Here is a 72,089-nt window from a genome sequence, read left to right as displayed (position 1 = left end):
TAGCAATTCTCATATCACACAAAATACACTTTAAAACAAAGATATTACAAGAGGCAAAGAAGGACACTACATAATGATCAAGGGATCGATCCAAGAAGAAGATATAACAATTGTAAATATTTACGCACCGAACATAGGAGCACCTCAATACATAAGGCAAATGCTAACAGCCATAAAAGGGGAAATCGACAGTAACACAATCAAAGTAGGGGACTTTAACACCCCACTTTCACCAATGGACAGATCATCCAAAATGAAAATAAATAAGGAAACACAAGCTTTAAATGATACATTAAACAAGATGGAGTTAATTGATATTTATAGGACATTCCATCCAAAAACAACAGAATACACATTTTTCTCCAGTGCTCATGGAACATTCTCCAGGATAGATCATATCTTGGGTCACAAATCTAGTCTTAGTAAATTTAAGAAAATTGAAATCATATCTTCTATTTTTTCTGACCACAACGCTATGAGACTGGATATCAATTACAGGAAAAAATTGGTAAAAAAATACAAACACATGGACGTTAGACAATACACTACCTAATAACCAAGAGATCAGTGAAGAAATCCAAGAGGAAATTTTTAAAAATACCTAAAACAAATAACAATGAAAACACAACGACCCAAACCTATGGGATGCAGCAAAAGCAGTTGTAAGAGCGAAGTTTATAGCAATATAATCCGACCTTAAGAAACAAGAAACATCTCAAATAAAAAACGTAAGCTTACACCTAAAGCAATTAGAGAAAGAAGAACAAAAAAAACCGAAAAGTTACCAGAAGGAAAGAAATCATAAAGATAAGATCAGAAATAAATGAAAAAGAAATGAAGGAAAGGATAGGAAAGATCAATAAAACTAAAAGCCGGTTCTTTGAGAAGATAAACAAAATTGATACACCATTAGCCAGACTCGTCAAGCAAAAAAGGGAGAAGACTCAAATCAACATAAATAGAAATGAAAAAGGGGAGGTAACAACTGACACTGCAGTAATACAAAGGATTTTGAGAGATTTCTGCAAGCAACTGTATGCCAATAAAATGGACAACATGGAAGAAATGGACAAATTCTTAGAAATGCACAACCTTCCGAGACTGAACCAGAAAGAAATATAAAATATGAAGAGACCAATCACAAGCACTGAAATTGAAACTGTGATTAAAAATCTTCCAACAAACAAAAGACCAGGACCAGATCTCTTCACAGGCGAACTCTATCAAACATTTAGAGAAGAGCTAACACCTATCCTTCTCAAACTCTTCCAAAATATAGCAGAGGGAAGGACACTCCCAAACTCATTCTACGAGACCACCATCACCCTGATACCAAAACCAGACAAAGATGTCACAAAGAAAGAAAACTACAGGCCAATATCACTGATGAACATAGATGCAAAGATTCTCCACAAAATTCTAGCAAACAGAATCCAACAGCACATTAAAAGAATCATACAACATGATCAAGTGGGGTTTATCCCACGAATGCAAGGATTCTTCAATATATGCAAATCAATCAATGTGATATACCATATTAACAAATTGAAGGAGAAAAACCATATGATCATCTCAATAGATGCAGAGAAAGCTTTTGACAAAATTCAACACGCATTTATGATAAAAACGCTCCAGAAAGTAGGCAAAGAGAGAACTTACCTCAACATAATAAAGGCCATATATGACAAAGCCACAGCCAACAGCATCCTCAGTGGTGAAAAACTGAAACCATTTCCACTTAGATCAGGAACAAGACAGGGTTGCCCATTCTCACCACTATCATTGAACATAGTTTTGGAAGTTTTAGCTACAGCAATCAGAGAAGAAAAAGAAATAAAAGGAATCCAAATCGGAAAAGAAGTAAAGATGTCACTGTTTGCAGATGACATGATACTATACATAGAGAATCCTAAAGATACTACCAGAAAAGTACTAAAGCTAATCAATGAATTTGGTAAAGTAGCAAGATACAAAATTAATGCACTTAAATGTCTTGCATTCCTATGTGCTAATGATAAAAAATCTGAAAGTGAAATTAAGAAAACACTCCCATTTACCATTGCAACAAAAAGAATAAAATATCTAGCTAGGAATAAACCTACCGAAGGAGACAAAAGAGCTGTATGCAGGAAATTGTAAGAAACTGATGAAAGAAATTCAAGATGATACAAACAGATGAAGAGATACACCATGTTCTTGGATTGGAAGAATCAACATTGTGAAAATGACTATACTACCCAAAGCAATCTACAGATTCGATGAAATCCCTATCAAACTACCACTGGCATTTTTCAGAGAACTAGAACAAAAAATTTCACAATTTGTATGGAAAGACAAAAGACCCCGAATAGCCAATGCAATATTGAGAAAGAAAAATGGAGCCGGAGTTATCAGGCTCCCAGCCTTCAGACTAAACTACAAAGCCACAGTAATCAAGACAGTATGGTACTGGCACAAAAATAGAAATATAGATCAATGGAACAGGATAGAAAGCCCAGAGATAAACCCATGCACACATGGTCACCTTATCTTTGATAAAGGAGGCAAGAATATACAGTGGAGAAAATACAACCAATCCAAGAAGTGGTGCTGGGAAAACTGGACAGGTACATGTATGAAATTAGAACACTCCCAAACACCATTCGGAAAAATAAACTCAAAATGGATTAAAGACCAAAATGTAAGGCCCGACACTATAAAACTCTTAGAGGAAAACATAGGCAGAACACTCTATGACATAAACCACAACAAGATCCTTTTTGACCCACCCCCTAGAGAAATGGAAATAAAAACAAAAATAAACTAATAAGACCTAATGAAACTTAACAGCTTTTGCACAGCAAAGGAAACCATAAACAAGACAAAAAGACAGCCCTAAGAATAGGAGAAAATATTTGCAAATGAAGCAACTGACGAAGGATCAATCTCCAAAATTTACAAGCAGCTCATGCAGCTCAATATCAAAAAAACAAACAACCCAATCCAAAAATGGTCAGAAGACCTAAACAGACATTTCTCCAAAGAAGATATACAGATTGCCAACAAACACATGAAAGAATGCTCAACATCATTAATCATTAGAGAAATGCAAATCAAAAGTACAATGAGATATCATCTCACACCGATCAAAATGGCCATCATGAGAAAATCTAGAAACAATAAATGCTGGAGAGGGTGTGGAAAAAAGGGAACACTCTTGCACTGCTGGTGGGAATGTAAATTGATACAGCAACTATGGAGAACAGTATGGAGGTTCCTTAAAAAACTAAAAATAGAACTACCATATGCCTCAGCAATCCCACTACTGGGCATATACTCTGAGAAAACCATAATTCAAAAAGAGTCATGTACCACAATGTTCATTGTAGCTCTATTTACAATAGCTAAGACATGGAAGCAACCTAAGTGACCATCAACAGATGAATGGGTAAAGAAGATGTGGCACATAATACAATGGAATATTATTCGCCATAAAAAGAAACGAAATTGAGTTATTTTTAGTGAGGTGAATGGACCTAGATTCTGTCATACAGAGTGAAGTAAGTCAGAAAGAGAAAAACAAGTACCGTATGCTAACACATATATATGGAATCTAAAAAAAAAAAAAAAAGGTCATGAAGAACCTAGGGGCAAGATGGGAATAAAGACACAGACCTACTAGAGAATGGACTTGAGGATATAGAGATGGGGAAGGGTAAGCTGTGACAAAGTGAAGGAGTGGCATGGACATATATACACTACCAAACGTAAAATGGATAGCTAGGTGGGAAGCAGCCTCATAGCACAGGGCGATCAGCTCAGTGCTTTGTGACCACCTAGAGGGGTCGGATAGGGAGGGTGAGAGGGAGGGAGACACAGGACGGAAGAGATATGGGAACATATGTATATGTATAACTGGTTCACTTTGTTATAAAGCAGAAACTAACACACCATTGTAAAGCAATTATACTCCAATAAAGATGTTAAAAAAACAAATTTGTAGGAATGTAAAAAATATTCATTGAATTGATGAATAGGTGTCCAACTACAATATTCTATAATAACTCTAATAAAAGTATGAGACACATATATATTTAAAACTTTTCCAATAGTAACATTAAACATAAAAAAGCAAGTGAACTTAATTTTAATAATACATTTTACTTAATCCACTATATCAAAAATATTATCACTTGAGCAATAAACATAAAATTTTTAGTGAGATATTTTACATTTTTCGGGTGTTAGCCTTCATGTTTAACATTTTACATGTAGAGCACATCTTAATTTGGACTAGCCATATTTCAAGAGCACAATTGCTCATGTGGCTAGTGGCTGCCATATTGGGCAGTGAAAGCGTATATAACAAATAACTGCTTATTGAAAAGCTGTTAAATGAATTCATCAATGAAGAATGAAAGTTTAAGAATTATGAGCTAACAGTATTCAAAACTCACAAACTGAGAAAGATAATAAGAATGATAAAGGAATTCCCATAAGATCTGTAGGGAAAGAGTGTTAGAGCAGGAAATAGGATTTAGGAGTTTTAATGACATTTCTGTCTGTAATTCATATTATTTTGAATAAGCATTTTGCCTTTTGTATTTTGAATAAGCAAAACTATGTCTTTCCTCTACAAGTAGGAGACCAGGATCAATGACACATTTGGCCTTTTCTAAAGTTATAATAATTCTATGGTTGATTTCTGGGGTAAAGAAATTCTAAGAAGAAAAGCAAACAATCTTCACATTTGGCCAACATCAAGCCAAGGTCTGTAAGGGAAAAGGTCATCAGTATCTATTCCAGGAGGCCTCACAGGATAGTAAAAATAATCTTAGTAAATTAATAAATCATCATCTATGATCTATTTCTTAGCTTTTCACACCCAGATAATATATTTTGTCAGTACAGACAGGATGGATCTTTTAAAAGCACACTCACATTTAACAAGTTCAAATGACACTTATAAAACCAGATTAATTAATTAGCATTGATACATATAAGAGGAACCAGATTACTGAAGAGTGCATGGCCAACGTGTTCTCTTCCTATAAGTTAACTTAAGGATGCCAGTGTGTCCATTTAAGTTGAAAAACAAACATCACATATATACTCCAATCCACATGACTTGTGGTGGCCATGAAAATACACCTTTCAGATCTCCTATTTAAAGGACCATAATTGAAGGACGACCTTAGCTGTTACACTCTGATTCTACCACATTGTTCACACCAACCCATTTTAAGTAGTCATTGAGTCAATGTGGAGGATCCTACGGTAAGTCCCATGAGATAAAGGAGTCCTCTGACAGATTCCCCTTTGGCCTGACCACAACTTTCTTAGAACTACATGACCATTGAAGAATTTTCCTGCTAATCTTCCTTGGCTCTCTCTTTCATAGGGCTCACCTTGTTTTGTATGATTGTCAGATCCTCTTTTGGTCATCAGATTGTTTGCAAATATATTTAATCACATTTCAGTTTAGTCCTACTGATTTAAGTGTTTTATGTAGATTTGTATATTTCTGTTCTAATCAAATATGTATTGTAAACCATAACATTTTCAGATTCTTAAGAAGCACTTTATTGGGCTTGCTGAGTAGTAACAAAAAAATACACCAAATGATGTGATGTGAAATGACTAGGGGTATTATTCTTCAAAACTAAGAATTCCCAAGAATCCTTGTGTAAAATAATGTGTTATAAATCTATTAAACACTACTTTATTTAAATTATTTGAAGACATTGATGCTGTCAGATTTACGTAAGTATCCACATAAGTATACAACCTGCAGTGTAGCAACATTAGAATAAATTAAAATAAAAATATATTGTTCTGATTCTGAGAGAGAATATTCCCTTTAATATAGTGTACCAATTAGAAAAATTATACTTATTACCTTCAATTCTGCTTACAGTTTTAAAAGAATCCCATTAAACTAAAATTTATATAAAGAAAGCAAATGAGATAGTGAAGTAACTGTGTATGTGTAGCATAAAAAAAAGTGTAATAAATATTTTCAAAAAGCTGAAGAGTTGTCAAATAGAAAATTATCAAGTTTTTTTCAATGTACCTTCAAGAGGACAGAACAAAAACTGGTGGCTGACAGCTGTTAATAGAATATTTTACTCAATATTGTTGACCTAAAACAAATAGACTGCCAGTTATTTCTCCAGAAAAAAAAAAAAAATGGGTTTATTTGGGATAGCAGAGAGCTGCAATTCAGGGTCTTCAACCATAGTGAGCCATGTGCAAGTCCCCACGTGGCAAGAGAAGGAGAACACTTTTACAAAGAAGAAAGGGAAGTTGGGAGGGCTATAGAAAACAGAGTCCATAGTTTTTCATTGGCTGAGTCCTTGCCAGGAAAGAAGAGGAATCTTTCTTCCTGTTGGGCTCTACGAAAATTGCAGGGAGTGAGAGCTCCTCCTTCTGGTCTCCTCACTCTATTTAATTGAGGTTTTTATTTATTAATTTTTTATATTTCCCCCTTTTGATCAAGATCTTTTTCTGAAGATATCTCTGATCAAAACTCAGTGGCTTTTTGTCCTTCAATGCCAGAAAGAACCTTTCCTGGGTATAGTGTCTTGTATCAGAGGAAACATGCACAGATTGGAAACTTATTGAAGTCACATGTGAGTAACAGGGTTGTGTAAGAAGGAGAACTCTCAGACAATTTTTACCTAAAATTCATATATGTTATCAATATCAAAGACATTGGGGATCAACTGAAGTTTTATGTCATCATCAAAGGTTTGGTGACAAACTTCCAACAGGTCTAGTCGGGATATCTTGGGAAAGCTGTCTCATCAGATGTTGTCTGCTTCAATTCTGGGAAATCTTTACTTTCAGGTCACCATTTGATGTGCAGATCCAGTCAGGGTTTGGTGTTTTCTTTATGAGTGTCACATGACTCTAAGAGTCTATTCCTTGAAGTTTGGGGGCACAAAGATTTCTTTGCAGTCCCTGAGAGTGTGTTGTAAAAATATTGCTATACCAAAATATCCTTATTATCTATTTATTGAAGTATAGTTGATTTACGATATTATATTTGTTTCAGGTGTACAACATAGTGATTCAATATTTTTATAGATCATATTCCATTTAAAGTTATTATAAAATATTGGCTATATTCCCTGTGCTGTACAATATATCCTTGTAGCTTATTTATTGTATATATAGTAGTTTGTACCTCTTAATCCCTAACCTCAGCATGCCGCTTCCTTCTCCCTGTTGGTAACCACTAGTTTGTTCTTTATGTCTGCAAGTCTGTTTCTTTTTTGCTATATTCATTCTTTTTATTTTTCAGATTCCACATATAAGTGAACACATACAGTACTTGTCTTTCTCAGTCTGACTTATTTCACTAAGCATAATACCCTTCAGTTCCAACCATGTTGTTGCAAATGGCAAAATTTCATTTTTTTTTTTCCTATGGTGGAGTAACATTCCATTGTATCTGTACACCACAACTTCTTTATCCATTCATCTGTTGATGGACACTTTACTTCCATATCTTAGCTCTCTACAGAATGCTGCTATGAATATTGGGGTGCATGTATCTTTTCAAATTAGTGTTTTTGTTTTCTTCAAATACATACCCAGCAGTGAAATTGCTGAATCATATGGTAGATATACTTTTACTTTTTTGAGGGGACTCTATACTGTTTTCCACTGTGGCTGCATCAATTTATTTTCCTACCAACAGTGTACTAGGGTTGGTTCCCTTTTTTCCACATCCTCGCCAATAGTCATTCTGACAAGTGTGAGGTGATATCTCATTGTGGTTTTGATTTACATTTCTCTGATGACCGGTGATGTTGAGCACCTTCTAATGTTGGCCATGTGTATGTCTTCTTTGGAAAAATGTCTATTCAGGTCTTCTGCCCATTTTTTAAATCAGGCTATATGCTTTTCTGATATGGAGTTCTATGAGTTATTTATATATTTTTTGATATTAAACCTTTATCAGTGCAAATGTTTGCAAATGTTTTCTCCCACTTCAGTAGGTTGTCTTTTTGTTTTGTTGATGGTTTCCTTTGCTGTGCAGAAGGCTTTAAGTTTAATTAGGTCCCATTTGTTTATTTTTGCTTTCTTTCCTTTGTCTTAGGAGACAGGCAAAAAATATTGCTATGATTTATGTCAAAGAGTGTTCTGCCTACATTCTCTTCTAAGAGTTTTATAGTTTCCCCCTTACATTTAGGTCTTTAATTTGTTTTGAGTTTATTTTTGTACATGATGTGAGAAAATATTCTAGTTTTATTCTTTGACATGTAGGTGTCCAGTTTTCCCAGCACCCCCTATTGAAGAGACTGTTTTTTCCACATTTTATGTTCTTGCCTCCTTTGTCATAGAGTAATCAACTATAAATGTGTAGGTTTATTTTGGGGCTCTCTATTCTGTTCCATTGATCTATATGTCTGTTTTTGCACTAGTTTTGATGACTATAGCTTTGTAATATAGTCTGAAGTAAGGATGCATGATTCCTCTAGCTTTGTTCTGTTTTCTGAAGATTGTTTTGTCGAATCAGGGTCTTTTGTGATTCCATATAAATTTTAGGATTATTTGTTCAAGTTCTGAGAAAAATGCTATGAATTTTATGATAGAGATGGAATTAAATTTGTAGAATACTTTGGGTAGTATGGACATTTTAACAATATTAATTCTTGCAGTTCATGAACACAGGATAGCTTTCCATTTCTTTGTGTCATCTTCAATTTCCTTCATCAAAGTTTTATAGTTTTCAGATTATAGGTCTTTCACCACCTAGGTTAAGTTTATTCCTCGGTATTTTATTCTTTTTGCTGTGATTTTAAATGGGATTTCTTGCTTTCTCTTCCTGATAATTCATAACTAATATATAGAAAAGCAACAGATTCATGTATATTTATCTTGCATTCTGCAACTTTACTAAATTCATCTATTCTAATAGTTTTTGGGTGGAGACTTTATGGTTTCCTTTATATAGTATCGTGTCATCTGCAAATAGTGATAGTTTTATTTCTTCCCTTCAAATTTGGATGCATTTTTCCCCATTTTTCTTATCTGATTGTTGTGACTAGGACTTTCAATATTCTGTTAAATAGAAGTCGCGACAGGACAATCCTTCTCTTGTTCCAGATTTTAGAGGGAAAGCTTACAACATTTCAATGTTGAATATGATGTTAGGTGTGCATTGCCTAGGTGAAACAGTTACCTATCCCCATCTTGAAGGAGTGTCCTCATATGAGAGTGTCCCTATGCAGCTGCATGTGCCCAGTTTCTTTGGTGGGAGATCTGGATCTGAAGTGAGCTTAGGTCAAGTCATCCCCCCACAGGATGTGCTGGCAGCTATCACCTTGGTTGGAGTTTGGGCTGGAGATGGAGTGGCTAGAGCCAGAGCTACGTGTGAGCCAGAGCTTCTCCTGTGCTGAGTTGTAGTTACTACCCTATGAAGGGTGCTGTCAGGTTCCAAGGTTCTGGAGCAGAAGCCCTACCCTCAGGTCCAAGATGGTTTCATTCTCTCTAGGTGTACATTCTCCCCACTCCCAGGAATAGCACCTTTGCCCCAAAAAGGAGAAGGACTGAAGCAAGATGGACCAGAGCAGGTGTCAGTGTGGGTTGGGGCACACACTAGGATGATTCTGGCATGACAGTCAGAGCTTGAGACAGCTCTCAATCTGCCATCTCAGGGAGCACCAGCAATGACTGCCTTATCTGTTCAGATGCGGTGAGGGGTCTGAGCCAGCTCTGTTCCCTCAAGTGTGCACTCTTCTTGTGCAGCCTTCACCCTAGTGTGGAGCTGTGCCAGCGCTAGAGGGGCTGGGGTAGGCACTCAGTGTGGGCAAGGATGTACCCTAGTGTGGTTGTGGGAAACTGCCCAGAGCCTCAGGCAGTTTCAATCTGATTCCTCTGTCTTGTTCCTGGGAGTAAACAAGTTCTTCATGAGTGGAATCTAGGTTTATTACAGCCCTCCCGTAAGCTCCAATGGGTTTCAAACCAGCCAGGGGGACTTGTCTTCCCTGTGTTGGACCTTAGTGCTGGGGTGCCCAATATTTGGTTTGAACCCTTCACTCACCAGGAAGGATCTCCAAGTCCACGATATCCCTCTCCTATTCTGTGTCCCCCTCCTATGACAATGTGTCCTGACCTGATCACTTCACCTCCCTTCCTACACTACTCTGTGTGGATCTTTTTTTATAGCTATGGCTGTAGAAGAGTCTTTCTGCAAGTCTCCAGGATGTTTTCAGTGAGAATTGTTACACATGTAGATATATTTTTGATTTGTTTGTTGGAGGAAGTGAGCTCAGAGTCCTCCTACTTTGCCATCTTGATCTACGGCCAAAATATGGTATTTTCGATTGAAGTAATTGGGCCTTTGCAATATTGGAGTATCTCTCCTTTTACTAGTTGTAGGTCAAATGAGGCAGGAGCCAAGCACATTGGGCATCCTGTGACTATCTCAAAGGGTAAGAGTTTATGAGTTGCAAAAGGGGTAGGACTGAGGTTTAGAAGAACCAACAGCAATGCTTTTGGCCAAGATATTTGGAAGGCCTCAATTAATTTTGCCAGTTAAGCCTTAATGATGCTGCTCATGCATTTGGATAAAGCAGAAGATTTAGTGTGGTAAGCTCAGTGAAAGTGCTATAAAACCAGCCAAACAGTGAAGACTTTTTGAAGTATCTGACCAGTAAAATGAATTCCTCAATCTTTATAAAGTTCTAGAGGAGTTCCCCAGGTAGGGATAATCTTTTCCAAACGGGCTTTAGGCACAGAAGAGACAGTAGCCTGTCTGCAAGGGAAGGCTTCAGTCCAGTGTGAAAACATACAGACCATGACTAAAACATTTTTATAGCCATGAAATAAAGTTGTATTAAATACTTTTTCTAGACCTCATATGGTCCAACAGGCAGTTTAACATGTCCAGGAGCAGTATGAGGAGGCTTCCCTAGGTTGCACTTCAGACAAGTGGGACAAGTGAATTAGGCACTTTTTGCAGCCTTGTTAATGTTTATCTACCAATTTTGATTCATGAATGCTATAATTTTTTCAGTAGACCAATGGTGTAATGCATGTACAGTGGTGAGGAGTGTGAATTTTAGAGTCTCTGGTAAAACCGGGTTGTAATTTGGCCCAAATCAGAACTTTCTTTTTTTATTAAACCAAGAATTGTTGAATTTCCAATCTTGTTTTTCCTTTTCTGAGGCCAGATTTTGAGCTTCTATAGCCAGCTTTTCTAAGTTATCATTTTGGAGAAATATCTCTTTTGACCATGATAGAGGTCTGGCTGCTTCTGGTTCTGTTAAGGGCAGTATTCCTTGCAGAAACTTCAGCAAGCTGATTTCCTTTAGCTTCCAGGAAGTCAAGTTTAGAGCCTGAGAATCTTAATAATAGCTAAAGCAACAGGTAAAATTATTGCACCCAATAATTCCTATACATAAAGGCCATTTACAATTTTATTCCCACTGGAAGTAAGAAAGCTATAGTGCTTCCTCAACATTCCAAAATCATGAGCTACTCTGAAAGCACATATATTATCAGCATAAATATTAGCAATTCTGCCCTTGGCTAAAGTGCAAGCCCATGTAAGAGCTTATAATTCAGAATTACCTATGGCCCAAGTAGCCATAGGTAATATATGCTGCCATAATAACATCAAAAGGAGTTGCAGCAGCACTCCTAGCACAATATTTGCCATTGTCACCTTTTAAATAAGAACCAACAATGAACCATGGGAAGTCAGTATTACCTGAAGGAATTTCCTGCATATTTTCATGAGGAGTCAGGAGGTGATTAAGCAGTCGTGAGTGACTTCTTTGGTGATAGAGGGGAGCAGAGTAGCAGGGTTAAGATTATTGCAACATAAAAGAGTTATGTGAGGAGAAGTTAACATAAAGCCTTCACAGAAGGTGAGGCAGCTGACTGAGAAATGTTGAGTGTGACAAAAATTCATGAAAGCTTCTACTGTATGAGGTACAAAAATGGTTAAAATGGATTCCACGTGGATTTTCCCAGTGGTCTTAACCAAAAGGTCAATGGCCATAATGGCTCTAAGGCAAGGAGGGTATCCTTGTGCCACAGGGTCCAGTTACTGGCTAAATAACCTATGGATTGATAGTGGATCCATGTTTTGGGGTGAGTACCCCAAAGGCATTCCCTTCTTTTTTCATATACGAAAGGGAAAAGGGGAATCTGATAACTGGGATGCCCAAGGGCAGGTGGGTTCATCAAACTCATCTTTAAAGCCTTCTATGTCTTCCAGCTCTTCCCATTAAATTGAGTTGGGGTTGTTATCGTTTACTAACAATATACAGAGGTTTGGTCATAAGAAAGAAATTTGTAATTTAATTTCAGTAATAATGACTAGCCCAAGAAAATTCCCCATTGGTACTTAGTTTTGGATTTTGAAAAACTTAGGGCACCATAAGTTCTATCTGGATCTAGATATGGCCCTTGTTCTGATATCAGATGCCAGGGTTTGGACAAACTGCAATTTTTCTTTGGAGACCTTATGTCCCTTTAAGGCTAAAAGCTTTAGCAAATGAATGTAGTCTTCCTTTGAGGAAGCTTGAGAAGGAGAGCAAACAGGCAAATCATCAACCTATTGCAACAAAGTAGAACCTCTGGGGAACCTTATGTCATCCAGATTAGTCTTCAGATTTATGAGAAATATGGACTCTCAGTAAAACCCTGCGAACTTACTGTCCATGGGAATTGTTTTTCTTCCCAAGTGAAAGCAAAACAGTATTGGCTAGTTTCATCAATTGGAATGCTAAGGAATGCCCTGCATAAGTCAATTACAGGAAAAAATTGACTTCTCATGGGAATGAATGTTAGTAACATATGAGGGTTAGGAACAAAATGATGTCAAAGGATAACATTTTTGTTTATTGCTCAGAGGTCCTGGCCAATGTTCCACCTTTGTCCCTAAGGTTTTCTCACTGGTAAATGGGAGTATCACAGGAACTAATACAAGGGATAGTGAGGCCTTGAGTGTTGTAATCTTCTATTATGAGCTTTATGTCTTGAAGCTTTATGTCTTTATGTCTTGAAACTTTATGTCTTTATATCCTTATTTATAGGATATTGATTAATTCTGGGAAGATATTTTGAGGGATCTATTTGAATCTTAAGGGGAAGTGCACTGTGAATTTTGCCAATATCAATTGGAGATTTTGCTCATAATGAGGGTGGTAATAATGAGGATTAAACAGGGATAAATCTTCAGTGTTTCCAGAATCAGTTCTAGCAGCAGAGCCACCAGACAGAGCAAATAAAAGATATCAAAGGGTCATTTACTGTTGAGGGCCTGCATGATGGCTAATATCAATTTCTAGAATTATCTCCCAATTTTGGAAGAAAGAAATTCTGGCCTAATACTTCTCTAAGAAGTCTCAGCATCATAAGTGGGTAGGGGCAAAGGAGCCAAAGAGAAAAGGATGTGTATTTCTCAAAGGACTTAAAGAAAAGGAATAGGTTCAGAGACAGGAACTCTTGAGGTTCATTAGAAATCCCTGCTATTTGAACGGTTTGAGTACTCCAAGGCAGGGGCTGCTTTATAGTTGTGGATTTGAGCACCAAGAATATGGCTCTGGTGTCAATTATGACTGGAAAAGATTCATCCCTAATCTGGAGAAATATTTCCAAGCCAATTGAGAAAAAGAATTAGAAAGGATTTGTGAAATTCCTTAGAGCTCCATCATTGAGAACTGGGAGGACACTGGAAAGGCTGTTTAGAGGGCTGAAGGTGTCAGAAGAACTTAAATTTATAATAATCTCTTTTCCAATGTCCTGGCATTTTGCAATAGTATTAGAAAGTAGGAGGGTTTTTGTTCATTTAGGTGCCTTCAATTGCTGGAGCTGAAGATTGAGAATTTTGGTGGTCTTCCTTTGAGATGACTCATTTAGAGTATGAGAGAGCTGGTTTGCCAGATTGACTAAATCTGGAGTGGACATGGTTTTCCATTCCATCCTGGTACTTTTTTCTATAGAAGAAAAAGGTCCCAGTTCAGCCCATTAACAAATATAGAATTAAAAGCTACTCAGGTGGACTCAATATCTGAAGTAAGGACGGAATTTTTAAAAAAAATCTGAAGTTGATTGTAATAGTTAAGAACAGGTTCAGCAGATTTTTGTGTGCAAGCCTGAATTGTGTTCCAATCAACCAGCTTTGGGAAAGCTTTAGGAATTGCTCAATGAAGTTGCCTAGCAATTGCCTGAGCCTGATTACATAACAAGCTATGGGGCTGATTCATGGTTATAATTCTAAGGACTTTTAGGATATTCCCAATTACCAGTTTTTATCCAATGCTGGCCCTGTCCTTAACAGACAGGCATATGAACTAGCTGACATAAGTCAGAGAAACCAGGTTGATAAATTTGAATGACTATATTAAATTCCTCAGTGAATCTGTGAGGATCTTTGGTTACTTTGGGAAAATCTTTGACTATGGCTCATATTTCAGCTTTAGTTCAGGGAAAATAAGAAATTAAAGGTTTAGCTTCTGCATCCTCAAAAGATTTATTGTTAAGTGGACAGTTTCTGATAAGATCAGAGGAAAAGTGAGTGGGGAGAGTTTCAGAGAAAAGAGACGTTTGGTGAGAGAATTAGGATGGGTAAACTGAAGGTAGAGAGTTGTAGGTGGCATAGAAGGGAAGGAGAAATATGGTGTCAGAGGCAAAATCTGACCATGGGGAGCCAAGAAAGTCAAGATGGCATTAGAGGTGGAGCCTGAGACAAAGAAGCCAAGGAAGCCAATGCATCTTTCTTTAATTATTTTAAATTTTAATCATTTGTTTCCCTCAGCTAATCTTATTTTGCACATTGTCAATTTTTGGCTCGTGATAATATTTGGAAGCCTCCATATACCAATGAAATAGTCATGCCATTCATTTCTGGAAATTTTAGAGCTACTGTAGTCCAATTCAGTTTCAAGAAAATTGAGTTTGGGGATTTCAAGAATTCCCCACAAGGGCCATTGATATTCTAAATTGTCTTTGATCAGGTCGGTCCATTTAGTTAGAAATGTGAATGAGGAAAGACCTTGGTTTATCAACATAAAAATGGCTGGAGTCCCTGTGGGGTGGGCCAGCCCTCAAAATACTTAGAAAACTGGGATCTCCTTTGTCAGAGCCTTTTCTCTAGAGTAAAAGAACAATTTTCCAACAACTTAAACAGTTTACAGCTCAAAGAGCTCAATTCAAATAGCTTGCAACTCAAATAGTCTGAAGCCTGTATAGCAGCCTCTTCTAAGGGAACAGTTTGGTCCTAGAGTATCTAAGCCAAAGGCTTTTTAGTCACTTCCCATAGCACAACCCCTATTCAAAAGGAATGGGCCGAATGCTGAACAGGCACAGTTTCAGTGAAACAGCACTTATTTCCAAAGGATGGGCTGAAGCCTTCTCAGCCAGTTTTAGTTGAAAGAGTCTAATCTCAAAGTCAGACCAAAGTGCCAAAAATACTCACATACAGTCGAAAGTCTTAACCAGAAAGGATGAAACCTTAAACTAGATCTCAGATAAAGCCTGGAGAGCTTCAAAAGCAAAGTGGGTGGGTGGGTAGGGACATCATATCCAGGAGAAAGACATACCTTCAAATTCCAGGGTAGCCAGAAAAGCACTGATCAGCAAAGGCCTTGCTTTTGGGTACTGCACCTGTTTGCTCACCAACACCAGAGCTGTCAGGGGTCTTCTCTGGGCACTGTACAGGCCACCAAAATGTTGATCTGAAACAAATAGACTGCAGATATTTCTCCAGCAAAGACTTTCAATTTAGGATCTGCAACAATGGCAAGCCATGTGCAAGTGCCTGCATGGCAAGGGAAGGAAACTGCTTTTATAGTGGAGAAAAGGAAGTTGGGATGGCTGTAGTAAACAGAGTCCATGGCTTTTCATTGGCTAATAAGTCCTTGCCAGGGAAGTAGAGGAGTATTTCTTCTTTCTGTCCAGCACAGCTATCATCGTAGGGAGTAAGAGCCCCCCCTTCTGGTCTCCTGACTCTATTTAATTGAGGTTTCTGTTTATTAATTTTATAATATAAAGAAAAGTGTTATCACAGTGTTAGTCATTTTAGAGATTCAATGATCTGAATTTAATATGATATTTTAAGTGCATATGAATCCTAATTTGGGGAAAAAATAGAATGCATATCTTTTATTTCCCATACTCTTTAAATCTGGAATATGAATGTATATTTTATTAAGTTGCTCACAAAAATGAATGACATATTAGTGCAAGAAGGGGTTTAAGTTCTCAGTACAAAATGTCCACTGAAGAAAATCCTCACCCAGAAGATATTTCTTCAGACTGAATAATTTCTGCTGAGGTCTTCAGCTGGTTTTCCATGAATTCCCAGAATATTTCAACCCAGCATCAGCTGACACCTCCACAGAGACCTAATGACGTTTGCCCATACCTCTCCTGTCTAGATCCCACCCTTCCTTGGGGGCCTAGGTTAATCATTTCTCTCTTACTAGCTCAACCCCCCTCTGAAATTCTGTAGCAAGAAATTCTGAATTCTTATTCTGTGTGCCTGCCACCATCCTCAGAAGTAAAGACAGAGGAAAGAGTGTGAAATTACTTCAACACAGAAAAACAGTGAGGATATTTATTAGTAACCGTATACATGGACATATATGTGATAACCATACAGAACACGTTTCCTTCTCAAATGATCTAATACCTCATAGAGAGTAAAGAAAACCACTCATTAATTTATGCATGTGTAGAATACCTCTGTGTGCGGGGACAAGGGATACAAAGTTGAAGTTATTTACTTTCAAAGGACTCACATTTTAGATGAAATACACAGACTAAGAAATACTATAGTATGCCCTCATGTACTTTTGCATAATGTACTTCTGCATACTAGTGGCCAGTAAGAGATGTCTGATGAAAGCACAGAGAATTTCTGTATCATGGCTTTGCACACTTTCTTCTGGCTCTTTCCTGATTCTCAATGTGGCCACCACTCTCTGCTCAGTTTCAAAGGGGAAGGTGAGAAGAGATAAAAACTTAATCCCTCTGGGGGAAGGGTCAAAAGGAGGAATTTAGTAGAGATCACAGGTTTAGACCAAGAACCTCTCAATGAACTGTTGGAATGAATCTGTTGATTCAGCTGCAAAGTCTTTTTTATTGATGGTAAGAGACATGCTCTGATCATCCTAGAGATGCCACAGGTCTACCTCAAAGCCTGTTTGGAACATACAAACTCACAGGGAGCATTCTTGTTTTTACAAACAGCTGAATGTGTAGAATTATCTCCAGTGCATCTGTGGTCATCATGATGATTTTGGAGATGTCTTTTTAGAAGGTCTCATTGGTCCCTTTATAAAACTAATTTCAGTTGTCTGACTTCTGAACTAATTCCAGTAGTTTCTTTTTAACTAAGGCTGTAAGTTTTTAGATTCATGTCAGCCTCAGCGATTGTTGTGGTTCTGTCGTCTAGCTGCTCTTCAAGGATAAATGCCAAATCCAAGCAGTAGAATCTATTTTCTGTATTTTTAATAGATAAATTGAGACCATTTTCTCCTAAGTACATTTTGGATTACTTTTATTTTAATGCATTACCTTGAACTATCTCTACTGCAGTACAATTCACCTACTATGCCTCTGGCTACCCATATAGTCTCCTGAGAACTTTGACCCATCAGTCTGACATTTCACTCCTCAAAGAAGAGATATAGCCTTCTACTAGTTTGAAGATTTCAACATCTATACTTCTTGTTCAGATTCATTATAAAGGGGCTAAGTTAAATGTATTCTAGGGCAATGTTAAGTCACATTCTTCCACTTGAAGAAGTACATTTTATATATGCCTTTCTGCTTCTCTCTCTCTCTCATCATGCCTTTCCTTCTTGAAAATATTCTTAAATTGGAATCAAGAGATGGGGTTCAGGAATAGAATGCAAGATTGCGTTAGAAAGCCAGGTTCAATCAGGGGTAGTGTTGCTGACCACTCTAAAATCCCTATTCAGCCATCATCTTCAATGAACAGCCACCGCTTTCCAATCATCCACAATTTATCAAGAGACTAGCTCAGAAACTGTGTCAATCATACCTTAATATCTAAAAATAAATAAATAAAACAAAATAATAGTGTCCTGTAGGACCTCACTGATGACTTCTTAAATATATATATATTCAAAATTTGCTCTCTTCTCTTTGTCTATATATACATATATATTTTTTAATATATACATTTGTCAATTTGTATATAAAATATATTCTTTTCTGTAGGGGAAAGAACACCAGAAAAGGGTCACTTATTCAAATTTGATTACTTCTTATGAAAGCTGCATTTCTTAATCATTAATTTATTTAGTATGTTTAACTCACAATTCAGTAATTCTATTCTTTGTAATGGAATGTACTAGTTTTTACAATGGGAAGGTAATTGTTCTGTTTCTTAAGATTTTTCTTAAGGAATTTGAAATTTCCTGTAAGCAAGGATGCCTTACATTTGTGTAACTGAAAACCTTAGTGCGAACAGTCTTAATAAGTTTTATCTCATGTGAAAGGAAGTCTAGGTGCAAGATGGAAATGTGGAGGCTGTGGCTCAGCTTCTCTTGGCTCTACCCTCCATGTCTTGACTTCACACCCAGGCTAGTAGACACACAACTCTGGAATTTCCAGGCATTATATCTAGAGTTAGCAATGTCCATTGGAAGGAAGTCCGTCTTTTTTTCGTGTCTTCATCTAAGCAGCAAGGACCTATTTCCTATGTCTTACAGAAAATTTTCTCATGTCTCATTGTCCTGCATTTGATTACACGTCCCTTTCTAACTGTAGAGTGGCAAGGAGAATGTGATTGGCTTAGAATAATAATTTAGTCAACCAAAGAATATTTTGTTTGCAAAATGTATGTATAGGGACAGACATTTTTGAAAAAAAGTATAAAAATTTCCATCTATAAGTTCTTCAAAGCTAAAGAAAAAATGGCTTTCATTTGGGCAAAAAATATATATATACATGAATTATCCAACCTCCATAATTTTTAAAGTGTATGCAAAGCAGCAATCTTTGAAAAATTGTTACTCATCTTCTGAAACAATGTGATTTTAAAATCTTTTATTGAATTAGATTTGATTGGAAATCTAATCAGCTTTTAAAATAAATTATATAATAATATTAATGAAGATAGATGAGAAAAACAATTATGAAAAACTAAACATTTAAGTATCCTTTAAGCATATTTTATGCTCATTAATTCTCTGTACAGTTTCCAAAGGGAAAAATCACAGCTGCCATAAAGTAGCCTTATAACTCTTGTTACAAATGGTGTTTTTAATTTTTAGTTTCATGATTTACAATACTTATGAAGTCTTATTTCTGCTCCTGGAAAAATAGTTTAAAAACATCAGTATATGACTACATATTTTCCAGAGAGGTTATCACTGCCAGTGGGTGGAGGATTGATGTCTTAGGGATTCACAAGAGGGAAAATATTTTTTTTGTGACAGGTCCCTTTTCAGGTCAAACAGTTGGTCGTGCTGTAAGAAAACTCATTTAACTTAGTCTTACCCAGCATTTATCAAGTTATTTGATCATGGATTTTTACTATGGTGGAATAAAAGTTAATATCTTGGTGGGATCTTGTTTCCTAGGAAAATACTTGGGGAAATGCTGAGTTAGAAAATGGGGAAATGAAAATATTAATAATCAGAAATGGAGGATTTGAGCTAAAAGTTTTGAAAAGCTGAATCTCCTAAGCAGAAGCTGAGACACTTTGGGGTGCTAGGTGTTGATTAGGTCATCAATGCCTGTGAAAGAAGGGGAGGAAGTAGGAATAGGCAAAGGGAGTTGTTGAATTATGAACCGGGTCTGACAAAGCCCTAACCAAAATGATGAAGAACTCTGAGCAATGCCATCAGAACTGTCCCACGTTGAGTCAGACCTGCTGGGCCTTTACATATCTACCTTGCTCAGTTACCAGGTGGTTGCTAGGGAAAACAGTGTGACTTCAGATGGTTCTCTGTAGTAGCAGCCGACACTGAAGTAGATGACAACAGGTGGCTGTCTACTGACAGTGCTCCCTACACCTGGGTAGCAAGTCCTTCCTTGGAAAGGAATTTGGGTAGTTCATTCATCTTTGTGTCTACCATAGTCCTCACTGGTGCTAAGTTCCACTTCTACATATACATTCTGAGAGCAGCTCCTACAGGATTTCTATAAGCTTCTTCTCCTGAGGAGAGTGATGGTCCTTGGAAACAGACAACTCAAAATGTGTGCTCCTTTTCAGATTGGAGTAGAAATGAATGCATTGGCCAAATCAAAGCAGCTATAGTTTATAATTCAATTGGGTGCTTGCTATATTTACTGGTGAAAGTGAACTCCCTTTGTAGAGAAGGACCCTTCAGAGCACAAACCGTAGTTACAGAAAGCACAAAGTCTTCCAGGGAGTCATCAGAAGTGAAGGTAAACGAGACTGCTCTTACTTCCACCGCTTGATTTCTGGACTTACATATTCAGCCATATTCATCCATATTTGGTGACACTGTGCCGTATACAATTTTTTCTTTCAATGCACTCTGGAGGAGGTTCTCTGCCTTTAGAGAATAATGCCTCTGAGCTGGTGCTTCATCTGTACCTTCACAGCCATTTCAGTGCTCTGTCAGGCCAGCAGCTTCTGGGTAGTGGCGTATGTGGATAGTGTGATCATGAGCCTATTCCCACACTTTGTCTCTTGTAAAATGTTCCCCTGGTCTCCATGAGATGCTGTGGGACTCCATGCCAAGGGACAAACACTCTGTAAGACCTCACACAACTGTGCTAAATTCTGGGAGTAAGTAAGGAAAACACACTCCCAGAATATCTGTCTATTTTTATGAGAACCAATGTCTACACCTTCCAGCGTGGAAGAAGCAAAGTTGGTCTCCTTGAAAATGGTACCATATTGGGAGCTAAGACTTGTTTTCTATTGCCAGTATGTTGGACAATGAGTCTTAACAATAGCTAGATCAGCCTTGGTGATTGGAAGCCCATGTTGTTGAGTATATGTATAGCTTCTGCTATGGTCTGAATGTATCCCCCAAAATTCATATGTTGAAAAATTAGTGCCCAAAGTGATGGTATTAGGGGAGGAGCCTTTGGGAGGTGATTAGATCATGAGGGTGGAACCCTCATGAATGGGATTAGTGCTCTTATGGAGAGTTAGCTCACTCTGTGAAGATACACTGAGAAGTCTGCAACCCAGAAGAGGACCCTCACCTGATCATGCTGGCACCCTGATCTCAGACTTCCAGCCTACAGAACTCTGAGAAATACATTTCTATTGTTAATAAGCTACCTTGTCTATGGTATTTTGTTATAGCAGTCAGAATGGAGCTTCTATATCTGTCACCTTGACTACTTCATTTATATTCCTATCGTACCTACATTGAAGTGGCTATTGACAGAAATCACTGACAATGTCAGGTGTTTATTTACTTCTTCCACGATAAATGTTCTCTGGTGGCTGTTAGTATTCAATATAAAGATCTTCACACAATGCCCACCTCCATGTGTTCAGTTGTATTCCTCTACTCAAGATCTGTCTATTCCCTAATCTTGTATTTTTTCCCTCTCTGGACCCTGATCAGCTGACCAGGCCATTTACTATTATCCTGAACACCCTTATGTAGTCTAACCTTGGGTTATTTCTTTTTCAACACAGAGTGAATGACCAGTGGCACTGCCCAAAACTCTGCCCATGGGAAGGATTCTTCCTCATGGCAGTCTTGCAAGGCCCCCCCTAAGTGAGGTTGTGATGCAAGTAACATCCATTTTTGGCTTTCACCACTATAGTGAGCCAACATACTCATAATCCAAGTTTGGGCCTTGTTGTTCTTCTTTAGCTTGTCCTGTGGGAGCCCTGAGATGACTATAGTTGTAAGCTCAGGAGTAGGCACTGGTGCAAAGTGATGGATACCACTGTGGTCTGAGTTTCCTATTTATGCAGATTTCTTGTACCCTATGGTCCTTCTCATGGTCAATTTGGGATATATTTTTTTCATTTTCTGCTGAATTACTGATGGCCCACCTAAATGAATGACTTGGGCTGACAGACTTAGCTCTGGAAGGGTAGTGGTAGATCCAGGGTCATTGAATATCTGTGGCCAGGTGCTCTGTCCCTACTAGGCCCCCAAACAGCATTCCACAAGTTGTTTTATAAAAGGTGTGTGATTGTTTGCTTTATTTGGCATGATCTCGCTCCAGAATCCTTGGGGTTTCTTGGGAAGACATATTATTTTCTCTGGTTGAATGGTATGGTCTTGATCCAGAATCCCAGGGTCCTGCATTGTGATTTTTCCTCTAGGGCTTGCCACAAATTCCACACTTCATCATTTCCAGCCATGACATCTCCAGTAATGTAGGTGCTGCAAAATCATGCAACTCAAGTATCAGGGCTTCTTACACTGTAACCTGGATCTGCTGCAGAGCCCCTTCCTGCTCTGGGATCCTTTCAAAGTTGGCAGCATCTCACTTCATTCAGTATAAGGGCCTGAGAAGTATTCTGAGGTGTGTAACATGCTGCCACCAGAATCTGAAGAAATGAACTGGGTATTGTGCTTTTGTTTTCATGGTAGGATATGCAAAATGAAATTGTTTTTCTTCTACTGTGGAGATGATCCAGAATACACATGACCACTGGGTCTTTAAAAAGTTGTATGAATATTGCTGGAATTTTCACTCTTTGTAGGATTATCTTCCACTCTCCAGAATATCAATGTGGGGCTTGTACCAGATGCCAAATATGTCACTCCAAAGTATACATATGGTGACCAGGTAAGTGCCACTGGGAGGTCTGTAGACCCAGTGGGACCACTAAGCTGACTATTTACCACTTGGCCTGCATATGATATCTCTTTTATAAGGGCCCTAATGCTAGTGAGGATTCTGGGTACCAGTGCCAACCCAGACACTGTGTCCAACATTCCTCAGAATTTCTAGATATCTCCCTTTTTCAGATGTACAGTTACTTGAACAGTCATAGGTCACTTTGGAAAAGTACTGGAAAAATTACACACATTACCATGTGTACTTGCCATGATGTTTCAGGGTCCTTCTTCCTAGAAACATGGACACATTACAGTCAATGTGTTCCATATCTGAAAACTGGTTCTGTTCTAAAATAAAACAAGGAACCATGACTTTTATGGAATGGCTGCTATCAGCTACTCAGTCACCCATTCTTATTTCCTCTGATGTTAAAGGTACCCATCTATTTTGCCCCTAAGTAAAATGTTCTCTTTTGATCATGTCAGTAACTCTCTACAGATCAGGCCCCCTTGGCTGCCACTCCAAACGTATAGGTCATTACAATAATAGTAACCCCTTGCCTTCCAGTGCTTAAACAACACCATTTGACCTCTCTACTTTTTCAGTATTATAGCATCTTCACTGATATCAGTGAACTAAGTTCTGTAACAACCTCTCTTATCATCATCATCAACAGCCTGTCTCACCATCCAGAGACAAACCCACAACTAAAACATTTAATGGTACTTATGTTCCTCTTGACTTTGCATTCTTTATGGCCTTGGTATGTGGTGTGTCCTCTGGGTTTTTCTGTGGAATACAATCATCTGGAGGCTTTTTAGGGAATACATTGTATTGCCATTCCCAAATGCCCACTTCCCTAATACTTTTAATCTCTTCCCTTATCATTTACCATGGCAATTCTGTCCTCTCAACTTTCTTCAATACAGGCATCACTTTTTCTATGCTTCTAAGTAAGTTTCATCCTAGCTGCAAGCTTGCAGCTCCTACTCCTTGCCAAAGTGTAAACACAGTGTTTTGTGAGTATACTCCCAAATTCTTTAGCACCTTCAGAACCTGGTACTGTCTTTACTCTCTTAGCTCCTACCATTACGTGCTGGCTAGGTCTTGCAACTATTTTGTGGTATAATCTTCTTTTTCCTATGTCAGGCCTACCAATGCCCCAGCAAGATTACATTGTAAACTAACCCCAGTTATTGGCATTGGGGCCATGAGGAGAGGTGAGATTAAATCCTGAGAAGGTAACATTACTTTTAAAGATAGATGCCTCTGCAGTTTCTTCTACCATGGGGGTAGGATATATTGTTTGTAGTATGTGTATGGGGAGTGTAGGGAAAGGCAGGGAACTTTTTCAAGCTCAGAAGTTTAGGAGGAGGCTGGAGAGTCAAAATACAGAGGGTCATGCACTCAGATATGATCAGTTCATCTAGAGGATAGACCTACATGTCGAAGCCTCAAATTTTTCCAAGTAGGGCCTTGACCGTGGCATAGCAGACTCGCCTTGGTCTGGCATTTAATTTTCTTTACATTTAGGTCACTCCTACATCCAATACTCAAAGTCATTAGTCCATCCCCTTCTACTGGGACACCGTCCCATTCATTCCTGGTAAAAATGTTGACAACTGAACTGCCACCTATGTCAAGGACAATTTGTGCCCCTTTGTTCCACCCCTACCCCCATCACCACCACCAGGGCTGGGGTCTTTATCTAACAGGACAGTCAATAATCCACACTCCATCTTATTGCTCACATTCTTGAACCAGTCCTGGTATCTACTGCCTCAGTTTGGATTCCTATGAAATGGATGCTAAGAAAATATACAGTACAAGTTTATTGCTGAGCAATACCTGTGAAAGGAAGGAGGAAGGAACTGTATTGGACAGAGGGAGGAAGTGTGATGGGGGAGGTGAGCACAAAGCCTTGGTTAACCCACTGTGGAGCTTTGGAGTGCCTGTCTGAGCTGTTTCACATCGGATTGAAGTGGCTCACTGCTGCTGAAGTAGACGCTGAAGGAGCAGACAGCTGGAAACCATTTGCCAACTGCACTCTATATATGCACTCTGTTACCCTGAAGGAGGATCATGTCTACCACAGAGGTGGAAAACATTCTCTAAAGGAAATATTACCTTCCTTATTTATCTTTATATACAGGCAGACAGATAAGAAACTATCTTAACTTTGAAAGACCTCACTAAAGAAAAGTATAAAGCCTCCCTACAACATTTTTTTTTTTTTTTTTTTTTGTGCGGTATGCGTGCCTCTCACTGCTGCGGCCTCTCCCGTTGCGGAGCACAGGCTCCGGACGCGCAGGCTCAGCGGCCATGGCTCACGGGCCCAGCCGCTCCGCGGCACGCGGGATCCTCCCGGACCGGGGCACGAACTTGTGTCCCCTGCATCGGCAGGCGGACTCTCAACCACTGCCCCACCAGGGAAGCCCTCCCTACAACATTTTATTTCAAAATTCTGCTGGCTAAAAGTACGCTAGGTTAAAGAAGGCAACTTTGGGGGAGGCTGTTCTGAAAACACTTATTTTTCCTCCCTGACGAAGCAGAGAATTATATGGTTGAATGCACTGGGAGTGTAATTCACCAGACTCTTATTGTTAGGGCAACCGTCTAGCAAGCCAAGCACTCAGTGTGCCTAGAGATAATCTTTCTTTGAAGAACACTGCAAAGTTCTTGCCTTAAAGATAGGTAATGGCCTTACCAAATGCAACACAGATTTTGTGCAGAGAAAATGTCAAAACCTCCAGAACAATTCGACTTAAAATGGTAGATGTGATGAATTTCCATGTGGTTTCCTATATTTCTGTTTCAGAACTTAGTCTCAGATGTTGTATATTATTGGTTCATATTTGATATTTACTTCCAAATATTTCCAAAATCATAACCATCCCTCCCCGTAGGGAGGATACTGGAAGTCAAGAAGCTTTACTTTGAGTTTCATAAATATAATTTCATTGATTAGATGACATTTTGTAATACAGGAATATTTGTGATTTTTAACTCTTCATGATACAATAGTATGTGAGTGCCTCTATTTTGTTCAGTTCAGCCCCAATTTTTTTGTAATTTCTATGTGATAGGAATTATATTAGGTGCTGGGAAAACACAGATAAATAAGATGCGGAAAATACATTATTAGCTGCTCAAAGGGATGCAATGTGTGAGATTAAAATGGGCTTTTAGGTGTAAAATGGGCTTTTAAGGGTGTAATTTACACCCTGAGCCTCTTTCCTTAGGAGATGTATATGGAAGGAGCAACAAAACATCATTATCTGGATTCTCTTTATCTTATGCTGATCCTTGTACATTATCCTTGTATACACGATCAAACATGAACATGATCAAACATGAATCCCTATTGTCTCTGTAGAGCTAAAGGCTGGCTCCCTTAGGGCTCAAGCTATAACATCTCAAAGAATCTAATCAGAATAGAACTGTGGGAGTGTTTGTAACCAAGCCCCCTCTACCCGCACGCAACTCCTTAGTCCTTCATAGGAAAGAGCAGTTGTGCATAGTGTGCCTTGAACAAGAACCTCTCTCAAAACCAAGCAGATGTAAACAGTATCACACAAATCCTATCATGTCTTTTAATTTTGTATGTGTTATGACTTAACACATCAACTTGTAGGAGGTTTTGAGTCATTGATGTTACTGAGTTTTCTATCTGGAGCTACCCACAGATATGAAGAAATGGAAGAAATGGAAAGAAAATTGTTCATACACTTTTTTTCTGGGATCAATAATCTCAGAGTCTGACTGATTAGCGTTTTCAAATGCTGTCACAGTTGACTACAGAACCCTGAGAATAAAGGTGTAGGTGGTGCAGGAAAGACTATTGTTCTCACTGTGAACTCTGATTTTTTTCTTTTAGGTTGCAGAAGGAAGAGCCTAAGGGAAAATGTAGGTCAAGTGTTTTTATCCCCTTGCAACTTTTACAAGAGCAATCACCAAATCACAATGACTGGGCCTGATTTCTAATGTTGGGAAGGAAGAGAAGGGCAATAGGTGAAAAAGCAATGGGCAACTGTTTTTAACTCATATTTTAAAATACAAGGCAGCATAAATCATATTTTTTTTAAAATTAGGAATATATTTGATAGATTTAACCTAATTTGACTTTGGTTATTATGAGATGACTCAGCTTCTTATGAGATGACTTTGGGTTATTATCATATTAACATAACAAAGTGAGAAAAGGAGAAATTGAAACATGTTTATAAGGCACTGTGTTTAATGTGCTCTAATTCTCTAATTAACACACAGCGCTTTACCAAATAATTATTTCCTAAACATGTGAATGTTTAAGATGGGAGAGATGCTTTATTCATTAGTGTAATTATGGTAAAATCAGATCCACTTAATTTCTTGTTTACATATATTAATTTAAAAAACTATGTATAAGAATTTGGAGTATTTCCTATTACCTCAAAATCATATGTTATCTAAGTGAACTTTTCTCATAGCTCAAGAATAATATTATTTTAATTGGGACAGTTATTAATGTAATTAATATTATAATTAAATATATAATGAAACTTCCTATTGTATTAGAATTGGCTATGATGACTCTGCAGTGCTAATATATCATGTTAGAAATGTGAGTATAACTAGAAAACTGATGCAAAAATCTCTCTTTCAGTAAGTTTTTTTTTTTAGCACTGCGTTCAATTTTGAGCTAGGCCTGGATATTTAATTTGAATTTTATGGTACAGGGTGTTGACAAAAATATTCTAGTTTGAGGAAGTGATATGTCATATTATGAGATTAGTGTAAAGTTTTCTTTTTTTTTTTAAACATTTTTATTGGAATATAATTGCTTTACAATGGTGTGCTAATTTCTGCTTTATAACAAATTGAATCAGCTATACATATACATATATCTTCATATGTCCTCCCTCTTGCATCTCCCTCCCACTCTCCCTATCCCACCCCTCTAGGTTGTCACAAAGCACTGAGCTGATCTCCCTGTGCTATGCGGCTGCTTCCCACTAGCTATCGATTTTACATTTGGTAGTGTATGTATATGTCCATGCCTCTCTCTTTGTCCCAGTTTACCCTTCCCCCTCCCCGTGTCCTCAAGTCCATTCTCTACATCTGCGTCTTTATTATAATCTCCAAAATTTACAAGCATCTCATGCAGCTCAATATCAAAAAAACAAACAACCCAATCCAAAAATGGGCAGAGGACCTAAATAAACCTTTTGCCAAAGAAGATATACAGATCACCAACAAACACATGAAAGGATGCTCAACATCACTAATCATTAGAGAAATGCAAATCAAAACTACAATGGGATATCACCTCACACCAGTCAGAATGCAAGAAATCTACAAACAATAAATGCTGGAGAGGGTGTGGAGAAAAGGGAACCCTCTTGCACTGTTGGTAGTTCTTGAGGTTGAGATTTGTTTTCTCAGCAAAGGGAGGAACAAACACTACCAAGATAAGGAAAAGAATGACACTTAAGGGCAATTTCTACTGGAAAAGAATGGAAAACAGAATACTCTTTTTGTACTGGGGAAAGAAATTAGAGGAGAGGGAATGAGAGAGAGCCAAGTGGCTAGACTCAGTATCTTACCTAACTGATACTCCACCATTCATTGGAGTTAAATTTTAGGGAGGGAGGGCTAGAAAGAACATGATAAGTTTGGGGGTGACACCTTGCTTCTCAGGTATAGTCTGGTAATGTTGTAGAGAAGCTCAGCACTCACCTCTCCCTGTTCCAACATCTGGAGAATTTGAATTTATTCAAGAAAGAAAAAAAAAGATAAAAAGAGAGATAGAAAATCCAGAGTTAATTGAAATTAAAATAAATTGCTGTTGATTGGTGTATTTACATCAGTATCTTTTAAACTGTGGCCATAACATATTGGTGAATCTTGAAATCAATTTGTGGGTTAAAAACAGCATAAAGTAAAAAAAAATACAAGTGTATCCCACATGGTGTTAAGTGTTGTTTGGCGAAATATGAGGTTCAGTTTTATATCAATAGTCAAATATTTCTATCTCTAAATCTATCTATAACCTCACACATACATATTCATACTTCTGTTGTACTACATCACAGTGAGAAAAAAAGTATTTCTTACTGTGGGTGGATCGAAGTTAAAAACATGTTTAAACACTACTATGATATGTTTTTTAAACTGGTAGAGATTGTTACCTTGAATGGAAATTTAAGTTTTCTTTGTTACTATCAGATGAGAATGGAAGCTCCAGAATAAAGATGCAACCAGTTTTTGAAAACAAATTAATTTTTTCTCATGTCTGAATTTTTGTGTGTAAATTTTGACACTAAAAATAGTTCAAGTTCTTGAGTTTGTGTATAATTTACTACTTAAAAATACAGTGCAGTCTAGATTATACTTTAAATATCTTCACCTTCTCTTGTATTTTGATAAGGCTTCTCAAGTGCAAGAAAGTAGTAGCGTTACAGGCACTTTATTAGGAATTGTTCTTAACCCGGGAAGTCCCCATAAATGTTGTGTGTTGCACTCTATATAATTTGCCTTAGAGACAGGGTGGAAAATGTTGATTCTTCTTGCATTAGGAATCTCTTAAATTCCCTTCAACCTTAGCCTATTTGTCTGTCAAAACCTGAGAGGGAAGGAAGAATGAGACAACTGTGGCAGGATAAAATAAGGGGGAGGTCCTTGGAATTCTGCCGGTCCTTCTCCTCATTAGTTGTCTTGAGATAATCAATGCCTACTCCCTCGTCTGGTGACACACTTGCTGGTATCAATGTCTTCAGGACTTTAACAGAACATATAGCTGTACTTCAGAGGCAAAGAGCTGAGAAAAATAGGTAAAGAAGAATTGGCCTCTGCCTTTCTAAATCCCCATGGATGATAAACTCCAACCTATGAAGTGACTCCTCCCAAGGCTGCTTCTCTCTGGTCGTAGAGGGCAGAGCCTTGACCTGAAATCTCTTCTGGTAAGGTTTCTGGTGCTTGAGGTTCTTCACCCTAGCGTGCATCTATCTCCCACTATTCTTGAACTCACAGGGCTTGATACAAATGAAGGTCTTGTCTATAGCCAAATCATCTTTTCATCTTTGCTTGACCAAAGAAATATCCCCAGAGAAATATGAGTATTATTATTATTATTATATTATGACTATTATTAAATTATAATTGATTTATAGCATTGTACTAGTTTCAAGTGTACAATATAATGATTCAGTATTTTTATAGATTATACTCCGTTTAGGGTTATTATAAAATATTGGCAATATTCCCTGTGCTATACAATATATCTTCATATCATTTATTTTATACATCATAGTAGTATATACCTCCTCATTCTCTACCCCTATCTTGCCCCTTCCTCATCCCTTTTCCCACTGGTAACCACTGTTTTTTTCTCTATATCTGTGAGTCTGTTTTTATTTTTTTATATTATTCATTTGTTTTATTATATTATTCATTTGTTTTATATTTTAGATTCTGCATATAAGTGAAAATATGTGGTATTTGCCTCACTATGCTTGGCATGTTACTTTTCCAACCAAATCTTAAAATAAATATATCAAGTTCTCTGGAAAATTTTCAGATTTTTTATTGAAGTTTGCATTGAATTTACAAATCAATTTGTCTTCCTATCAATGAATATGGTGTATCTCTCCATTTTTGTAGTCTCTTCTTCAATGTTTCTTAATAAAAGTTGTAAATTTTTCACAGTAAAAGGCCTGCCTGGCTTTACTAAAATTATCTCTAAGGTAGTAGATATTTTCTAATACTACTGTAAAAATATTTTTATTTATACTTCCCACTTATTTGTTGATAGAGTATGGAAATGAAGATGGTTTTTGTATACTAACTGTTATCCAGCTATTTGACAAAACTTTTCTGCCTTCTAATAATTTGTAGATTATTTTGAATTTTCTGTAAATGGTAACATGATTGATAAAGAAACAGAGTTTTATTTCCTCCTCTCTGATCCCCATATCTCTAATTGTTCACCTTATTACACTGGCTATAATGTCAAATAAAAGTGAATAAAGGGACAATAGTGGGCAATCTTTTCTTTCTGAAAGTCCATTCATAAAACTTTTATTCTACTTACATTAACTTAATACATATCTTCTTAAAAATTTAATTGATATCGAAAAATTTATAAGAAATTAAGTAAACCTATCCATCATGTCAACTTATTTCTCTGTTAACTACTTTTACAGTCATGCACGTACAGCACGATAATGAAAAAAACCTAAAAAAATTTAAATACAACTTTGTTTTACTACTGTGATTGACATTTATAAAGTAATGGATATTAGGAAATGCATTTTTACTGCAATTTTAATTGTACCTTTGTTCTTAGGTTGCCTAAAACATTTAGATACAAATAAATGTAGCAAAAATAATGAAAGTAAAAAGCAGGCAACTTTACAAATTATGGAATATGAACCATTTCTGCCTTTATCCAAAGCAAACTGGGACACAACCTTCTCTAAAGGAACACTTCTGTAGATGTAGTCAAAAGTGTGCAAATTGAGGTTGTGTATTCCACAGATACACTTGGTTCAACATACAATATCCATTGGTATATATATATTTGTAGTACAGCCTTAAGCTCTAAATCTTAAAGGACCCACAGTAACGACACCTCTGACTAGAACCAATTACCCTTTTTATCTCCCACCAGGCGGTTTTGTTTGCTTAGACATGGAAGCAGTTTTCACACTGGCCCTTGTCAAGCTACAATGTACAAAAAGTACTATGCCAAGCATTAATAACTTGCATAAAAATTCCACATCACCATATTGAGCACCTTATAATGAGCACAGGTAAGTCCCTAAATGCTAACTGACCTTTCTCTTCTAGTATTAAACATAAAAACCACATGAGAAAGAAATTCAAATAGAAGTAATATAAAACTGTCACAAAGCATAAAAAGCAGCTTGGATGAGAATGGTCTTTTGTAAATTTTAGGGTGATGCAGACAAAAGTTGAAAGGCTGATTAATTTTCCCGACTTTCTCCTGCTTTGGCTTTGTCTTCTTGGGTATCCGATGTGCACAATGTTACGCTGTCTCTCAGTCACTGCATTATTAGCTTCCTGTCTTTGTATGACTCTTCACTTAATGTAGCAATGGTTTCATCCAAAGTTGTCTTTGAAAGAAAGCAGGCTTTCTCAGAGGAGTTCAGATCTCAAAATAGAATACAGGGAAATTAAGGACCAGATCCAATGTGATAGGAGGAGTCCATTACATTTCCTTTTTGCTGATGTCAAAAGCCTCTTGGTATGCTTGTTGTGACTGATCCACAATCCCTTTCTTGTCACCACTGGCAACCTCAGACATGTAACGGTAGTAAGTCACCTTTCATTTTCAAATAGAAGTGTTTGCTCTCTGCTTGTGCAGCATTGGGATCAAGAACTCTTCCAAAAGAGATGGTACATCATTGCAGATGTACTCTAACCTTGGTCTCAACCTCCTCTCTACACAATTCATCTGTTGTTTTGTTCAGCATCTTCTGTCTTTAACTCAGTACTTGAGATGACCCTCCAAAATGGTCTACAAATTCTTACAACATTTTTATAAGTAACTGAGAGAAGATTACCCTCCCCACTGGCTAATTCAGCTCCTTGCTTAGTTACAGACATCATGCAGGCTGACAAGACATCACACTGCTCAGCCAGTTTTGTTTCTGATCCAGCTTATCTTCATTCATGCTTGGATGTTTATGTCCAGAGTGGCTGGTGGAAGATGGATGGGGGCTCAGCAGTGTCTGACTTTTTTGTTTTCAAAGACACTTTTATCGGATTAATGATGCTCTCATCTATTCCTGAATTACTAAGAGGTTTTCTTTTTTAAGACATGATTTTAGGTTGAACTTTATCAAATACTTTCCCTGTACCTAACTGAAATAACCATATTGTTTTTCTCTTTTAATATCTTAATGTGGCAGATTATAGTCATGGATTGTTGAAACATAAGCCTGAAGAGGAGCAGTTTTATGCATTTTTTTCATATAATTTATTTTCTTTGTTATATGTATGCATACAAGTTTAACTGTAACCAAGCAGGACCCTACTGGGCCTTCCTGGGACAGACCCCTCCCCCATATCCTCTGGTTTAGTTCCTCTCTTAAGTATTTAGGTAACAGTATCTGATGCACATTTCCAGAGTTGTTTTACAGATACTAAAATCCCCACCAAAAGAGACCAAGGATTGATAACATTAACCCCTGTGGCACTGCCCTGTTACGTCACCGTCAACCAATCACAGGACTATGCTGGTTACATAACCTGGGACTCCCCTCCCTCACCTGGCCTTTAAAAATACTTTCCTGAAACCTATCAGGGAGTTCTGGTATTTTTGAGCACTAGCTACCCTGGACTACTTGCTTGGCATGCTGCAATAAACGCTGCACTTTCCTTCACCACAACTCAGTGTCAGTAGATTGGCTTTACTGCGTGTGGGCAAGCTGACATGTGTTTGGTTTGGTAACATACATTTCAATTCTTTTAAAATTTATTATAAAGTATACCATGCTATTTGTAATAATTTAGGACTTTTTACTAAAAATATATTGTTTAGGTTTATGTATATTATCACATTCATTCATTTTGACTGTTGTTTCATATTTCATTGTGTAAGTAAACAATTTATTGTATGTTTGTTCATATCAATTATCAGAACTTTTTATAAGCTATAGTAATAAAGATAGTATATAGTTGGCACAGGAATAGAAAACTGGTCAATGGAATAGAGAACCAAGAACTAGACTCACCCATTCATAGAACTTTAAGTACGTCAGAGATGTCCTGTCTCATCAGTAAGAAAGGGTGGGAGGATTCAATAAGTGAAACTGAAAAACCGGCTATCCACAAAAATAAAATCATTTCCAGAAAGATTAAGGATTTGAATATTAAAAACAAACCATCTTAGTAGAACATATTGGTGAACATATTTTAGGCACAAAAATTATTGACAATATTTGATAATATTAAAATTAAGAAAATTGGTTCATCAACAAATACTACTAAGTGAAACATAAGTTATAAATGAGAAAAAGCTATCAGCAATAAACATAGCCAACAAGTTAATTTTATTAAGGCTAGTTAAAGAACCCCTACAAATTAGTAAGTAAAGCTACAACTCAAAGAAAACAATGGTGCAAAGGACATGAAAAAGCATTTCACAGCAGAGGAAATACACATAGCTAATAAATGAACTTCATCCATTGTCAGGGCAATGTAAATCAAGACTGCTATAAGACATCATTGTAACTCTCATTAAACGAGCAGATATTTTAAAAGCTTGGAAGAACCCTGTGATAAATGGAATATTTCCTGCCATATCAGTAAACAAAGGATGTCACAGTCATCAACGATTGCAACCCTCCAACATGAGCTGGTGAGCCCTGAGGGAACTCAGGGCTGAAAAGAATACCTGTCATCTAGCAGCCATCAGACTGTAGCCACTCCCTACAGTGAGCTCTCAGGAAACTCAGGATGTGAAAACACAGAATACTGGCCCCAGATAGCTGAGGTGCACATCAAAGGAATGGTTTCAGTGAGCCCAGACTCTTGCATCTTCCCATACATAGAAAAACGCTCAATTCCTTAACTTGAGATATCCGGTTTTCCTTAATTAACAATAATATTTTGATGTGCAGACTACCTGCCCTTTGTTACAAAATTTCTATATAGCCTGGCTCTCCCACCTCCCCTACCATCCCCCCCACCCCCCACCCCCGGCCACCTTCGACTCCTTGGAGCAGTTTCTCAGAGTTATCTGAAGCGCTGTCTCCCAGGCTGCAGTCCTCATTTTGCCTCAAATAAAACTTAACTCGTAATTCTCACTTTGTGCATTTTTTTTAAAGTCAACATCTGTGTTGGAAGTGATATATACCTTAAATCTCTTATACATTTCTGGTAAAAGCACCATGGTATTACCTTGTAAGTTTAGACTAGTAATACTAATCCTGTATATAAAGTCAAGAGAAACATATGTTTATATATATGTTTATACGTATATATATCAGAAGACATGTACAAGAATATTCATAGCAAAACTGTTCGTAACAGCAAAACCATAGAAAAAACTCAAATGTTCATTGGCAAGAGAATAGATGAATTAATTGTGTACTTACATGATGGACTATAGAAAAACATTCAAATTGAACAAATTATAGCAACTCTGTATATAAATGTTAATTGCATGCTATTTAGTGAAAAAATATACTAAATTATTACATTATTGTACAATATCCTCCTTACTAGTGTTAAAACAACTAAAATCATATACACTTTATGGAAACATGAAATAGTTAAAAAGAACATATAAAATGGAAAGCAAGAGAATGATGAACATAAGAATCAGGTGACAGTTTCTTTGGGTGAAAAGGATGAAAGCAATAGGAGAAAAACAGGGGGAAAAGCCATAGAGCTAGAAATGAGTTACCATGAAAAATCCGGCTTTTAGTGTTTTTTATGTAAAAGATTGTATCATCTGCAGAGAGAATTTAACTTATTCCTTTCTGAATCAGATATATTTTATTTCTGTTTATTGATTAATTGCTCTGGCCAGAGACTCCAACCAAAAACTATTAGGACTAATAAATGAATTCAGTAAAGTTGAAGGAAACAAAATTAATATACAAAAATTAGTTACATTTTTATACACTAACAATGAGCTATCTGAAAAAGAAATTAAGGATACAATGCCAATTACAATAGCATCAAAAAGAATAAAATACTTAAGAATACATTTAACCAAGGAAGTGGAAAATTTGTACAACTGAAAACTGTAAAACAGGGGTTCCTAACCCCCAGGCTGTGGACTGGTACCAGTCTGTGGCCTGTTAGGAACCGGGCCGCAGGAGGTGAGCCATGGGCAGGCAAGTGAGCAAAACTTCATTGGCCACCCCCATTGCTCCTCATTGCTCGCATTATCGCCTGAACAATTCCCCCCCATCCGTGGAAAAATTGCCTTCCATGAAACCGGTACCTGTTGCCAAAAAGGTTGGGGACCACTGCTATAAAACACTGATAAAAGAAAGATATAGGAATCAAAACAGTATGACACTGGCATAAAAACAGACACATAGACCAATGAAACAGAATAGAGAGACCAGAAATAAACCCATACGTATACAGCCAACAACAAAGGTTTTAAGAATACACAATAAGGGAAGTATGGTCTCTTCAATATATGGTGCTGGGAAAACTGGATACTCATATGCAAAAGAATGAAATTGAAACCTAATCTTACACCGTAAATAAAAATTAACTTGAAATGGATTAAAGACATAAATGTAAGATCAGAAACCATGGAACTCCTTAAAGAAAACATAGGGGAAAATCTCCTTGACCCTGATCTTGGCAACAATATATATATTTTTTGATATGGCACCAAAAGCAGACAAGAAAAGCAAAAATTAAAAAGTGGGACTACATCAAGCTAAAAACCTCTGTACAGCAAAGGAAACAATCAGAAAAATGGAAAGGCAATTTATGGCATGGGAGAAAATATTTTCAATCATATATTTTTGATAAGAGGTTACAGTCCAAAATATATAAGGACCTCATACAATTCAATAGCAAACTAAATGATACAGTTAAAAAGTGAGCAAAGGACCTTACAGACATTTATCCAAATAAGACATACACATGGGCAACAGTTATATGAAAAGGTGCTGAAAATCACTAATCATCAGGAAAATGCAAATCAAATGAGATAACTCCTCATACCTGTTAATATGGCTATTATCGAAAAGAAAGGAGATAAATATTGATGAGGGTGTGGAAAAAAGCAGACTCTTGTACACTTTTGGTGGGAATGTAAATTGGTACAGCCATTATGGAAAAAAAAATATGGAAGTTCCTCAAAAGTCAAAAATATAACTACACATGGCCCAGCAATCCCACTTCCGGATATGTATCCAAAGGAAATGAAATCAGTATCTTGAGGAGATATCTGTACCCCTAATTTCACTGCAGCATCATTCACAACAGCTAAGGTATGGAAACAACCTAAGTGTCTGTCAACAGATAAGTGGATAAAGAAACTGTGGTGTGTGTGTGTGAATATACATATATGTATTTGTATATATATGCATATGTACACGTGTATATATATATATATATAAAATATACAATAGAATATTAATCACTCATAAAAAGAAGGAAATTCTTCCCTTTGCAACATGAATGAACCTGGGGGACATTATCCTAAGTGAAATAAGCCATACATGGAAAGACAAATACAATATGGTCTCATTTATATGTGAAGCCTAAAAAAGTCAAACTCATAGAACCAGTGATTAGAATGGTGATGGCCAGAGGCTGGGTGTTGGGGGAAATGAGGAGATATTGGTCAAAGGGTAAAAACTTTCTGTTATAAGATGAATCAGCTCTGGGGCTCTAATATACAGTATAGTGATTATAGTTAATTATACAGTACTGTATACTTGAAACTTGCTAAAAGAGTAAATCTAAAGTGTTCTCATTGCAGAAACAAAAAATGATAACTATATGAGTTTATGGATGTGTTAATTAACTTGATTGTGGTAATTATTTCACAGTGTTATCATATATTAAATCATCACGTTGTGCTATCTAAAAAAAAAAAATGCACTTACTTTGCAGCCCACCCATTTCACTCCCAAGTATTTACCCAAGAAAAATGAAAAAAAATGTGCAAATACTTGTTCATAAATATTCACAGAAATTTTATTTAGAATAGCCAAAAAAGCAGAAACAAACCAACTGTCTGCCAACAAGTAAATAAATTGTAGTACATCCATGTAATGGAATACTATCTAAAAATATTAACTGTTGATACCTGCAACAACATGACTGAATTTCAAAAGAATTTTGATGAAATAAATCAGAAAAAAAGTACATACTATGTGATTAAATTTACATGAAATTCTTAAAGCATCTAAACTACAGTGAGAGAATAGCTAAGTGGTTGCCAGGGCCTGGAGCTGAGGGAAATGTATTGCCTTGCAAAAGAGGATCAGGGAGCTCTTTGGGATGATGATGGTCTTCTATGTCTAGATTGTGATAATGGTTACCCAAGTCTACATATTTGTCAAAATTCATTGAACTATATACTTACAATGAGTACATTTTCTTTTCTATAAATTGTACTCCAGTAAATTTGACAAAAAAGAATATCACCTTCATTCTGGGTGGTACATTCACAAACATGTATTATATTAAAGTAAACAAACAATCTAATCACATAAATTTAGTAAATATATACCTACACAATGGAAGGTCACAAATGTACAGTTGGATTATGATCAATCCTAGTCTGGACACTTGAGATCTTTAAAATTTCGAAAAGCAACACATCTGCCCATGCACTCTCAATGCCTTTTAGAAAGTTTGAATAAAACTTTATTGGCATTTCTGAGAATTGATATGTGTTTATAATATCTTTGATAGGAACATGTGTTATTATTGCCTTGATATTTGAAAACTTATTAGAGATACAAAGAAAATTACATGACTCTTCAGCTGTTATCTGCTATTAGTGTATTGAGAAAAACAGTGGATAATTTGATTGCAGACAGAAGTAATGTCCGATCCTAGTTCTCTGGAGCTGTAAGGTGGAACCAGGAGTGGAGGAACAGGGAACGGCAAGGAAGGGGTAGGTACTCTCTTTGCTGGAATTCAGCATAGAAGCTGAAGCTTGATGTGCCAAAGGTCTGAAGCAGAAGAAAGTCAGCATGCCAACTCATGTAACCATCTTTCATTGGTTAGATTGCACTTATTTCTCTAAAAATTCAGACGGATAATCCTTGATCCCAGCCTAAACTACAGCCTTTTTTAAAAAAAAAAATAGGAGATAGAAGTTTCCCTAATATACAAAAAATAGAGAACATGGTTGGAACTTGAAATTGCTGGCTTCTCTGAAAATGTCTGAACTTTATGCAATTATATAGACATCATTTCCTAAGAAATCCACATAGCAAATACTGTAATTTCTCTGACACTGCCGATTAATAGAGACAACTATACTATGGCTCCAACCCATTAATTAGTTCTCAGATATCATCCAGATTGTTTTCTTGTACTGACATCCATGGCCATGCTTCTTGCTTGAGAGGTAGTAGAAGGCAAACACTAAAGGTGCAAGTTCAGGACTCAGACCTGGGTTTATATTCTAACTCTTCACTTAGTAGCTATTTGACATTGAGGATGTGACAACTTTTCTATGCCCTGTTTTCCTCATCTGTAATATCAAGAGAATAATAGTAAGAACAATAAATTTTTGAAAGGTTTTTATATCATTATAGTGTTAAATGAATTAATATATGCAGGCACTTAGAGTTAGAGCTCAACATATGACAGCTATAAAGAATGTATTTAAAAATATTTTTGTTCCAAGAAAATGTTTATGTAGTGAGACTTTGTTCAACCAGTTTGTCCTGAAAGACTAATTTTCTACCTAAAAGAGACTGGATTCAAGATCCTTCTCACTTTAGAAAATAACCTGTAGAAATAGATTCTCAGTGGACTCGTACGTGTTTGGAAACCTATACCTCAAACTGAAAATGATTAACTGAAGAAAGAACAAGTTTGTTCTTATTTCTTGAAGAGGTATCACCAACCCTAAGTGTAACTCTGATCCTTCTCACTAATACTCTGTCCATTCTTGTCAAGCAGAAGAAAATGTGGTAGGCTGGGGCTGGTGATTTACTCAGATCACTCAAATCTCCATTTGACAGGCACTTCTTATTATCTCTCTCTATTTTTGTTCCCTGTGCAATTTTGGAATGACATCTATGTATTTTCCTTCTTTTCAGTTGAAAACAAAACTGAACTAAATTAAAGTAAGCTAAATTAAACTAAACAGAACAATACAAACATTCCCCTCCCAAACAAAAACAGCTTGGAACATGTTCTTGTGTATCATGATATAACCAGAAAGTTTTCTTCCATATCAGTATCTATAATTCTAAAGAAAAAGAGCATTGACCAAGGGTTAGGGAACATTACAAGAAATTTTACAGAGTGTTGGGACTTTCCAGATGTTGCTGATTTATTACCATAACTAAACAGGATAAGTTTATTATCCAGATCTGGAATGTCCTACCATCCTAAATGGTCTACTTAAGAGAGTAATACTGATTATACATGACTCAGTTATATATACTCTTAGTCAGCATTTTTTTGGCATGAGGACCAATTTATGGAAAACAAAGTCATTTAAAATGATATTTAAGGGCTTCCCTGGTGGTGCAGTGGTTGAGAGTCCGCCTGCCGATGCAGGGGACGCGGGTTCGTGCCCCGGTCCGGGAAGATCCCACTTGCCGCAGAGCGGCTGGGCCCGTGAGCCGTGGCCGCTGAGCCTGCGCATCCGGAGCCTGTGCTCCGCAACGGGAGAGGCCACAGCAGTGAGAGGCCCGCGTACCGCAAAAAAAAAAAAAGATATTTAAAAATGAAAGTAGTCTTTAAAATGTATCTTTAAAAAAATGATAAATGTTCACTTAAAAACATCCAAACTATATACTTCCAACTACAATAAAATAAAATATCACCAACACCCAGAAACAGCAACAAAAACACATTAATTCTATTTTACTTCACTGAGTCCCAAGAGGAAAGGGTATGTTTATACAACTTGGACTACCTATTTTATTGTGCAAAATAATTACAATGAGAAAATAATTTTTTTTCCTATTAGAGAAGTAGCAAGAGGGAGGCAGCTTTCTAAGAAGCTCACATCCTGATATTAAATTGATTATTTTCTGAATCTATATGATCTCTCTTTGACAGTTGGTCACTGCTGATATATAGCTATAGATTACACAATTACATTCTTAGTCTTAGTTTTGCTTCTTTGTTTAATTAGTTGAATCTCATTGCCAGTCAGGACTAGGAGCTTCAAGGTTTACTCTTCTTATTTAAGTCAAACTGTCCTACAGGCAATTCAGTGATGGCCTTTTCTATGAGAACAGGGTCTTTTGGGGATCTAATGGACAGCATGGTGATTATAGTTAATAATACTGTACTGTGTGCTTGAAATTTGCTAGGAGATTGTATCTTAAGTGTTCTTACCACACACACACACACACACACACACACACACATAACTAGGTGAGATAATGGATATGTGGTAATCATTACACAACGTGTGCATATATCAAAACATCAACTGTAAAGCTTAAATACATATAATTTTTATTTGTCAATTATATCTTAATAAAGCTAGAAAAAAATAGGGCCACAAACCATAATTTACGATTATTGAAAGATCAAGCCTTAGCTTTTCTATATTGAAGTTTTTGTTTAAAGGAGAATCACAAGGCTTTTAAATATTTAAGATGTCTCTAAAAGAAGGAAGCAGAAAGACACAAATTACAACTTAAAGCCCTTAGGCTGATTAAGACCAAGCTGAGGAAGCATTCTATTTCCTTTCTCAATTCCTAACATTTTTCTTCTAGTTTTATCTTCTTAGGGTGCTGTGCCTTGGTCTTTAGATCACTGAAATTCTGATTTACTAATTTTATATGCCATTTTTGATCACCTTTTTTCTATAGTACAACATCTCTGATTCCCCTGCCTCCTTCCACCTCCCCTTCCAGGCTTAGAAGGGTGATGCAGACCCAGTATGATATTACGGAAGAATATACAGACAGGTTAAACTAGCCAGTTGAACATATATACTATGCATTTTTTTTGTGTTTTTTTTTTTTTTTTGCGGTATGCGGGCCTCTCACTGTTGTGGCCTCTCCCGTTGCGGAGCACAGGCTCCGGACGCGCAGGCCTAGCAGCCATGGCTCATGGGCTTAGTTGCTCCGCGGCATGTGGGATCTTCCCGGACCAGGGCACGAACCCGTGTCTCCTGCATTGGCAGGCGGATTCTCAACCACTGCGCCACCAGGGAAGCCCTATACTATTTTACTGCTCTAAAATAGCGATTAACAGAATATCTCACTTTGCACCAGGAGTTGTGTTATATATTTAAAACAAAACATCATAAACAAATCTGAGGTTTTATTATGATCCACCATTTACTGAATTTATGACTTTGAACAGTTCTTTTACTTTTCTGAACTTCAGTTGCCATGTTGGTAAAATGAGAAAAAAATCTAAATATATTTACTTAGTAAGATTACGTATACTCATTTTGCAAATAACATATGCAAAAATATCTGTACGTAGCAGGTATTCTAAAAGTAAGTCTCCAATTTCCAGTATTTTCTATAATGAAATTAATTTAGGTTTTCATAAACCACTGTTTTAGCTTTTGACTGAAAATAATTAAATTCCAATTTTAAGGAAAGTATCTTAAATCAAATTCCAGCACCTTGATTATCAAAGCAAAAACTGAGCTCTAAAACTATCAGGTGATGGCAAGAGAATCAACTCCTTTTTACTGGATTGTTTTCTGGTTACGTTAACACCTATTTCAAAACTTATCCAGAATTTTTGCCTTTTGGCTTTGACACTGAACTTAAAGTGGTGATATTTCAGGGAACACTGAAATGCAAAGGACGCTAGGTTGCATTTACTTTAAGGTTCCTTCACAGTGACTTTTACATGACTTGTTAGACATTAGCCTCCCTGTTTTGAAAAGGCCAGGTACATCAGGGTCAGTGCAGAGGGTGATCACCATTAGCCTGCACTTTGTCACTGTCATCCAGCTGCTGAATGGCTGCATTTTACATTCCACAGGTAATGGAGGATGTCAGAGCTATTTCAACTCCTATACAAGTCAGAAGTTAACTGAGGACTCAGGGTTTCTGATTTTAGCAAGAAAGACTTTTTCTGCCCAAGTCCCTCAAATAAACTACGCTTGATTTTCAATGGGAATATAGTAATTATTGCCTGTGAGTGCATTTCATTAACTTATTAATGAACTTTATGGTAGAATGAGATCAGAATTTAGTATGTACATTTGTAAGTAATTACAGGACAGGCACAAACTTTGCTTCAAATATTTGCTTTAAACTGGATTTTAACCGAGATTAAATATCATTATGAGATGCATGTTGTGTTGCCTTTCATTCTTTATATCAACCTATTAGTATATGTGGTTTCAGAAATTAAGTTATAGCATGCTCACTCAAGACTGCACTGATCCCACTTGCTCCTATCTAAGCCCAGCCCAACAGGCTGCAGCATCCAAACACTGACAGTTTTATTTGGGCTTTGAGCAGAGATTTTATTTCACTTCATTACATCTTAACACACTTTACATTTTTTATTCCACTATGGCAGGCTCATCCTCCTTTCACACTGCCAGAGGCTACCAATTGGTAATAAATCTCAGTTTCCAACCCACTCAAAAGAGGAGAAATCAAATGAGTAAAAAAGAAAGTAGACCATAGCCACTGCCTCCATTCACACTCATAGATTTTCTACAACCTTAGGGGATTTGTTAAGGTCCTACGTGTACCATTTAAGGATAACCATGAATTGTATGTAAGGAGACTTGGAGTTTTAAAAATTAAAAAAAAAAATTTTTTGAAGTATAGTTTATTTACAATGTTGTGTTAATTACTGCTGTACAGCGTATGATTCAGTTATACATATATATACACTCTTTTTTATATTCTTTTCCATTATGTTTTATCATAGGATATTGAGTATAGTTCTCTGTGCTGTACAGTAGGACGTTGTTGTTTATCCAGTCTATATATAGAAGCTTACATCTGCTAACCCCAACCTCCCACTCCATCCCTCCTCTAACCCCTCTCCCTTGGCAACCACCAGTGTGTTCTCTATGTTTGTGATTCTGTTTCTGTTTCATAGGTAGGTTCATTTGTGTCATATTTTAGATTTCATGTGTAAGTGATATCATATGGTATTTGTCTTTCTCTTTCTGACTTACTTCACTTAACATGATAATCTCTAGTTGCAAAGAGACTTGGATTCTACTTCTGACCCTGGAATTCACTAAGCGAAAACATTAACATTTCTGGCATTAATATTTCCATATTTATAAATTAAAAATAGATAGACCAGATAATTTCTGTCATTTTCTGTTTGAAAAATATACCTTCAGACAACAAGAGAAGAAACATTTACTTTTGAGTAAATCACTGTGTACAAGCTCTTGATTCTCAATTAGTAGAAGAATAACAGACTTTTTAGCTCTTGGTACGTTTTGATAATAATATTGCTTTAAAAATAAATACGTGCTTTTTTGTTTGTTTTCCTTTCTTTTCTTTTTATTGTATGTATATGAGAAGATAAATGTTAGCTGAATCCATTGTGGTAATCATTTCACAATTTATATAAATCAAACCATCATTCTGTATACTTTAAACTTTTACAGTGATATATGTCAATTATTTCTCAATAAAACTGGAAAAACAATAATTAGATAACTTAAATAGTCCACTACCTATTAAAGATAACCTATGCACAAAGAACATTCCAGGTGAGATGTCTTCACTTACTAATTCTATCAAATGTTTGTACCATGCTACAAAAACTCCTCCAGATATTTGAAGAAGAAATACTTCCTAGGTTATGAGGCCAGTGTTACTCAAAGACATTACAAGAAAACTGTAAGTCACTATTCCTCGTAAACATAGATGCAAAAAACCTTAAAAATAAACATCATATTCTGTGAGCAGAAAATGTGATCCTCAAAGCATATCTTGGTGGCTGGAGCAATTTCCCAAACTCAATCAGCTGAAAACTCCCAGGATTCAAGAGGAGTTTAGACTTCAACTTCAAATTCTATTTGCTAATTTTGTCTCTAATCTTTATCTCTCCAAACCGACTGTAAATACTTTGTAAATACAAAGTATATACTTTGTAAATACGAAATATTTTTGTAAAATGAAGTTGGAGATCATATCATATCGTCGACTTAAGTTTTTACCACTAACAAAGCAATTAGGTATTTAAGTAATATTTGTTCAGTAGAGTGATAGTCACAAATGTAGAAATCAATTGCGTCTAACAGAAGAATTTAATACACACTGGGGTGTTGATACTGATCTCAGTCTAAGACAGTTATCTTAATCTAGCTAATGGCAGCTCCTCTTTCTATATGCATATAGATTTTGATTCAAACTTTTAATTTAAATATATCTTCAAAAAGTGTAGAATAAAAGTGTGTATCAGAATAAAATTTATAAAGTAAACAAACCCATGTGACCATCACCCAGATTAAAAACAGAGCACTGTCGAGATCCCAGAAGCCCTCTTTTGTCCCCTTATAGTTATTAAGCCTCTAAGAGTAACCGCTCTGCTGACTTCTGACACCATAGGCTAAGTTTGTCTGTATTGGAAGCTTTCATCAGTAAAATCACAACATTTGCACTCTTTTGGGTCTAGTTTCTTTTACTGTCCATTAGATTTCTCCATATTGTTGCATACAGTTATAATTTGTTCATCGTCACTGCTAGATAGTATTTATTGTATACATATACAACTATTTATCCAGTCTACTATTAGATTGTTGGGTAGCTTCCAATTTGGGGATATTATGACAGTGCCATTGTAAACATTCCTGTATATGTCTCTTGGGACATACACTTATACATTTCTATAGAGTTTCTACCAAGGAATGGAATACTTGGATCAAGAATGTGTATATGCTTAGCTTTAGTAGATACTGTCAAGCACTTTTCCAGTGTATAGTTCCACCAACAATGTATGAGAGTTCCAGTTGCTCTACAGCTTCACCAACGTTTGGAATTGTTATCGATTTTTGTTGTTGTTGTTGTTATTAATTAATTAATTAATTAATTTTTAATATCTTTATTGGAGTATCATTACTTTACAATGGTGTGTTAGTTTCTGCTTTAAAACAAAGTGAATCAGTTATACATATACATATGTTCCCATATCTCTTCCCTCTTGAATCTCCCTCCCTCCCACCCTTCCTATCTCACCCCTCTAGGTGGTCACAAAGCACTGAGTTGATCTCCCTGTGCTATGTGGCTGCTTCCCACTAGCTATCTATTTTACATTTGGTAGTGCATATATGTCCATGCCACTCTCTCACTTTGTCACAGCTTATCCTTCCCCCTCTCCATATTCTCAAGTCCATGCTCTAGTAGGTCTGTGTCTTTATTCCTGTCTTGCCGCTAGGTTCATCATGACAACATTTTTTTTAAAATTTTAGATTCCACATATATGTGTTAGCATACGGTATTTGTTTGTCTCTTTCTGACTTACTTCACTCTGTATGACAGACTCTAGGTCCATCCACCTCCCTACAAATAACTCAATTTTGTTTCTTTTTATGGGTGAATAATATTCCATTGTATATGTGTGTCACATCTTTTTTATCCATTCATCTATTAATGGACACTTATGTTGCTTCCATATCCTGGCTATTGTAAATAGAGCTGCAATGAACATTTTGGTACATGACCCTTTTTGAATTATGTTTTTCTCAGGGTATATGCCCAGTAGTGGGATTGTTGGGTCATATGGTAGCTCTACATTTAGTTTTATAAAGAAACTCCATACTGTTCTCCATAGTGGCTGTATCAATTTACATTCCCACCAACAGTGCAAAGGGTTCCCTTTTCTCCACACCCTCTCCAGCACTTATTGTTTCTAGATTTTTTGATGATGGCCATTTTGACCGGTGTGAGATGATATCTCATTGTAGTTTTGATTTGCATTTCTCTAATGATTAATGATGTTGAGCATTCTTTCTTTTGTTTGTTGGCAATCTGTATATCTTCTTTGGAAAAATGTAAATTTAGGTCTTCTGCCCATTTTTGGATTGGGTTTTTTGTTTATTTGATATTGAACTGCATGAGCTGCTTGTAAATTTTGGAGATTAATCCTTTGTCAGTTGCTTCATTTGCAACTATTATCTCCCATTCTGAGCGTTGTCTTTTTGTCTTGTTTATGGTTTCCTTTGCTGTGCAAAAGCTTTTAAGTTTCATTAGGTCCCATTTGTTTATTTTTGTTTTTATTTCCATTTCTCTAGGAGGTGGGTCAGAAAGGATCTTGCTGTGATTTATGCCATAGAGTGTTCTGCCTATGTTTTCCTCTAAGAGTTTGATAGTGTCTGGCCTTCCATTCAGGTCTTTAATCCATTTTGAGTTTACTTTTGTATATGGTGTTAGGGAGTGTTCTAATTTCATACTTTTACATGTACCTGTCCAGTTTTCCCAGCAGCACTTATTGAAGAAGCTGTCTTTTCTCCACTGTATATTCTTGCCTCATTTATCAAAGATAAGGTGGCCATATGTGCATAGGTTTAACCTCTGGGTTTTCTATCCTGTTCCACTGAGGTATCTTTCTGTTTTTGTGACAGTACCATATTGTCTTGATTACTGTAGCTTTGTAGTACAGACTGAAGTCAGGGAACCTGATTCCTCCAGCTCCGTTTTTCTTTCTCAAGATTACTTTGGCTATTCAGGGTCTTTTGTGTTTCCATACAAATTGTGAAATTTTTAGTTCTAGTTATGTGAAAAATGCCATTGGTAGTTTGATAGGGATTGCATTGAATCTGTAGATTGCTTTGGGTAGTATAGTCATTTTCACAACGTTGATTCTTCCAATCTAAGAACATGGTATATCTCTCCATCTGTTGGTATCATCTTTAATTTCTTTCATCAGTGTCATAGTTTTCTGCATACAGGTCTTTTGCTTCCTTAGGTATGTTTATTCCTAGGTATTTTATTCTTTTTTTAGCACTGGTAAATGGGAGAGTTTCCTCAACTTCACTTTCAGATTTTTCATCATTAGTTTACAGGGATGCAAGAGAGATTTCTGTGCATTAATTTTATATCCTGCTACTTTACCAAATTCATTGATTAGCTCTAGTAGTTTTCTGTTAGTACCTTTAGGATTCTCTGTGTATAGTATTATGTCATCTACAAACAGTGACAGCTTTATTTCTTCTTTTCTGGTTTGGATTCCGTTTATTTCTTTTTCTTCTCTGCTTGCTGTGGCTAAAACTTCCAACACTATGTTGAATAATAGTGGTGAGAGTGGGCAACCTTGCCTTTTTCCTGATCTTAGTGGAAATGGTTTCAGTTTTTCACCACTGAGGATGCTGTTGGCTGTGGCTTTGTTATATATGGCCTTTATTATGTTGAGGAAAGTTCCCTCTATGCCTATTTTCTGCAGGGTTTTTATCATAAATGAGTGTTGAATTTTGTCAAAAGCTTTCTCTGCATCTATTGAGATGATCATATGGTTATTCTCCTTCAGTTTGTTATATGGTGTATCACATTGATTGATTTGCATATATTGAAGAATCCTTGAATTCCTGGGATAAACCGCACTTGATCATTGTGTATGATACTTTTTTTTTTTTTTTTTTTTTTTTGTGGTATGCAGGCCTGTCACTGTTGTGGACTCTCCCGTTGCAGAGCACAGGCTCCGGACGCACAGGCTCAGTGGCCATGGCTCACAGGCCGAGCCACTCTGTGGCATGTGGGATCTTCCCAGACCGGGGCACGAACGGTGTCCCCTGCATTGGTAGGCGGATTCTCAACCAATGCACCACCAGGGAAGCCAGTATGATCCTTTTAATGTGCTGTTGGATTCTGTTTGCTAGTGTTTGGCTGAGGACTTTTGCATCTATGTTCATCAGTGATATTGGCCTATAGTTATCACTACCTGTGACATCTTTGTCTGGTTTTGGTATCAGGGTGATGGTGGTCTCATAGAATGAGTTTGGGAGTGTTCCTCCCTCTGCTATCTTGTGGAAGACTTTGCGAAGGATAGGTGTTAGCTCTTCTCTAAATGTTTGATAGAATTTGCCTGTGAAGCCATCTGGTTCTGGACTTTTGTTTGTTGGAAGATTTTTAATCACAGTTTCAATTTCAGTGCTTGTGATTATCTGTTCATATTTTCTATTTCTTCCTGGTTCAGCCTTGGCATGTTGTGGATTTCTAAGAATTTGTCCATTTTACTGGCATACTGTTACTTGTAGTAATCTCTCATGATCTTTGTATTTCTGCAGTGTCAGTTCTTTTTTATTTCTAATTCTATTGATTTGAGTCTTCTCCCTTTTTTTCTTGATGTGTCTGGCCAATGGTTTGTCAATTTTGTTTATCTTCTCAAAGAAGCAGCTTTTAGTTTTATAGATCTTTGCTATCGTTTCCTTCATTCCTTTTTCATTTATTTCTCATCTGATCTTTATGATTTCTTTCCTTCTGCTAACTTTGGGGTTTTTTTGTTCTTCTTTCTATAATTGCTTTAGGCGTAAGGTTAGGTTGTTTATTTGAGATGTTTCTTGTTTTTTAAGATAGGATTGTATTGCTATAAACCTCTTTCTTAGAACCGCTTTTGGTGCATCCCAGAGGTTTTGAGTCTTCCTGTTTTCTTTTTCATTTGTTTCTAGGTATTTTTTGAATTTCTCTTTGATTTCTTCAGTGATCTCTTGGTTACTAAGTAGTGTATTGTTGAGCATCCATGTGTTTTTCTTTTTTACAGATTTTTTCCTGTAATTGATACCCAGTCTCATAGTGTTGTGGTTAGAAAAGATACTTGATACAATTTCCATTTTCTTAAATTTACCAAGGCTTGATTTGTGACCCAAGGTATGATCTCTCTTGGAGAATGTTCCATGAGCACTTGAGAAGAAAGTGTATTCTCTTGTTTGTGGATAGAATGTCCTTTAAATATCAATTAAGTCCATCTTGTTTAATGTATCATTTAAAGCTTGTGTTTCCTTATTTATTTTCATTTTGGATGATCTGTCCATTGGTGAAAGTGGGGTGTTAAAGTCCCCTACTATGATTGTGTTACTGTTGATTTCCCCTTTTATGGCTGTTAGTATTTGCCTTATGTATTGAGGTGCTCCTATGTTGGGTGCATAAATATTTACAATTGTTATATCTTCCTCTTGGATTGATCCTTGATCATTATGTAGTGTCCTTCTTTGTCTCTTGTAATAGTCCTTATTTTAAAGTCTATTTTGTCTGATATGAGAATTGCTACTCCAGCTTTCTTTTGATTTCCATTTGCATGGAATATCTTTTTCCATCCCCTCACTTTCAGTCTGCATGTGTTTCTAGATCCGAAGTGGGTCTCTTGTAGACAATATATATATATGGGTCTTGTTTTTGTATCCATTCAGCCAGTGTATGTCTTTTGGTTAGAGCATTTAATCCATTTACTTTTAAGGTAATTATCGATATGTATGTTTCTATTACCATTTTCTTAATTGTTTTGGGTTTGTTATTGTAGGTCTTTCCCTTCTCTTGTGTTTCCTGACTGGAAAAGTTCCTTTAGCATTTGTTTTAGAGCTGGTTTGGTGGTGCTGAATTCTCTTAGCTTTTTTTTGTCTGTAAAGATTTTTTTTTTTTGGGGGGGGGGCTATGCAGGCCTCTCACTGCTCTGGCCTCTCCCGTTGCAGAGCACATGCTCCAGACGCGCAGGCTCAGCGGCCTTGGCTCACAGGCCCAGCCGCTCCACGGCATGTGGGATCCTCCCGGACCAGGGCACAAACCCGTGTCCCCTGCGTCGGCAGGTGGACTCTCAACCACTGCGCCACCAGGGAAGTCCTGTAAAGATTTTAATTTCTCCACCAAACCTGAATGAGATCCTTGCTGGGTAGAGTAATCTTATTTTCAGCGTTTTCTCCTTTATCAGTTTAAATTTGTCCTGTCACTCCCTCTGGCTTGCAGAGTTTCTGCTGAAATATCAGCTGTTAACCTTATGGGAATTCCCTTGTCTGTTATTTATTGTTTTTCCCTTGCTGCTTTTGATATGTTTTCTTTGTATTTTATTTTTGATAGTTTGATTAATATGTGTCTTGGCGTGTTTCTGCTTGGATTTATCCTGTATGGGACTCTCTGTGCTTCCTGGACTTGATTAACTATTTCCTTTCCCTAATTGGTGAAGTTTTCAACTATAATCTCTTCAAATATTTTCTCAGTCTCTTTCCTTTTCTCTTCTTCTTCTGGACCCCTATAGTTTGGGTGTTGCTGCATTTACTGATGTCCCAGAGGTCTCTGAGACTGTCCTCAATTCTTTTCATTCTTTTTTCTTTCTTCTGCTCTGCAGTAGTTATTTCCACTATTTTATCTTCCAGGTCACTTATCGGTTCTTCTGCCTCAGTATTCTGCTATTGATCCCGCCTAGACAATTTATAATTTCATGTATTGTGTTGTTCATCATTGTTTGTTTGCTCTTTAGTTCTTCTAGGTCCTTGTTAAATGTTTCTTGTAGTTTATGTATTCTATTTCCAAGATTTTGGATCATCTTTACTATCATTATTCTGAATTCTTTTCAGGTAGACTGCCTATTTCCTCTTCATTTGTTAGGGCTGGTGGCTTTTTGCCTTGGTCCTTCATCTGCTGTGTGTTTCTCTGTCTTCTCATTTTGCTTAACTTACTGTGAGGTCTCCTGTTCGCAGGCTGCAGGTTCATAGTTCCCGTTGTTTTTGGTGTCTTCTCCAGTGGCTAAGATTGGTTCAGTGGGTTGTGTAGGCTTCCTGGTGGAGGGGACTAGTACCTGTGTTCTGGTGGATGAGGCTGGATCTTGTCTTTCTGTTGGGCAGGTCCACATCTGGTGGTGTGTTTTGGGCAGGTCCACGTCTGGTGGTGTGTTTTGGGGTGTCTGTGGCCTTATTATGATTATAGACAGCCTCTTTGCTAATGGATGGGGTTGTGTTCCTGTCTTACTATTTGTTTGGCATAGGGTGCCTGGCACTGTAGCTTGCTGGTCATTGAGTGAAGCTGGGTCTTGGTGTTGAGATGGAGTTCTCTGGGAGATTTTCGCCATTTTTTATTATGTGGAGCTGGAAGGTCTCCTTTTAACCAGTGTCCTGAACTTGGCTCTCCCACCTCAGAGGCACAGCCCTGATGCCTGGCTGGAGCACCAAGAGCCTTTCATCCCCACTGCTCAGAATAAAAGGGAGAAAAGAAAGGAAAGAAAGAAAAGAAACAAAGAGAGAGAGAGAGAAAGAAAGGAAAGAAGGAAAGAAGGAAGGAAGAAAGAAGAAAGAAAGATGATAAAATAAAATAAAATAATTAAAATAAAAAATAAGAAAAAAATTTTTAAGTAATAAAAAAAAAAAACAAAAAAAAACGGACAGACAGAACCCTAGGACAAATGGTAAAAGCAAAGCTAGACAAAGTCACTCACAGAAGCATACACATACACACTCATACAAAGAGAAAAAGGGAAAAAAATATATATATATCTTTGTTCCCAAAGTCCACCTCCTCAATTTGGGATGATACGTTGTCTATTCAGGTATCCCACAGATGCAGGGTACATCAAGTTGATTGTGGAGATTTAATTCGCTGCTCCTGAGGCTGCTGGGAGAAATTTCCCTTTCCCTTCTTTGCACAGCTCCCAGGGTTTAGCTTTGGATTTGGACCCGCCTCTGCGTGTAGGTCGCCTGAGGGAGTCTTCTTTGCTCAGACAGGACGGGGTTAAAGAAGCAGCTGATTCGGCAGGTCTGGCTCACTCAGGACGGGGGAGGGAGGGGTACGGAGGCGGGGCGAGCCTGCGGCGGCAGAGGCCAGAGTGACGTTGCACCAGCCTGAGGCGCGCGGTGTGTTCTCCCGGGAAAGTTGTCCCTGGATCCCGGGACCCTGGCAGTGGCGGGCTACACAGGCTCCCGGGAGGGGAGGTGTGGAGACTGACCTGTGCTCGCACACGGGCTTCTTGGTGGTGGCAGCAGCAGCCTTAGCGTCTCATGCCCGTCTCTGCTGTCCGCGCCGACAGCCGCGGCTCGTGCCCATGACTGGAGCTCCTTTAAGCGGAGCTCTTAATCCCCTGTCCTCACGCACCAGGAAACAAAGAGGCAAGACAAAGTCTCTTGCCTCTTCGGCAGCTCCAGACATTTCCCCGGACTCCCTCCTGGCTACCCGTGGCGCACTAGCCCCTTCAGGCTGTGTTCGCGCCGCCAACCCCAGTCTTCTCCCTGCGATCCGACCTCCGAAGCCCGAGCCTCAGCTCCCAGGCCCCGCCCGTCCCGGCAGGTGAGCAGACAACCCTCTCAGGCTGGTGAGTGCTGGTCGGCACCGATTCTCTATGCGGGAATCTCTCCGCTTTGCCCTCCGCACCCTGTTACTGCGCTCTCCTCCGCAGCTCCGAAGCTTCTCCCCCCCTCTGCTTCCCGCAGTCTCTGCCCATGAAGGTGCTTCTAGTGTGTGGAAACCTTTCGTCCTTCACAGCTCCTTCCCACTGGGGCAGGTCCCGTCCCTATTCTTTTGTCTCTGTTTTTTTCTTTTGCCTTACCCAGGTACGTGGGGAGTTTCTTACCTTTTGGGAGGTCTGACGTCTTCTGCCAGCGTTCAGTAGGTGTTCTGTAGGAGTTGTTCCACATGTAGATGTATTTCTGATGTATTTGTGGTGAGGAAGGTGATCTCCGCGTCTTACTCTTCCGCCATCTTGAAGCTCCTCCAATATGTGCTTTTTGTGGTAGTTAATTTCATCTGTGAACTTGACTGGATCATGGGGTGCTGAGATATTTCGATAAACATTATTTCATTATTTCCGGGTGGGCACCTTTGGCACTCCTGATTCTCAGGACTTCACAGTGGAACTGGAATTTATACCATTCGTTGCCTGGTTCTCAGGACTCCAGATTTGGACTGAAATCACTGGCTTCCTGGGTCTCCAGCTTGAGGAAAGCAGACTGTGGGAATCCTCATCCTTTATAATTATATGAACCAATTACTTATTTCATATGTTGGTTTTCTTTCCTTAGAGAACCTTTAATAAATACTTTTCAAAAACTGGATTTTTCAAAATTATTGGCAAATTAATAATTCTCATTATTTGTACATTTTTACATATCCCTCAAAACACTTTTGTACATATTACCTTGTTTTTTCCTTCTTCTTTTCCTTTTGATAAAAAAAGGTAATCACTCAGTGTAACTGGGTGGTTATCACCATCTCCATTTTAAGGATGAAGGATTCAAGGTGAGGAGAAATTAAGTAGCTTGGCAAATATTTTTGTAGCTAGTTAAATGCAGGAGAAATAGAACAACTCAAGTTAGCTAAATATTAATTATATACATGTTCATTTGCTTTTTAAAATCAGTATCTTGTGAAATATACAGAAAGGTGCAAAGTATTTGTGCAATTTAACAACAGTTGTGATGAAAACACTTGTGTAATTACCACACAAGTGGAGGCTGAGAACGTTATTGGCATCACAGAAGGCTCTGTCTATCCCTGCAGTGCCAGATAGCAATTGACTGCTTCTCACCTTCAAACCCACCTTTTTAAATCTGCTCTGAGATGATGGAGCTTTAAGCACTTTTCTTCTTTGCTGTCTGCGCAATATTAAGCATTTTTGGTACAGGGCCCTAGAGGGACCTTGTGGGAGGAAGGGGCTTCTCTTTCTGATTCCAGGGTGCTGACTTTGGCACCTTTCTCCTGGTGTGTTTATTATGGTCTGTACATATGTGCTGCCTTGCTGATGCTGGGTTCTCAACGAGGTGTCCCAATTCCCTCTGTGTCTGCTAGCCATCCTCTGCCCTCTTGCACCTCAGAAGGGTGTGTCCTGCTTGCCCAGTGACTGACTGTGAACCAACCTTGTCCTGGACAACTCAGTGAACTTCACCATGCTGTGGGCTCCAACTACACTTTCTGAATGAAGTCTGAACCCCAGTCTTGGGGAGGGACATACCCTTCCAAGTTTGTCTTCCTGTGTACCTCCCTTAGCCCTACAGTTTTCTTCAGAATTCTAGTTACGTGTTTGTACTTATTCCTCTGTTAGAGTTGTTTTGGACCCTGGCTGATACACCTTACAAGCATAGATCCCTCATTTATCCACAGAGGCACCTACTTTACTAATTCATTTATAATTATTTTCTTGAGTTCCTTTGTAGCTTCGCTACACAGGAAAAATGTATAAATATTTTCTCAATGCTAAAAATGAAAGATACCCTGCTAGTATCTTTCAAATAGTTCAAGTAGGTATGAGGGGTTTGCATGTGCAAATATGCTGGCAATAAACATGTGTGTTACATGAGTAGATGCTTGCAGAGCCAGAGGGCAGCTGGGCACACATGTGCTTGTACACTTAATGGGAAAGACTCCAACTTTTGACTCCAGCTGAGGCTTGCTGGGGTGAGGAGTTTCCATTCTCTTGGTGGGGAAGTCTTGATGTTGGGTTTCATCACATTTTTAAACATAGTTTCATTGTGCCTTTTTTAGAACTTCATATAAACACAATATCTATCATCTTTTTTTACTTACTCTTTTGTTCAAAATGATATCTTCCAGATACACTAATGTTGCTATATCTGAGATCTGCTCTATTTATATACCCCCTGTATATTTCCCATTCTCATATTGTTGGGCATTTGGATTGTTTCCAGTATTTGACAACTATGAACAATTGTGCTCTAAATGTTCTTGTACCTATTGCAAATAAGTATTTTTATCTCTATGACCTATACACAGGGTGAAATTTCTGAATCAAAGGGAATAAATACATCTTCACTATTTCTAGATTATGGTATATTGTTTACCAAAGAGGTTGCACAAGTTTGCAATCCCTCTAGCCATATATGAAAATTCTTGCAGCTTCTACATGCTCGTCAACACATCTTAGTATTAAGAAAAATGTTATGATTTAGCATTTTCCTGACTTCTAAAGTTTAGTGCTTTTGCCTATGTTTGCTAGTAATTTGGATTTATTTTTTGTGAAATACTCCTTTAAATCTTTAACCTATTTTTCTATTGGTTGTCTGATTTTTTATGCATTTTCTTCCTTACCAGAAATAATCTGGTTAAAAGTCCTTTATCAGCTACATGTATTGCAAATATCTCCTTCCATCCTATGGCTCTTCACTTTTTTTTTAATGGTGTCTTTTGAAGATGGCAAAATTATGATTGTAATTTTCTCATAGTTGAATTTATTAATATTTTTCTTCATGGTCACTGCAGGTTTTAAACCTACCTAGAATTGAATTTTTTATATGGCATGAATGCTCTTGCTATTATGACATAATTTCTGAAAATCAAATATATACAAGGTCACTGTTACCATTTAGTTTTTATATCTACAGTTTGGGGAAAGGTAGCCTGATGTAGAATAATGCTGAATCTGGGGAAAAGCCTTTTCTATAAAGAAACCAGTAATTAAGCTTACTGATTTCAGACACAATCGGAAGTGTTTTACTTAACCTCAAAAAAACTGATTTTATAGATAAACCAATTAACGGTTAGGGAGTTTGAGGTGATTGGCCAAGGTCACATAGTAATATCAATTTGAGCGAGGATTCAACTTTTTACCGTTTAATTCAAAAGCTTCTGTTACCAAATTAGATGCAAAGCCTCCTCTCTCAGGGCCTAAACCAACCCGAAGCCCCCATGGTGGGTCAGGGTGCTCTCCCCCCCTCTCCCAGGTTCACGCTGCCAGTAACAAAACTGAGTCAAGCAAGACAGGCTTTTATTCAATGGCCAGAGAATGGAGAAGGGGAACTCACGCCCTAAAGGCACCTTCTTCACAAAGGGAGGAAAGTGGGGGACTTTTAAGGGGTAAGAGGCAGCTGCATCATCCGAAACGAGGGGAAAAGGCGGAGAGTTCTAGCAACAGCCAAGACATTGTGCAGTCCTTCAGGCTCCCTTGCATTCCACTGGGCATGAATTGTGCCTAGCAGAGTACAAATCCTGGCTTTGGGCAGAGATCTTGGCACAGTAATGCAGCAAAGGTAACTCTCCAGGTTTCATCTGCGCAGGCGCCTTCCTGTGGTCAAGTCAGAGCTGGTTCCAGATGGTTGACCACTGCATATCTCTCAAAGTACAGCCGCCAAACATCTCTGCCAAACACCAGGTACTTGGAAACCAACACAGAGATAAATCAGGGCAGGAAAGCAATGACCTTTAGCCTGCTTTGCCTGCTGTCTTGGATCTAGCCTGTTCAGTCTGGTTTTGTTGGGGGGCTTTGTGGTTGATAAAGCACAACTAGCCTGTATGATTAAAAACAGTTTCTATGCCTGGGCTTCATAGCATGGGTAACACTTCTGCTACAGTCTTTCTAGGCATAGAGGTGTGTGTGTGTGTGTGTGTGTGTGTGTGTGTGTGTGTGTGTGTGTGTGTGTGTGTGTGTGTGTATGTGTGTTCCCTTCTTATTTCCTTTGCTTTTCCATGTCTTTAATTTGAAATTTGGATTTTCCTGGGATATAAACAATCTCTGATTCCCATTCTGACTTTCACCTATACTCATTTACTCCACTTTCCTTATAAATGTTTTCTTATGTTTGTTATGGAACCAAATTTGGATCTGCTTACCCAATAGGTGGCAAAGCCAATCTGCTGACACCAGGTTTAATGCAAGGTCTCCAACATAGGGCCAAGAGAGGAGAATGGGCAGGTCATGCTCAAAAGATCTGAACTCCTTGATGGCTTTCAGGGAAGGGTTTATAAAGGCAACATGAACGGTGACGGTTGTAGGGTGCCTGATCAGCTGTGGATACTCATCTGATTGGTTTGGTGGTGAGGTAGCCCGATGGTATTTTGGGACCTCATCGACCTTCTGATTCCAACCAATCTGGAGTCTATGTGCTTGTCATCGGGTGCAATTACCTTTTGCCACCTGGTGGGGGTTTTATATGTTTGCTCCTTTTTTTTGGCCGCACCCTGCAGCATGTGGGATCTTAGTTCCTGACCGGGGATTGAACCCGAGCCCCCTGCGTTGGAGGCGCAGAGTCTTAACCACTGGACCCCCCCTTGGTGGGGGTTTTAGTATCTGCAAAAACAACTCAAGGATTTAGCTCAGAATATTATCTACAGCCCTTGAGGAGGAACTAAAGGTCCTTAACTTTGTCTTATGGCTAAACTATTATTATTTTATCTTGCTTGTTTTTCCTTCATTTCTGCATTTTCTCACTTTTCTGATTAAATTTGCTCTTTGGAACTCGAGGAAGGCCTAGGAGACTAAAGCTTTTCTACAAACAAGAGGCAGGGGAAAAGGGGGTTCTATCCCTGGGAAGGCCCCACAGGGTGCTGCTCCAGCTTCATATTTTCAAAATAGTCAGTCTCCTATGCAGAGTTAAGCTTCTCTCTCTTTGTTTACATCACATTCTCTTTCAATAAAAATGTTTTATTCAGGAAATATAGAAATTTGACAACTTCCTGAAGTTCAGATTTTAATTAGAAATGTAGAGCCCCCAGAACCTGCATCAATTTGCTAGCTATGTTCCATGGAGCCCTTGGGGCTCCAACGAGTTCCCACACAATCCACCTTGCGGGTGTCACTGGGTTAATTAGGCAAGGTTTTGTTTCCCCAACCCGTACAAGTTCCTCATGCCAGCTTCAGCCAGAGAAACCTCTGATTTATCTGATACATTTGTTGGGCTTTCAGTTAAAATTTCATTTTAATAAAAGTTTTTGCCACTAAAAATGTTTGAAAATTACCGGACAATCAGAGTGAGTAGTTTTAGGGTACAACAGAGTGCTTTCAGTTATCCAAATATAAGATTATTTAAAAATCCACCAGAGAAAATTAAATTTGCCAAATTTTTAATTCTGGAATTAATAAGTGAATTTAGTAAGGTCAATTTTTATAGTCAATTTTATTTATATGCTAATAACAAACAACTGGAAGGTAAAATAATATTTATAAGAGCATTATAAAACCTAAAAGACTTAGGAAGATAGTTCTAAAAATACATCAAAAACTTCAGTACTGAAAACAACAAATAATTGCTAACAGATTTTTAAAAGCCTAAATTTAGAGCTGTATCATGTTCATGGGGTGAAAAACTCATTATTATTAAGATATATGTTCTCACCAAATTTATGTCAACACTTTCACAGTAAAAATCCTACTGTCTCTGGATTTTCTTATGCTGCTCACCTTGCTCTGACAGTTCCTTACTGCTTTGTTATTTCTTCAACGCTTTCAATCCATATACATGTATATACATACATACAACTTCAGTTGAACCAAAGCACAGTCATCCCTTGATATCCAGCTGGGATTGATTCTAGGAACCCCTACAGATACCAAAATCTGAGTATGGGCAAGTCCCTTATATAAAATGGTATAGTACAATAGGCCTTCCATATCTGTGGGTTCTGCAGCATCCACGGATTCAATCAACCGATGTTGGGAACTGAGGATGCTGAGGTAGTTTGTCCACCTTGGTACTACTTACATTGAGGGCTGGATAGTTCTTTGTTATTGGAGGCTGTACTGTGTGTTGCCTATCTAGCAGCATCCTCATCCTCTACCCATATGGTAACATCTTCCCAATTGCTACAAACAAAATGTGTCTAGTTGTTGCCAAATGTGCATTGGGAGGCAAAATCGCCCTAATTTAAAAACAATAATATAGTACATCATTTCCTGGAGCAAAAATCCCACCTTTCAAATAATTCTTTTCTTCCTCCCATTTCATTTACTGCTTTCAAACATTATTTTTTATCCTGATTCTTGCCAACAGCATTATTACAGATTGAAACCTTTGTGAGTACATTCCTTTAAATTATTTCCCATTAATTATAGAATTAATTCCAAATTTCTTAACATGGCATTTAAAGCTTCATCTCCTTCTCCAATCTCTTGTCTCACCCTACCTTGCTTCACATGAATACTCCTGCTGCAATATCATTCTTATTAGTCTCGGCTCACACACAAACTGTATTGTTTTTCATTATGTATCTGCTACCCTTCTTCCTTTGACCTGTGAATGAGGTATTCTTATGTGTGGCTTTATATCCTCTTGGCTTCAGACACTATATGTGAATAGTTTTGTTCTGGCTTCAAAGAGTTGCACACAGGTGTGGACCTGTATGTGTACATTTCATATCCTGCCTTGGAGTTCTATGCTTTTGTGGTGTGAGATGCTTGTGGAAATTTGCCTGTAGCCATGCGATGTGTGAATACGAGGGAAGTTGATGCCTGTGGGGTCATTCTTGACTAAACAGGGGACATAAATAAATGTTTCCCTCTTTCATCCTCTGAGTGGATTATTTTGAGACTACTGTCTACATTTCCTGAGAATGTTCCACGTAATCAAACACCCGTCCCAGTCTTGGTGACCTTCCCCAAAACACATAAGTATCTTGACTTTCCCTCCTTCCTTTTTTTGCTCCCACCTTCCCTCATGCTGCTTAGGCTCAATTTCCAAACAATCTACCTGCTTGTTAGCCTCAGTCTCAGACTCTGCTTTTGGTGGCTCCAAAAACTAAGACAACCGGGCTAACTTTTGCCCATATTTTAAGACTTTAAAAGGGGCAAAGTCTTAGGTACGATTATCTCCAAAAAATACTTCCTTGCCTCTCTCCACCTCTCTCCATTTTAACTGGTGTTTCTTCTCAGTGCCACCTATTTCACCATAACTTTTGTTAATTCTCTTCAAACCTCCTAGAGAACTGTGCTTAAATCAAAATCATCCCTTTTTTCTATAGTACCTAGACACTACCTTGAATAATGATATACCTAGGTGGTCATAATGGTATTTCATGAAAATATTGATCTTGCATAATATAATTATATAGTTAATTAAACAATATGCTTTAATTTGGGGAGATTAGAAGTGCATAAAGGAACCATGTAATGTAATAAAAATACTTATTTGACTTCAAAACACTTTCCAGAGAAGAAAATCTAACAACCTCTTCATTCCCTATTTCTCTTCTCAATCATTTTTGTTGAGGCTGAGGCTGAGAACTAATTCATCGGAGGATATAAGTTTAAAGAAAACACGTTTCCTCTGAGGCTAGAGAAAGTACTGAAAAATATATTTAATTGTGTGTTGAAATGGGTATAAATTAAATTACAGTATCATATTAAATAGCCTTATTCTCTGAATTAGTAAGCAAGTTCAACAGTTACATACAGAGTTGTTGTAATTGAGTCTTCAGGAATTGCTTTATTTTCAAGAATGAAAATCCTGAAGTTGCAAATCTTCAGTTCTCAAGAGGACTTGAGAAGATTGAAGGCTTGAGGAAAAAGGAGAAACTGAGTTAGATCATGCATGAGGAATGATATGGAATCCACTAGAACCGAATGTAATAATTATAGGATAATGGAAAACACACACAAGAGAATGGATGTATTCAGGACAGGGAATAATATTTTTTAATAGGTGGACATACACAGTCCGCTCAACATCCATCCAGAGTCTCAAGGGTAAAAAATGTTTGCTTCTTTAATTAGCTACCTACTGTCACTTTTGTTACAGAGAATCCAGGTTATTTGCTAAGAGAAGAGAAAATTTAAACAACAACAACAAAATGGAATGTGTTGATATTTGTAACAAACAGCTAGTAAGAGAGGAAAAGAGAACCTGGGATGACGTGGTCTCATATTTGAGGGAGCAGCTGTCAATCATGTGGAAAATCTAGAGTATATCATTGGGAAGAAAGGGGTTTTTTGTTTATTTTTCTTTTTGTTTTGTTTGTAAATAAAAGAACAACTCTGCAGTTGGAACTTATAAACTCAAAGCAGATGGAGAGAAAGTGGAAGAGGGAATTTGTAGTACCAGCCTGGCACCAGACTGGGAATTGGTATTAGAAATAAGGAGAAAGAGATGTGGTAATGTGGGAGTCTTAGATGCTCTTGAGGGTGCCGAGAATGCCATAGAGTCTGTGAAGCACTGGTATGGTTAGCAGCCTAGACTAATACTGCTAAGGCTTTGTTAAGTGAGGTCTATGAGCAAAGCAACTTCTAAGTATACAATACAGTATCATTTGCTATAGACACTATGCTAAAAGCAGATCTCTAGAATGTATTCATCTTGCATTACTAAAACTTTGTACCCTTTGATCATCTTCCCTTTCCCCCTTCCCCAAACTCTCAGGAACCACAGTTTTGCTCTCTGTTTCTATGGGTTTGTTTATTTTAGATTGCACCTGTAAGATCATATGGTATTTGTCTTTCTGTGTTTGGCCTATTTTGCTTAGCATAATGTCCTCCAGGTCCATCCACATTATTGCAAATGGCAGGATTTCTTGAGCTTTTGGTGTCATATCCAAAAACTAGTTACATGCACTATGACTTTTTAAACTGAATTTCAATACAGTAAGCCCCCTACATATGAACGAGTCCTGTTCTGAGAGTGTATTCGTAAGTTCAGTTTGTTCTTAAATCCAACAAAGTTAGCATAGGTACCCAACTAACACAACTGGCTATATAGTACTGTACTGTAATAGGTTTATAATACTTTTCACACAAATAATACATAAAAAACAAACACAAAAAATAAAGAAAACATTTTTAATCTTACAGTAAGTACCTTGAAAAGTACAGTAGTACAGTACAACAGCTGGCATACAGGGGCTGGCATCGAGTGAAGAGGCAAGAAGAGTTACTGGGGGAGGGAAAGGAGGTGAGAGATGGTAGAGCTGAAGGATCGTCAGCCATAGGAAACGGAGGGCAAGCTGCAATTTCACTCACTCCTGACACTGATGGCTCAGGTTCTGATTCCTTGCTGGATTCAATTCTATCTACCCTCTTGAAAAGACAATTCAGTGATGTCTGGGTAGTAGCTCTTTTTTTCTTGTCATGGATGACACGGTAGCACTGGATTGCATTCTGAACGGCTGCTGCGACCTTCGTGTACTGTTCAACGTTTCGGTCCTGTGACTCAAAAACTAACAGTGCCTCCTCAAATAAAGAAAATCCTTTCGCCATTCCCTGTGTCGTGAATCTCTTCGGTTCTTCAATTACTTCTTCCTCTTGTCTCGCTTTGTCCTTTTTCTGGGCCTCCAAATCCCACATGTCTTCATTAGTAAGTTCCATGTTCGCATCTTTTAAAGTTCACAACTTGAAGGTTCGTATGTAGGGGACTTACTGTAATATTAAAACGGTTAAATTGAGTATTTAAAATGTGATAAGGTCAGTGCTAATGCTTTATCAACATTATCTAAACAAATACTTAAAATAACCACTTAAAATAGAGACTCTTATTATGACCTTCTTATCAGTGAAGAATGTAAATCTAGACAGGGTAAGTAACTTACCCAAGGACACAACATATATGATAACTCTAGCAATAGATCCCAGGTCTGCCTGACACAAAGACTGTGGATGTAACTAGTAGACAATACTATAAAAGTCACCAAGTGGCCAACTATGACCTAAAATAAGAAAGTCTAAGGAAAGTGAAGAAACACTGTCGAGATAGATACTTTGTACAGTTTAACATTATAATGACAGCATTAAGAAAGCAAAAAGATGCATCTGTGTTAAAGGGCAGGGGGAGAGTACCAAGTGGCAGATTTATATAGTGACATATGCTTACTAATTTAAATGGATAACTGAGTCCTTGGTTATACTTCCTTTTTTGTTTATAAGGAATCATTTTTTCAGTAAGGATTATTGGATGGCGATCAATGCTAAAAGAAATGATATGTTAATATCATTTCTGGTTGAGAAATACTGTTCATTTAGATTGAAATGAACATTTAAAACCATAGAAAGTATAAGGAGAAACTGAGAATCATTGGAACATTTATCAGCAAGATCTCAGTCCATGCCTAAGGGCTATCATTGTACCCTTGAGAAGTGTATGAAGAGTAAAAATTAATTACTTCCTTAGTTTATTCAAAAAACTTTCATGGAGCATCTTCTGAATAAAAAGTCTTTATTATTGTATTTAATCTTCACAGAAACACTATTAGGTAAATATTAGTATCCTCTTCTTATAAATAAAGAAACAAAGGTTTGAAGACTTTAAGCCCTGTGCCTATGGTCATACAGCTGGTAAGTGGCTGATTTGGCCTTACACCCAAGCGTGTCTGGTTCCAAAGCCTGTGCTGTATTTCCTTGTAAGGCTGATTTCAAAAACAGTCTGGCAAAACAGGCAAAACAATCCCTGAGTGCCATCATCACACTATTCCTAACAAAGACCTATGGGGAAAATCTCACGGATCATAGACTTGGGCAGAATGAAACATTGTCTGGCAGAACATCAGCTTAAAAGGTCAATAAGCTTCACAGTAAAGCATCCTAATCATCCATGGAAAATAAATTGCTCATATTTCTGCTTACTAAACAAACTGAAGGCTAACTTACTACATTCATATTTGGGGTAAATTTTCTCCAGATCAAAAAGTTACCAATCTATAAATCATAGTCTGAGCAGCTATTACGTTTTCTGAAAATACATTTTTAATTATCTTAGCCCGGAATGGGAGCTTTAAGCACGGTAGCATGGTAGAAAACCACATAAATATGAATCAATTGTAGAAAATATAGAGAAGTCACACTAGGGGATATGAATGAGTTAAACTACAAGTAAAATATCTGAGAATACAGGTTGCTGCCATAAAACCCTAAAAGAATGAGTCAGTCTGAAGACTTTTGGAACAATCGATAATTACCAAGATGCAAAGAAGACTGACTAGGAGGAAACTGAGGGAGAACATTTATAATGGATAATCAGGAAAGAGCTCTCTGACTATTAAAACTGTGAATTTTTAGAACAATCTATCTACCACAGGAAGCTGTGAAACTGACATTGTTTAGGACACAGGGATTAAACTCTCAAAACCACTAAAAGCAAGTGTGAGCAGATAACATTACTGGGAAATGAAGAGAGCAGCCTTTCCTTTATTGTTTACTCCTTTCAGTTAAAACTTAGAGGAAGCCGTCTGTGTCCTTGAGTAACATTTCAGATGTTTGTTAAAAGATGCAGATTTTCACCACGTTGACTGAGTTATGCTTCTTTTGTCCTACAGGCACCGTTTCTACTGGACTTGCTCAACTCTTTCTCCTGTGTCATAAAGAGTCACATGTGTTGAGCTTGTGATTGTGACAAAGAGACTGTTCGCTTTAATATACTCTCAACGGGAAAAAATTAGAATAGACAGACATGCAATTAAATATCACTAATATCCTAAGCACTCAGGGATAAACTAACATTTTCATGAACAAACTTCCCAATACTTCACAGATGGGTGTGTTTATATAGGTTTGTGTTTATGAAGATCATAATTATGCAGTATATACTCTTCTGCAACTTGCTTACTAGTTGAATATAGTCATTCCTCGTGTAATCAAATAATCTTCTAAGTATAATAATACAGACCACATACACAGTATTGATGTATCACCATTAATTCCCAATTGCTGGACACTAGGTTGTTTCTGAGTTCTTACTGTTATATATAATGCTACACTGTCTACCCATTTACACCATTTTTTGGTCATAGTTTTAAACACTTACGAGAAATTCTTGAATTGCCATGTCAAAGGGTTTGGACATTTAACTAATTATTTAAGTACTTTCCAGATAGAGTGTAACTTTCTGGAAAAGGTAGAATGCAGGCTCTGTAGTCAATCGGGCTATGGGAACAGAGGCTGATTCTACGTGGCTCAGTTTCCTCAACTGTACAATGGAATTCTTGAAACTACTTCATGTGATCACTATGAAGATTTAATAGGTAGAATATGCAACATTATCATAATAGAATCTGCCAGAGAGGAAACGTTCAGAGATGTTTATTATTATTATTAACATTATAGTCATTATTATTTCCAATTAACATTCCCATCAAAAACTATTTTACCTCACCATACATGACAGTATATCACAAACATTTACTAATTTAATAAATAATGTTTTCTTATTATTGTTTTAATTTTTCTTTCTTTGATTAATCACAGGTAGGATGTTTATCATATGTTTATCGGTCATTTGTATATTTTCCTTTGTGCCCTGCTTGGTCATATTACTTTTTTTTTTTTTTAACATCTTTATTGGAGTATAATTGCTTTACAATGGTGTGTTAGTTTCTACTTTACAACAAAGTGAATCAGATTTACATATACATATGTTCCCATATTTCCTCCCTCTTGCGCCTCCCTCCTACCCTCCCTATCCCACCCCTCTAGGTGGACACAAAGCACAGAGTTGATCTCCCTGTGCTATGCAGCTGCTTGCCACTAGCTATCTGTTTTACATTTGGTAGTGCATATATGTCAATGCCACTCTCTCACTTCATCCCAGTTTACCCTTCCCCCTCCCTGTGTCCTCAAGTTCATTCTCTAGGTCTGAATCTTTATTCCTGTCCTGCCCCTGGGCTTTTCAGAACCATTTTTTTTTTCGATTCCATATACATGTGTTACTGTATTTGTTTTTCTCCTTCTGACTTACTTCACTCTGTATGACAGTCTCTAGGTCCATCCAACTCACTACCAATAACTCAATTTCATTTCTTTTTATAGCTGAGTAATATTCCATTGTATATATGTGCCACATCTTCTTTATCCATTCATCTGTCCATGGACACTTAGGGTGCTCCATGTCCTGGCTATTGTAAATAGAGCTGCAATGAACATTGTGGTACGTGACTCTTCTTTGAATTATGGTTTTCTCAGGGTATATGCCCAGTAGTGGGATTGCTGGGTTGTATGGTAGTTATATTTTTAGCTTTTAGGGAGCATCCATACTGTTCTCCAGAGTGAATGTACCAATTTACATTCCCACCAACAGTGCAAGAGGGTTTCCTATTCTCCACACCCTCTCCAGCATTTATTGTTTGTAGATTTTTTGATGATGGCCATTTTGACTGGAGTGAGATGATATCTCATTGTAGTTTTGATTTGCATTTCTCTAATGATTAATGATATTGAGCATTCTTTCATGTGTTTGTTGGCAATCTGTATATCTTCTTTGAAGAAAGATCCATTTAGGTCTTCTGCCCATTTTTGGATTGGGTTGTTTGTTTTTTTGATATTGAACTGCATGAGCTGCCTGTAAATTTTGGAGATGAATGCATTGTCAATTGCTTCATTTGCAAATACTTTCACCTATTCTAAGGGCTGTCTTTACATCTTGTTTACAGTTTCCTTTGCTGTGCAAAAGCTTTTAAGTTACATTAGGTCTCATTTGTTTATTTTTGTTTTTATTTCCATTTCTCTAGGAGATGGGTCAAAAAGCATCTTGCTGTGATTTATGTCATAGAGTGTTCTGCCTATGTTTTCCTCTAAGAGTTTTATACTGTCTGGCTTTACATTTAGGTCTTTAATCCATTCTGAGTTTATTTTTGTGTATGGTGTTAGGGAGTGTTCTAATTTCATTTTTTACATGTAGCTGTCCAGTTTTCCCAGCACCACTATTGAAGAGGCTGTGTTTTCTCCATTGGATATTCTTGCCTCCTTTATCAAAGATAAGGTGGCCATATGTGCATAGGTTTAACCTCTGGGTTTTCTATCCTGTTCCACTGAGGTATCTTTCTGTTTTTGTGAAAGTACCATATTGTCTTGATTACTGTAGCTTTGTAGTACAGACTGAAGTCAAGGAGCCTGATTCCACCAGCTCCGTTTTTCTTTCTCAAGATTACTTTGGCTATTCAGGGTCTTTTGTGTTTCCATACAAATTGTGAAATTTTTTGTTCTAGTTATGTGAAAAATGCCATTGGTAGTTTGATAGGGATTGCATTGAATCTGTAGATTGCTTTGGGTAGTATAGTCATTTTCACAACGTTGATTCTTCCAATCTAAGAACATGGTATATCTCTCCATCTGTTGGTATCATCTTTAATTTCTTTCATCAGTGACATAGTTTTCTGCATACAGGTCTTTTGTTTCCTTAGGTATGTTAATTCCTAGGTATTTTATTCTTTTTGTTGCAATGGTAAATGGGAGTGTTTCCTTAATTTCTCTTTCAGATTTTTCATCATTAGTGTATAGGAATGCAAGAGAGATTTCTGTGCATTAATTTTGTATCCTGCTACTTTACCAAACTCATTGATTAGCACTAGTAGTTTTCTGGTAGCATCTTTAGGATTCTCTGTGTATAGTATCATGTCTTTTGCAAACAGTGACAGTTTTAATTCTTCTTTTCCAATTTGGATTCCTGTTACTGCTTTTTCTTCTCTGATGCTGTGGCTAAAACTTCCAACACTATGTTGAATAATAGTGGTGAGAGTGGGCAAACTTGTCTTGTTCCAGATCTTAGTGGAAATGGTTCCAGTTTTTCACCATTGAGAACGATGTTGGCTGTGGGTTGGTCATATATGGCCTTTATTATGTTGAGGTAGGTTCCCTCTATGCCTACTTTCTGGAGGGTTTTTATCATAAATGCGTGTTGAATTTTGTCAAAAGCTTTTTCTGCATCTATTGAGATGATCATATGATTTTTCTCCTTCAATTTGTTATTATGTTTTATCACATTGATTGATTTGTATATATTAAAGAATCCTAGCATTCCTGGGATAAACCGCACTTGATCATGGTGTATGATCCTTTTAATATGCTGTTAGATTCTGTTTGCTAGTTTTTTGTTGAGGATTTTGGCATCTATGATCATCAGTGATATTGGCCTGTAGTTTTCTTTCTTTGTGACATCTTTGTCTGGTTTTGGTTTCAGGGTGATGATGACCTCGTAGAATGAGTTTGGGAGTGTTCCGCCCTCTGCTATCTTTTGGAATAGTTTGAGAAGGATAGGTGTTAGCTCTTCTCTAAATGTTTGATAGAATTCACCTGTGAAGCCATGTGGTTCTGGACTTTTGTTTGTTGGAAGATTTTTAATCACAGTTTCAATTTCAGTGCTTGTGATTGGTCTGTTCACATTTTCTATTTCTTCCTGGTTCAGTCTCAGAAGGTTGTGTATTTCTAAGAATTTGTCCATTTCTTCCAGGTTGTCCATTTTATTGGCGTATAGTTGCTTGTTGTAATCTTTCATGATCCTCTGTATTTCTGCAGTGTCTGTTGTTATTTCTCCCTTTTCTTTTTTAATTCTATTGATTTGAGTCTTCTCTCTTGTTTGTTTGATGTGTGTGGCTAATGGTTTATCAATTTTGTTTATCTTCTCAAAGAAGCACCTTTTAGTTTTATTGATCTTTGCTATCTTTTCCTTCATTTCTTTTTCAATTATTTCTGATCTGATGTTTATTTCTTTCCTTCTGCTAAATTTGGGGTTTTATTGTTCTTTGTCTAATTCCTTTAGGTGTAAGGTTAGGTTGTTTATTTGAGATTTTTCTTGTTTCTTGAGGTAGGAGTGTATTGCTATAAACTTCCCTCTTAGAACTGCTTTTGCTGCATCCAATAGGTTTTGAGTCATCATTTTTTTATTGTCATTTATTTCTAGGTATTTTTTGATTTCCTCTTTGATTTCTTCAATGATCTCTTAGTTATTTAGTAGTGTATTGTGTAGCCTCCATGTGTTTGTATTTTTTGCAGATCTTTTCCTGTAATTGATATCTAGTCTCATAGCGTTGTGGTCAGAAAAGATACTTGATATGATATCAAGTTTCTTAAATTTACCAAGGCTTGATTTGTGACCCAAGGTATGATCTATCCTGGAGAATGTTTCATGAGCACTTGAGAAGAATGTGTATTCTGTTGTTTTTGCATGGAATGTCCTATAAATATCAATTAAGTCCATCTTGTTTAATGTATCATTGTGTTTCCTTATTTATTTTCATTTTGGATGTTCTGTCCATTGGTGAAAGTGGGGTGTTAAAGTCCCCTACTATGATTGTGTTACTGTCGATTTCCCCTTTTATGCTGTTAGTATTTGCCTTGTGTATTGAGGCGCTCCTATGTTGGGTGCATAAATATTTACAATTGTTATATCTTCTTCTTTGATTGATCCTAGATCAATATGTAGTATCATTCTTTGTCCTTGGTAATAGTTTTTATTTTAAAGTCTATTTTTTCTGATATGACAATTGCTGCTCCAGCTTTCTTCTGATTTCCATTTGCATGGAATATCTTTTTCCATCCCCTCACTTTCAGTGTGTATGTGTCCCTAGATCTGAAGTGGGTCTCTTGTAGGCAACATATATATGGGTCTTGTTTTTGTATCCATTCAGCCAGTGTATGTCTTTTGGTTGGAGCATTTAATCCATTTACATTTAAGGTAATTATCGATATGCATGGTCCTATTACCATTTTCTTAATTGTTTTGGGTTTGTTATTGTAGGTCTTTTCCTTCTCTTGTGTTTCCTGCCTAGAGAAGTTCCTTTAGCATTTGGTGTAAAGTTGGTTTGATGGTGCTGAATTCTCTTAGCTTTTGCTTGTCTGTAAAGGTTTAATTTCTCTGTCAAATCTGAATGACATCCTTCCTGGGTAGAGTTTGGTTGTAGGTTTTTCTCTTTCATCATTTTAAGTATTTCTGCCACTCCCTTCTGGCTTGCAGAGTTTCTGCTGAAAGATCAGCTGTTATCTTTATGGGTAGTCCCTTGTATGTTATCTGTTGCTTTTCCCTTGCTGTTTTTAATATTTTTTCTTTGTATTTAATTTTTGATAGTTTGATTAATATGTGTCTGGTGTGTTTCTCCTGAATTTATCCTGTATGGGACTCTCTGTGCTTCCTGTGCTTGATTGACTATTTTCTTTCCCGTATTAGGGAAGTTTTCTAGTATAATCTCCTCAAATATTTTCTCAGTCCATTTCTTTTTCTCTTCTTCTTCTGGGACCCGTATAATTCAAATGTTGGTGCATTTAATGTTGTCCCAGAAGTCTCTGAGAGTGTCCTAATTTTTTTCATTCTTTTTTCTTTATTCTGCCCTGCAGTAGTTATTTCCACTATTTTGTCTTCCTGGTTACTTATCCATTCTTCTTCCTCAGTTATTCTGCTATTGATCCCTTCTAGAGAACTTTTAATTTCATATATTGTGTTGTTCATCATTGTTTGTTTGCTCTTTAGTTCTTCTAGGTCCTTGTTAAACGTTTCTTCTATTTTCTCCATTCTATTTAGAAGATTTTAGATAATCTCTACTATCATTACTCTGAATTCTCTTTCAGATAGACTGCCTGTTTCCTCTTCATTTGTTTTGTCTGTGGGGTTTTTACCTTGCTCCTTCATCTGCTGTGTCTTTGTCTGTCTTCTCATTTGGCTTAACTTACTTTGTTTGGGGTCTCCTTTTTGCAGGCTGCATGTTCATGGTTCCTGTTGTTTTTGGTCTGTGCCCCCAGTGGCTAAGGTTGGTTCAGTCGGCTGTGAAGGCTTCCTGGTGGAGATGACTGGTGCCTATGTTCTAGTGGATGAGACTGGATCTTGTCTCCAGTGTGCAAGACCATATCCGATGGTGTGTTTTGGGATATCTGTGAACTTATTTTGATTTTAAGCAGGCTCTCTACTAATGGGTGGTGTTGTGTTCCTCTCTTGCTAGTTGTTTGGCATGGAGTGTCCAGCACTGGAGCTTGCTGTTCTTTGAGTAGAGCTTGGTCTTTGTGTTGAGATGGTAATCTCTAGGAGGGCTTTCACCATTTGATATTCCATGGAACCAGGAGGTCTCTGGTGGAGCAGTGTTCTGATCTCAGCTCTTCCACCTCAGAGGCTCAGGCCTGACACCAGGCTGGAGCACCAAAACCCTGTCAGCCACACAGGTCAGAAGAAAAGGGAGAAAAAAGACAGAAAGAAAGAAAAAAAAAAGAAAAATAAAATAAAGTTATTAAAATAAAACTTAAAAAAACTTTAAAAAATAATACAATTATTAAAAGTAAAAAAATAAAATAGTAATTAAAAAAGGAAAGAAAGAATGAAGAGAGCAACCAAACAAAAATAAATGCAGCAGTGATAACAAGCGGTAAAAACCATACAAAAACAAACAAACAAACAGAAAATGGAGAGACGGAACCCTAGTACAAATGTTAAAAGCAAAGCTATACAGACAAAATCACACAAAGAAGCATACACATAGAAACTCACAAAAACAAAAAAGGAAATATATAAAAAAAAGGAAGAGAATAACCAAATTATTAAACAAATCTACCAATGATAATAAGCTCTACATACTAAACTAAGATAAACATAAAATCAGAAACAAGGCTTCCCTGGTGGCGCAGTGGTTGAGAGTCCACCTGCCGATGCAGGGGACGCTGGTTCATGCCCTGGTCCAGGAAGATCCCACATGGCACGGAGCAGCTGGGCCTGTGAGCCATGGCCACTGAGCCTGCGCATCCGGAACCTGTGCTCTGCAACAGGAGACATCATAGTGGTGAGGGGCCGCGTACCGCAAAAAAAAAAAAAGAAAAGAAGAAAATCAGAAACAAATTAGATGCAGAAAGCCAACCCCAGGTCTACAGTTGCTCCCATAGTTCACTGCCTCATTTTTGGGATGATTCATTGTCTATTCAGGTATTCCACAGATGCAGGGAACATCAAGTTGATTTTGGAGATTTAAACAGCTGCTCCTAAGGCTGCTGGGGGAAATTTCCCTTTCTCTTTTTTGTTTGCACAGCTCCTATGTTCAGCTTTGGATTTGGTCCTGCCTCTGCGTGTAGGTCACCTGAGGGCGTCTGTTCTTTTCTCAGACAGGACGGTTTTAAAGGTGCAGCTGACTAGGGGACTCTGGCTCACTCAGGCTGTGGGGGAGGGATGGGTATGGAATGTGGGGCCAGCCTGCAGCAACAGAGGCCAGTGTTACATTTCAACACCCTGAGGTGCGCTGTGTGTTCTCCCAGGGAACTTGTCCCCGGATCATGGGACCCTGGCAGTGGCAGGCTGTACAGGCTCCTGGGAGGGGAGGTGTTTATAGTGACCTGTGCTTGCACACAGTCTTTTTGGTGGCTGCAGTAGCAGCTTTAGTGTTTCATGCCCATTTCTGGTGTCCGCGCTGATAGTTGTGGCTCATGCCCTTCTCTGT

The 72,089-nt window shown here is 37.5% G+C and overlaps 1 pseudogene; it reads right to left on the bottom strand.

The window, feature by feature from the left end:
* Nucleotides 1-31,679: 31,679 nt before the first annotated feature.
* Nucleotides 31,680-62,289, bottom strand: LOC131760800 (14-3-3 protein zeta/delta pseudogene; annotated as a pseudogene).
* Between the last annotated feature and the right edge of the window lie 9,800 nt (nt 62,290-72,089).

The sequence above is a fragment of the Kogia breviceps genome, chromosome 8 (assembly GCF_026419965.1).
Source record: "Kogia breviceps isolate mKogBre1 chromosome 8, mKogBre1 haplotype 1, whole genome shotgun sequence".
In the NCBI taxonomy this organism is placed as follows: domain Eukaryota; kingdom Metazoa; phylum Chordata; class Mammalia; order Artiodactyla; family Physeteridae; genus Kogia; species Kogia breviceps.
This window is presented reverse-complemented; position numbering and strand designations above follow the sequence as displayed.